Genomic DNA, 71,546 nt, shown 5'->3' with positions numbered 1-71,546 from the left:
TCTGCTTGTCCATTAGCTTGTGGATGCTCCACCGATATAAAGGTGTTTTTAATCCCTTTGCTTCGACAGAACTCTACTACCTTTTCGCTGGCGAACTGTGTACCGTTGTCGGATACGATATATTTGGGCAGTCCAAATCTGCAGATGATTTTCTTCCAATAAAAGATTTTTACCTGTTCCGCCGAGATGCTGGATACCGGTTCTGCTTCAATCCATTTTGTAAAGTAGTCTACGGCGACGATGATCCATCGCGCTTGTTTATAGCCAACCGGAAACGGACCCACGATATCTACACCCCACATGAAAAAGGGCCATGGGGATAACACTGACTTTAGTGGCTCCCCCGGAACGTGATGCAGGTTGGCGTGTCTTTGGCATTTGTCACAGTTTCTTACATACATGGCGGTATCATCATGTATATCTGGCCAATAAAATCCTGCTCTTAATATCTTTCCTGCTAGTGCTCTTGAACCGATATGACTACCGCACGATCCCTCGTGAACTTCAGACATGATGCGCTTGGCTTCTTCGGTACTGACGCATAAAAGGAGGGGGGACGCAAATCCCCTTTTGTATAGCTTATCCCCTACCATTGAATACCATGCCGCCACTTTCTTCAATTTTAAAGCCTTTTCCCTTTCTTTCGGGAGTTCATCCTTTTGGAGGTATCGGATAATGGGTGATCTCCAGTCTTCCTCTTCTATTACCATCATTACCTCTTCCCCATTGATGCTGGGAGTTTTTATGGTCTCTTGGATAACGGTTCTATGGCTTCCTGGTTTTTTGGTGCTCGCCAGCTTTGACAATAGATCTGCTCTCATGTTTTGTTCGCGGGGAACGTAAACTAATTCGAACGAATCGAAATGCTTAGCGAGGTTTTGCACCTTCTCCACGTATTTGATTAACTGCGGCTCCTTCGTTTGAAACTTCCCTGATACTTGGTTGGTTACCAGTTGGGAATCACTCATGGCCCTTAGCTCTTTTACCTCCATATCGCTTGCTAACTTCATTCCTGCTATCAAAGCCTCGTATTCCGCTTGGTTGTTGCTAGCTTTGAAGGCGAAACGTAGTGATTGTTCTATCATAACGCCATTCGGTCCTTCCAGTACTATTCCGGCTCCACTTCCTCGCACATTGGAGGCCCCGTCAACTGAGAGTGTCCAAAACGCCGTTTTCTCTGTTGTTGGCGGAGTAGACATTTCCAATACAAAATCAGCTAGTCTTTGTGACTTAATGGCCCCTCTAGGTGAGAAGGTGATGTCAAATTCTGATAATTCCACGGACCACGCTACCATCCTTCCTGCCAAGTCTGGCTTTCGGAGGACGTTCTTGATAGGGTAATCTGTTCTAACAACTACCTGGTGGCTTTGAAAGTACTGCCTTAACTTTCTGGCTGTGACAACTACCGCGAGAGATAACCTCTCTATTCTTTGATACCTTGTTTCTGCTCCCCTTAAGGTTCTACTTACAAAATATATAGGTTTTTCTTCGCCCTCTATTTCTTGAACTAGAGCTGAACTCAAAGCTCTATCCGAAACTGCGAGATATAGGTAAAGGGTGTTACCTGGTAATGGGCGTGTCAAGATGGGCGGTGATGCCAGGAACTCTTTTAGTTGTTTGAAGGCTTCTTCACATTCTGGTGTCCAGGAGAATCTCTCATTTTTCCTAAGGGATGCGAAGAAGTGGAAACCCTTTTCGCCCGCACATGATAGAAATCTGGATAGTGCCGCTATTCTGCCTGTCAAGGTTTGTACTTCTTTCACGGATGTAGGGCTCCTCATGTCTATGATGGCTTGGCATTTCTCGGGGTTAGCCTCTATTCCTCTGCTGGTGAGCATAAATCCTAAGAATTTTCCGGCTTGTACTCCAAAGGAACACTTCGCTGGGTTTAGTCTCATGTTGTACTTTCTTACTGATCCCATGATGTCCAACAGATCATCATCATGGCGACTTCCCTCGGAAGTTTTTACTACCATGTCGTCGATATATACCTCTAAATTCTTCCCTATTTGCTCAGCAAAAACCCTGTCCATCAACCTTTGGTATGTTGCTCCCGCATTCTTCAATCCAAAAGGCATGACGTTGTAAAAATAGTTGCAGGTATTCGACATAAAGGCTGTATGGCAGGCGTCGGAGGGGTTCATCTTTATTTGATTGTATCCGGAGTAGGCGTCCATAAAACTCAGCATCTTGCACCCCGAGGCGCCATCAATTAACCTGTCAATGTTGGGCAGAGGATATGGATCTTTGGGACATGCCTTGTTTAAATCTGTGAAGTCCACGCACATTCTCCACTTTCCGTTGGCCTTTTTCACCATGACGACGTTTGCCAACCATGAAGGGTATTTTATTTCTTCGATGAATCCGGCCTCTTTTAGCTTCTCTACTTCTTCCGCTATAGCGACTCGTCTTTCTTCTCCTACCTTTCTCTTTCTTTGGGAGACTGGTTTTGTGCTGGGTGATATTGAAAGTTTATGTGTTATCACCCCTTCGTCAATCCCTGGCATATCTGAAGGCTTCCATGCGAATAGGTCAGCGTTATCCTTCAAGATTTTGATGATTCGTCCCCTCTCCTCGCTGGGCAACGCTGTTCCCAAGCTTGTTGTCTGGTGAGGGTGATCGCCAATTTGAACCTGCTCCAGGTCTTCTATAGGGCTTACCCTTCGATCTTGAAATTCCTCCCTCGGGTCCATATCTGCGCTTTCTATGATGTTTATGCCGCCTGGGATTGCAGCTTGTCTTCTTCCGACTTTTCCGCTTGCGCTGGAAGTTCGGTGTCGTATCTTTAAGCTAGACTCGTAGCATTTCTTGGCGAGGAGCTGATCGCCCCTTACTGTTCCTACTCCCCCATTCTCAAGGGGGTATTTTATTGCTAGGTATAGAGTGGACATGGCCGCCCCTAATGTGTTAAAGGCGGGCCTTCCTATAATAATATTATAGGAGGTAAAAGGAGTTTTAACTACCAGGTATCGCACCTTGATAGTTTTGGCGTTGCTGCCTTCTCCAAACGTGGTAAGAAGGGAGGCGTAACCCATTACGTCCACTTGTTCGCCAGAGAACCCAACCAGGGTTCCGGAGTATGGTTGCAATTGCTCTTCTGCTAATTGCATGGCCTTGAAAGCTTCCCAGTACATAATGTCCGCTGAACTCCCTGAATCTATCAGTACTCTTTTTACATCACAGTTCAAAATTTGGACTTGTATCACTAATGGATCATCGTCATGGGGTGCTACCTCCAAACCATCCTTTGCCGTGAATGCCAAATCTGGTACGTATAATGGCTGAGGCTGACTTACGAGGTATATTTCCGAGATAGCTCGGCGTACATACCTTTTCCTTGCTGAGCTTGATTCGCCCCCGCCTGAGAATCCTCCTGCTATTGTATTCACGGAGATTCTCCCCTTGGGAGGCTCTCTGTTTGGCCCAGGAGGGTCTCGTGGCTCCTGCCGGGGGACTTTTGGCACGACAACCCGCCCTTGGGCGGCGTCGTCAATGAATTTGCGAAGGTGTCCGCTTTTTATCAGTTCTTCGATTAAATCTCTTAAGCGGAAGCATTTTTCTGTGGAGTGACCTCTACACCTGTGATATGCGCACCAGGCGTTATCGTCCAGCCCCATGGGGATGTTACTGGTTCTCCTTGGGGGGAGGTTTGCCAAACCAGTGGCCAGAATCTCATTTAAGACGTAAACTTTTGAGGCGTTTAATGGCGTGAGGTCTTCATTGGCGGGATGATTCCTGAATTCTCTTCTGGGCGGTTGGCGGTAGGGCTTCCCATGATGCCTCTGCCATGGGTCTCCTTGGTGGCCTCCCGATTTTGGTCGTGGGTGTTCGGGCGCTCTAGTGGCACGGCCCACGTATTCCTTCTCCTTAACGTCTCTTTGCCTTTTCTCGGCGTTACTTTCTTCGCCCTTTATATAACACTCCGCCCTCTTGTTCACCTCTTGCATTGACGAGGCTGGCTTTTGGGCTAAGGACTCATTGAAATGTCCCGCTCTTAGCCCATTGTGGAAGGCTGCCACGAACATCTCCTGATTTGGATTTGAGACTTTGATGGTGGCTTCGCTAAATCTGGCGAGGAAGTTACGCAATGACTCGCCATGGTTTTGGCGGATGGAGAAAAGACTGGTTGATGTGACTTTCACGTGTTTCGATCCAGCGAACTGGTGAATAAATTTTTTATGAAAGTCAGCATAACTCTCAATTGAGTTTCTTGGAAGGTTCATGTACCAACGCAGGGCGACATCCTTGAAGGTGCCGGCTAGTAATTTACACTTTAGATGTTCCGGAGCATTGATTATGGCGGTTTGTGTCCCAATTGCCATCAGGTGCTCCCTTGGATCCGTCTTTCCGTCGAAGGTAGGAAGGTGAGGAACCTTGATTGTTTCCACCACTTGGGCATCCCACAAGTGTTGTGCTAAGGGTTGTACGTTCATGACGCCCTCTCCCTCCTCCTCCTCCAAAATCAATTTCGCTTTCTCTTTCTCATTAGTTCTTTCGGCTTCGATGGCCGCAATCTGAGTTTGTAAGCGCCGTATCTCTACGACGGCGGCTTGCAGGGTGTTAACGCTAGAGCTATCGTTGTTTCCATGCTCTCCAGCCATGTGAAGATGTTTGATTTCTTGTCTAGTTGCTGTGATAGGCTGGGATCAAATGATTTTACCGCAGCCCCACGGTGGGCGCCAAAATGTTCTGGTAAAAAACGAGGGGGTTTGTATTATTGATCAAATGGTGTGATTACACTCAGTTCAATCCCAACAACCCTGGGAGTTTAATAAGTCAGAATTCGATCCCTTTACAGATGAAAATATGAAACTATTTATAGACCACTAAAGTCTTCTTCTCCAAGCTAGGGTTCCTACAAATCCGGTCTTCAGCGCCTTTTCCGGTGATGCAGCGTGAAAGTAGGAATAAAAACCTTGGTCTCCAAGCCATGGCAGTTTCAAGGAGTTGTTTCCTTCATTCCCAAGTTAATCGCCAAGGCAGGGAAGGATGAAGATATTTTGTTATCGTGGGTAAATCCGTCTTATAGGCGTTATCAGTCATTGCCTACCTCGCCCAGACCTTATGTCGCCAAATGGGCGTTTAGGATTTAATTGTTTTGGGCCTGTTTCCTTTCTCATATTAATTGGGCTAGTTTGATTTTGCTTTTAGGCCCGTTGCCCAGTCCAATAATAATAATAATTACTTATTGTTATATAATAATTATTCATTGGTATTGGCTTGAGACCTGAGAGTGTGCTCCTCTTAAGGTCTGAGGTTCGATTATCTTTGATGTCAATTTGGGTGGACTAATTTACTTCTTCAGGAAAAAAAATTGTTGGTACCAACTCTTAAAAAAAAAAGTGAGACTCTATGCACTCTCTTCACCCTCCTTCAAATCTTAGCCGCACACATATCACGACATCTTGTGACGTGCTACAACTTACATTGACAGCGAAACCAACAATATTTTCATCCTTTATTTGAATTCTATATTTTCATCGGAATCGTTTTTCAAAAAATGAAGTTGTTGCTGAACCATTTTTGAATATCATATTTTAAAAGGAGATTTACTTGTTTAGACATGTTCTTTTTTTACTTGGTAAACACAAATTAATAGGATCCTAAGTAATTAGTGTTGACAGGATATTTTTTTATTTTACAAAATTAAACTTAAATTTAAAAAATGTTATATGCCAAGTTATGGAGTTTTTTAATGTGTTGGTGGAAATCTATCTCCAGTTGAAGTTTTTGATGCATTTTCCTCATCTGAAGAGTTTGAAAACTTGATTGAAGAGTTCCCCCATATGGAACAAAATAGAAAAACTTGGTCCATTTATGAATCTGTTGGGCCACTTCATGCAAGTTCTTCATCCAAACGTTGCAAGATTATCTAGATGATTTAGTAATTCGTGTTGAATTTTATGTCATGTAATGTTTTTGTTATCCATTAGGTTTCATCGGTGTAATAAACACTTATGTATTCTTAACTATCTTTGTAATGTCGATTGTTTTTCAAATGTGACTATTTTTGCTTTATTTGATGAAGAGGTTAAAAGTGTTGCTTTTGAGACTTGTGATGTGTTGGATTCCATTGTAGATTTCTCTATTATATTCTTTCTCTTATTATGTTGTTGTTACCTAGATTATTTCAATTATAGTGTAAGTTTATATGTTGTTCTTGTTACTCTTTGTTTGTAGGGTGAAAGTGCTTCTATGTATCTTCATGAAATGGATGTTTTATATGGTGATGCAATACTTTTAAATGTCACCAAGAAAGGTGTAGATGTTGCTAATGTTTCAAAGGTGTATGAAATAGTTGATATGTTGACAGATCCCTTAATTTTGGATAAATTCTTCCAATGTTATATGCCACGTTATGAAGTTTTTGAATGTGTTGGTGGAAATCTATCTCCCGTTGCAGTTTCCTCATTTGAAGAGTTTGAAATATTTGTAACATTTTTTATTTCGAGTATTGGATTTAAAACTTAAACAATTCAATAAAATAGTTAAATAATTAATCAAAAAAATTTACTCGAATTATAAATCAATTGTTTGGTGTATTGCCCCCCTCCCTTCTTATTTTTGTAATCCTTATCTTTTCATCTATATATTGGTGTAGCCTCGGCTCGCCTAAAAAAAATACTCCCTATATGATAAAATATAAGCAATTTTTTTTTTTATGATTAACGTATAAAATAATTTTATAATTACTCCCTCCAAATTTTTTAATATAAGCAAAAAATAAATTTTTTGGTTCATTCAATAAAACCTTAAAAGTTATTTTTTGCTATATTCAAAATCAGAGTAGTATATTTTATCACGGAAGGAGTATATATTAACGTCGAATAGGAATCATTTATTTTTCTGTATCATATTTTTCAACTGATTGTACTGAAACTGTTAGGCGAAAAATGTAATTGTTATTAGATGACTGTGTAAAATAAAATATATTATGAACATTACATTGTCAAACTATTTTACATTAAATTAATCAAATTATAATATTATTATTTTTAAGCAAAAGGGCTGTAGATAACAAGCCAACTGCAATGCTCAAAATAGATTAAAATTAAAGAAAGTACAAAAAAGTTAGGGGACATAAACCTGACTCAGTCAAACCACACAAAAATGTAATAACAACCCAGAAGAGAATAATAAAATATAATTCAACTACAAAATGGTTAACAAACAACCTTAACAGGTAAGCAAAACCAGACGCAAACAAACACCCACCACAGACACTATCTAGCGAATCTGCGCATGAACTCAAAACTAGAGTAGCAAAAAAAGATGTTGAGTGGGATTTTGCGAATGTAAGGAATGGCAAATGAATTGACCGCAAGCACGGGCACGTCCACGTACCAACAACCCCCACGACAACACACAATAAAGCCAAAAAGGATCTTTCGAGCCAAACAAACTAATCCCGCTGCAACCAGATCCAAGAAAGAACCCTCGACAATGACGAAGTCACGGGATGAATGAACCAATGGAGAAGACAAACAACTCCATTGAGAACACATCACCACCGTAAAACCCACTAACAAAGCATCACGACGGTTTTGGTAAAACAACCGAACCCAATCCCAAGCAGCACAAAAAAAGTTGTGGAACGGGTCGGATCTTGCAGAACTTCCACCACCACAGAACCAACCACGACAACTACCACTCACTGACGAAACAAAACCAAACTTTGTTCCGAAATTATAATATATGAGACTTAGACCGCTAGAAGTGAAGAGTACCCAAAGAAAACCGACAGCCACCACTGCGACGACGGTGGTGCCGGTTGAACCATATCCGAGACAAAGAGAAACAACTCAAAACTGTTCTTTGCCGATACAAATCCTTAGCATGATATGACTAATAAATTAATCATATCATACTAATAAACTAAATGATCTTAAATTAATCAAATTAATAAAAATAGTGTAAATATTTAATTTTTTTTTAACTATAAAATATGATACATAAGTTCACTCCCAAGAAAGTTCAACCTAAATTATTTAATTTGTGTAATAGAATTTACTTGAACGACCAACAATTAAATCGATCATTTCAAAACCGTCGTCAAATATATTTTTGAGGACTCACAAATTATAGACATTTTAAATTATAAAAATGAAGATAATAAACTCACTTTTTTCCATCAGTAAACCCTTTATTTATTCACTTTTTCTTCTTAAAAATTAAAATAAACCGTTCAAAAATTGATATTTTGCTTGCAAAAAAGGTTGGGTTGAACCATTTGAATATCATCTCATAAAAAAAAATACTAAATAAAACTATTTGAAGATGATATCACTTTCACCAAATTCACATCCGTCTTATAACTCGATTCAAACATTACCAAATTGAAAAAATAATAAGAAATTCCTCTCACTAACATATAACACAATAATAAAAATAAGGCAAAATTACATTGAATATCCTTTATCTTATTTTTTTTGTAACACTTTGATCTTTTATCTTTTTTTTGTAACACTTTGGTCCTTTATCTTTTTTTTGTAACACTATGGTCCTTTATTATTTTTTATTTGTAACATTTAAGTCATTTATTTTTTATAAATAAATAAGATAAGGATCAAAGTGTTACAAAAAAAAGGACTAAAGTGTTACAAATAAAAAAGATAAAGGACCAAAGTGTTACAAATAAAAGATAAAGGACCAAAATGTTACAAAAAAAAAATAAAAGGACCAAAGTATTACAAAAAAATAAGATAAAGTACTTGTGGTGTAATTTTGCCTAAAAATAACAACTACTAAACTTCATTCTCGAAAAAGAAGGAAAGAAAATGATCCCATTTTATAATAAAATTAAAATGCCTTAAATGCATATAAGTAAAAGTTAAAATGTATCTGATTCATATTTGAACCAGATACATTTTAATTTTCATTTATATTAAAAATATAAAGCATTATTAAAAATTGTTAAAATGTATCTAACTCATATTAGAACCAAATACATTTCAATTTTTGTCTATACGAAGTATCATTAAAAATTTTAAAAAGTAATTATTATTCCTCCTTTTGTGTTAAGAGATTTAAGTCTTAGTTTTACATTCATTGATTTACTTACCTTAATCTCAAAAAAACAATTAAAGCAAGCAAAGCAAATGCGTCAGCAAAGTTGAACGTGTTATTACAATGTGAAGTGAAAACGAGATTCATTGAACCTAGACACACTCAATTAAGATCTATTTATACCCCACAACGTTACTTCACATAATCAAACCAAAAAAATTCACAAACCTTACGCTTCTTCCTTCCACCGCATAATTTCTATTATCTATCTCCAAATACATTTAATTATGAGTATTTTCATGATGTCGGTGCTCGGTACCGGAGAAAGAAAGGAGAGTAAAATTGCGACGGTGACGGTGCCGGAATCGGAACTGAAGAAGAGAAACGAAGCGCTTGAGAAAGAGTTGAAGGAAAGTAAAGAGAGAGAAGAACAAATGAGAAGACAGTTACAGAGCACGTGGGAGAGGTTGCGCGTGGCGGAGGAAGCGGAGGAGAGACTTTGCTCACAGCTTGGTGAATTGGAAGCTGAAGCTGTTTATCAAGCGCGTGATTATCACGATCGTATTGTTTCTCTTATGGATCAACTTTCACGCGCGCAGAGTCTTCTTCATAAGGCTCATACTTCATCTTCCAATTCCTTGTGATTGATTTTGTATCTGAAATTACTAATTAGCGTGTATGTAATAATTATTATTGTTATTAGTGTTAATTAGATGATTAGATGAATGAATGAATGAATGTATACTACTACTACGTACGATTTTGTTTGATGATTGATGATCCATATTATCGTGGATCTAATCTCTGTTTTGTTGTAACAATTGGTTAATTTGATGTTAATCAGTTTGATTGAATAGAATGTGGCTTTGGGTTTGGTTTTTTCAAGCGATTCTAGAACTTTAACTTGCCACATTTTTCAAACGTGATTATCGTCAACGTGATTATTTGATATTAGTGACTTTGAAAAAAAGAGTTTTGTGAAAAAAAAGTCTTTTGTATGTTAGTTACGCGATTGAATTGTCAAACTCACGTCAAGACCAGTTTACACTGGAAGTAATATTGAAAAAATTACTATGTATTATAGACTAAATATAGTATTTGTTTTAAAATTATTATGTCAATGTAATACATTTTGTTTTTTGGAGAATCAACGTAATAAAACATGAATTTCAGAAGTTTTTTATGACAAATAGATTAATAAAAGTTAATATTTAGTTTATATTTGGAATCAAAACATAAATTGGAGTACATTATAGGAGTAAATTACAAGCCATTAAGTTATAATTTTAATTTTCCATACAAAATTAACACTTTTCAATTTTGGTAAAATTGTCAAACTGACTTGTAATTTGAGACCAAAGTACTATTAGCCATGATTTTATTGTTATTGTAAATTATGGTAAATTAAACATACTTATATTTTTACAATCGACTACAAATTAATGTTCGAATTCTAATTATGAGAGGAGAGATATGTCTCGAATTTTATTACCTCTTGTTTATAGCGTTTAATGTAAAAAAAAATATTTTTTCGAGTCTTATATATAAAAGAAAATTAACTTTTTAGAATATTAAAAAATAATGTATTTAATCTATATAATCAATTACATTCGTATTTTTTTTAATGAATTTAGAAGAAAAATTAAAAAATTAATTTTTACTTATATATAAAATCAGATATAGAATTTCAAGAAGAAAGAGCATGTTTTCTTAAGAGTATTTCATGATATCTTTCCTTCTTCAAAAGAGTATTTCATTGAATATGGTTTACCATATTTCAAACATATTAAAATATATAAATTGTTTTTGTGTCCAATTAACTAATGAGAACTTCTTGCACGTATACTCTTGCTTATGATCTAAGCAATAAGGGGATATTTGACTATGAGTTTTGTTGAGATCTCATTTTCTTAATATTACTTTAATTTAATCCAAAACTAAAGGATGCAGCAGCTAGCGTATTTCTTTTCTTTATTTGATTCGATGATGACAAATTAGCTCCGTGGTTCTAACGCCCAAACTATGATAAATATTAAATTAACATTTCAACGTGTCGATAAATTTTTTTAACTAAAAACAAAACAACCGGCTCAAGTACAAACCTAACTCATTTCCATGGCAATTTCTTAATGCTACGTTTTGTTTTGTTATATTTTGTACCTTCTCGTTTGTTGAGATTCATATAAAACATGTCTACTAAACCTTTAGAGTTCATGTAGGTAAATAATTGAATGAATTATCTATTTTAAATCGTTAGGGATCGAAATTGTCAAAAAACAAAAAATTGTTAGGGATCGAATACTTCTTGTATTATTTATAATTTCTTTGGGTTACCATGGAGAAAACAAAAGGAAACAAAAAAAAAAGTAGAGAAACTATTCTCGGATAAAACCCACACCCTGCGCATCAGCGAGGAGCGGCAAAGAAAGCTCACTTGGGGGTAGAGATTGTCACTAAAGGTGAGTTAGATAGGGCACCCATCTTGGCCAACACATTCGCACACGCATTACCTTTTCGGAATGTATGATCAACCACAACGTCACAATCTCTAGCAAGAAGTTGTTGAATGTTGTAAACTTCATTAGCGAACCGGTGATGGGTAGAAACGCCTTCCCGAATTAGATTGATTATCTACAACGAGTATTGAAAACACGAAATTCGCCAAAACCCGTTCTTCCAACAAATTTGTAAACCATAAAATACAACCATGAGTTCAGCAAACAAGATACTTATAATTCATTCTTTTGTTTATAAAAAACAAATATAAATTTTATTTTTTATTCCTTAACTAATATTTTGGGATTAATTAGTATGACCCATTAATTTTTTTATTTCTTTTTTATAATGTATGACCCATTAAATTAAACTCTAGCGTAACACCAAAATAAAATTAAAGTCTAACGTGTGAGAGTTTTCACAGATATAATATAATAATTCAGCCGTGATCTCGGAGTTTATACAAATTAATTAACCAATATGACTTGACATGTTTGAGAATATTCTGGTGTGGATGCTGTGTGTGAGGCGGCAAAGTTTGTAGGACCACCACCATTCAGCTCAGAACCACACATATTTATACACAAAATAAGGTGCAAAGTTACTTTAATGTCTACATTTTAATAATTGAGCAATGCGCAAGTAGATATAATTTATGTCCAAAATCGTTGACATGACGACGGTAGAAGCCAAGCCAAGCGTGATTATATCATATGGGAGGGGTGGCAAAGTGGGCATGCCCGCCCCGTTTAGGCCCGCCAAAAAGCGGGGCGGGATGGGGCGGGGCAACTTAGGTGTTCGGATTCAACAACTCAAGCCCGTCTGTTTATTGGCAACTTGGCGGGCCGGCCCGCCAAATATATTTTTTTTTTTAATAGTTTGAATTATAACTTCACAATTATTACCCTCTAGTTGATGTTAAAAAAAATACTAGCGGATTGCATTGAGAGAAGATTGTGAAGTTAAGCAGGTTGAATTATAACTTCACAATTCCTTAAAATTCTTACCTTCTATTTTTAAACTAACAGAAAATAGGGATAATTAAGGGTTGAGAGAAGATTGCAGCAGAGAATAGAGATAATTAAACTAACAGAAACATTAATTAAGTTAATAAGTAATTCCTTACAATTACCCTTAATTAAACTAACACTTACAATTACCCTTAATTAAACTAACAGAAACATCAACTAAGTTCATAAGTAATTCATTACAATATAAGATAAAAGGATAAATACTAGCATAAAGGGAGCACGACGGCGGATGAAATGAATGAATGAAAAAAAACAACCATAATTTTGGCAGAAAAAAAAACGTGAAGTTTTATATGAGAGAAAAATATTACTGGATTGAGATTTGGGCTCCTCATTCCAAGCCCAATTTTCAGTAAAAGTAAAAAATATAAAAAATTAAAAAGCCCGCGGGCTAACCCGCCCCGCCCCACCCCACCCCATTTTTTAGGCGGGTTAGGCGGGGGCGGGCCACCTTAAGGTAGCGAGCCAAAAACCTCAACCCGGCTCGCCAAAAATGGTGGGTCAAACGAGCCGATCCGACGGGCCCGACCCGTTTTGCCACCCCTATGGGAGTATTTGCAAAAGCTAAAAAGAAATAAATAAATAAAAAAGAGAGTGACAAATATTAAGAAGATAAATATAGTAAATATTAAATGTTAATTTGTGAATTCAACTTTTTAAACATTAAATATTTTGTATCATTAAATATTTTATTTCTATTTTTAGCTAACTTAACGTGTATTCCAAAGACACATATTAACATGATCCTAAAAAATTTATTAGGGTCACACTTAATAAAACAAGCTACTAAAAAGCCGTTGTACCATCTATTGTCATTTTTTTTGGTGAGTATTCATCTAGTTTGAATTTAACATAGTTAATGTGTTAGGTAGTAGTAATCGTAACTTTTTCAGACCATTCAATTAAAATGGACGATTGTGATTAAATAAATTAAAATCTGATTACTTATACCATAACCGTTCGATTAAAAATTTGTGACCAAAAATCTTTACTGCATGTAACTATGTGATGCAGTTACACTTACAGCAGTAGATCAACGTCCTTCATCATTCTCTCTATTAAGTGAGATCCTTTAATCTTGGGGTTGTATATTAGGTGTTGTGTCTCAACTTGTACGACCATTTCCGGTAAATAATTTATAAAAATGAGATGACATGGCTTCGATTTAGTGGAGTGTGTTTAAAGATGGTCAGAACCTAACACTTTTTTAAAGCAAAATGTTATATGGACACTCATTCATCTATTAAATACGTTAAGATAAAGAAAATATAAGAATAGTATGATATATGTGACGAGCAATACTTACATAGCCAGAAGCCTAAACCAAATATCCTTAGATACACATACATATTTTTGAAAAAGTTAAATATAAAAAAATTGATTAATAATAGTTGATGTGACTAAATCATTTATATTTTAAAAAAATTCTTTGATATGTGTGTGCCTAAATAATATTATTTGTGGTTGTGCCTATCAAAGAATTCCTTATATGTGATATGTTAGCCACGTCCGGTAATAGAAAGAGAGATAAAGAATAGGTTCTTTGACGGATATTAATTATCGTTAATAGTGGTTGACACTTCGTACCAATATTATGATAAAAAAAAAAGAAAAAAAAAGCATTGTTAATATTGTATTGAAAAAATTATATTATATGAAACTCCAAATATCAATGCAAATTATAGTTAATCATATCATTATTTTTGTTTGCCGTCCATGTTCTATCATTTATCTCTAGTTTCTTTACATGAGTATAATAGTGAATTCAGATTCATTAAACACATAAAAAAAAAAAACGAAAGAATAATTTGTCTTATGCTTATCTACACGTAAGCAGTTGTATGTGATAACATAATCATATGAAAAATTTTACATCATCGATCATTCAAACATATCTCACATCAATTAGAACTTAGTGTTGTGTAATTTCTTTTTCTTTTTTCATTATAATCGTTAAACTCTTAAAATATTTGATGGCAGAATTTATGAATGAGTAAAATAAGTGAGTTTAGATGGATTAGTAACATTGTGAACTACGTACCCAACAAGAAGAGGCAAACAAGTTAGTGTATATCACATATAGCTTAGCTTGTCCTCTCCCACTCATCCACGGGATGTTCGCCACTTGCAGTTGCATATGCTATGATAAGAAGTATCCTTTTCCAATTGATGTAGAAAAGCCAAATTGATGTGACACTTACACCAAAAGTAATGGTGTATTAGTGTATGTTTGTTTTGCGGCGAAAAAATTGATTTTGATTAAAAGTAAAATGAATGTAAATTATTTTACTAAAATACGATTAAATATGTAACAAAAACGAAATGAGGCATCAGGTCAAAGTATATAATAGAGGTCAACTACTATTTTCCTTCTTCTTCAACCTAGCAAGGAGCCGCAGAACATAACATCAATGTGAGGTTGCCCTTGAAGGGTAATAGAGGAAGATGAAGAAAAATAAATATGTCACGCACTAGTAAATTTCAAAATCGATTCACTTCACCTCAAAAATTAGAAATAGTTGCTTCAACAAAAATTTATTTTGAGTCACTAGAATTGATTCTAGATGACAAAGCCAAACATTGAATATTTTCTACTTTTCACGGTAGATGGATAGCAAACTTGCGTGGGTATCATAATTGAAAACAAACATATACATAGAATGGATCAAGATAGCATGACACAAATTGGATGTTGAGACCTTTAATGAGATTAATACAATGAACGGCATTAGAGTAATATATCAGCGTATCAACTCCAATTCTATTTAGTGCGAGCTTGTGAGTTTTTGAGTCAAACAAAACTTTAATATATTCAAGACCAAATATTTAATTTAGTCTAAAGAAAATATCAATCCTGTAAAAATGAATAAATATCTTTCTTTCTTGTAAAAAAAAAATGCTAACACTAAGCAAAAAGGAAGTTTTATTTGAAAATGGTACATTCAACTCTCAGAAACTTTAGAAATTGATTTTTATTTTTTTTACATCAAATTTATCACTTATTTCTTTCTTCTTTTTTTTTTGTCTTCTAAAGGATAATTGTTGGCACAGCCCATATTTTAAAAGGACACTTTGATCCTTACTTCCTACTGTATTTCATAACCTTAAACCTGGTATTTTCTTCTCTGGATCTCTTTTACATATCCGTCTCCATCGATTAGAAAAAGTATGTCGACAGATGTGAGTTCATGAACAAATGAACATGATTTGTCCAAAGTAAGAAATAAAAAAAAATTATTACAAATATTCTGCATCTGTTGTGATGTACTCCATCGGATAATTTTATCCTTAATTTATTAACCAATGATTGGTAATACTTTACACTTTGAAATGAATAAATAGCTCATGTTTATGTACATTATGTGGAGTTGATGGACTGAAAACTGCCGATAAACATAAAAAATTGTATGTCAATTCCACAAATAAGCTCTCCAAATTCATCACAGAAAAGTGAGCAAGAACTAATAACCAATCTTGAAATTTATGTAATCACTAAACCAAATCAAATGTTTTTTTCTCCGTCCTAATAGTTGTTCATTCCCAATACTCCCTTCAAAAGCCGTTTCTTTCCGATACATAACTTTGCTAGTTTCGCCACCATTGTTTGCGTAAAATAATGAACTTCTGTAATGGTTACTGATAAACGGGTGATTTTGGTTGAGAACCACCCATACTGAAGTTTGTTTAGGAGTAGCATTATATAACATTCTGAATTGCAAAACTCACTTCCACCAACGGTTGCTAATGCTATTGTTAAAAGCAAGACATAGTCATCATTTATGTCATTGACAGAACTCACGCATAATCATTAATAATTCTTCCGAAAAGCAATGACTTTTCTTATTTAAAGTTTCATGCTCCAATTTAATTTGAACCTGTTTGCGATTCAAGGAAACCAAACTATCTTACTACTAATTAACCAAATTTTATCAAGCAAATTGCAACAACAATTGAACATAAAGCATAATAAACAAAAAATGACAAAATTCATTTGCGATGCAAACTCCCTATACTATGCAGTTCACCACTTATAGTTTGGAGGTAGGAGCGACTATGCATGTGAGCTAACGGCGGCTTCCGTGCTTCTCTCTCAAATCATGCTCCCTGCAGACACTTTAACTTTAGCATATAAAAGTATGAAAAAACATGGAACTATTTCAACATGAATACAAAAGAACATAATTCCTACCTCTGGATTTGATCAAGAATCAAAAGCCTGGGACCAGGAGGAATTTTCACATCTCTGAGAGCGCTGAAACACATCATCGGAAAAAAAGTACTTCCACTCAATAAACGGTAAGCAAAAGAAGTGAAAAAGAAAAAGATTGACACAATAAATTAAGCCACCTCTACCTGTCATTGAGTAGAGGCAAAGTGTTGTCTGATAATAAGCCTTTCTTAAAATTCTTTTCGTAATTCTGAAGACCAAGGTTATTCAACATGCTTCTTGTTTTAGCATAGTTAATATCTTCAGCAGCTGGTTGAGAGAATTTTTGTCCTACCTGCATGATTAATGTATAGTTTTAAATATGCTATGTAGTATGAGTTAAAAGGACACCAAAACAAGAACCTGCATTAAATAATATAAAACAAGAAACCTAGGCAAAGATTAAAGAGAACTAGAGCATGGGACAAAGATTAAACCAAAAAATTGTTCACAATCAACAGAAATTCACAGATTTTTTTTTTTACAAAAGAAATTCACTGATGTTGCCAGCATGAAAAGTGCAACCTACATAGGCAATTTTTTTAAGACTTGGACTATCTTTTAAAAAGTTTGGCATGACTTGAAATGAAAGCCTATTAAAAACCCCATCATGCAATAAGGCTTACAAGTAAGTAAGTCATAGGGCAGGCCGTTGCAAACAAACTCACAAGTATAATTCTAGGCCAATTCTATGTTGTACAAGTGAGATAAAGTCTTGTATTATGCATAAGTTAGTTTCCACCATTGAATCAATAAATCCCACCATTGGATCAAATAAGATATGAGGAGATTTTTTTATCCAATGGCAAAAAACAGATCTGTGCATGGTGCAATACTGTTTTTCTTGTGCACATTGGACAATGCTCTAATTCTATATACGTAAATAGGCTAACATGATTACATCTTTAAATGGGTCAGTAAGTATATGATCTGATATATATTACAAATTTTCAAAACATAAAAAATAACATTAATAGTAAAAAAAAGTATTACTAATTTACTTCAATAGACCAACTTGATACCTGAAGGACTTTTCAGATTGCATAAAATATGACTTTTAAAACTAATTAAAAAGTTGTAGTCTATTTATTTAGTAAGTATAAGTATTACTTGACCTAGATTTGACAGAGGGTAGGCTAAAGTACTCCAACGGGCGGCCGAACGATTTCAACTAATAATGCAGCATTTATATTACCGCTAACCAAATGGGGGTACAAAAATACAAAATTATTTCAGTTTACAAAGCTATAAAAAATATACATTTCTTTCATACTCACCTGGAAAAGCCCACCTTGAACAACTGCAAAGAATACTCCAGATGTGACTGCATTTGCTCCACCCATTCCACTTACCAATGAAAACATGACCCCGGAACCAAAAGCTGCCGCCATGCTGCAATAAATAATTTTAGCGACTCTTAAAATCACAACTGCAAATTGGTGGCAATAAATAAGGACATGGCAAATGCAAATCAAAATACCGAACAGAGCATTAAGAAAAAGGAAATGGAATTGAGCTGTGATTGGGTGAAAAATATAACCAGTCACGCGTAATCATTAATCCCAAAGCACCAGAAGAGCCATTTCATATTTTCATCTACACTAGTCGTTAATGGTAAGTTTCTCACAATACTGGCATCATAAATCAACCTAAAGTTTAAAATTTAATACTGAGGTTACAACCACTTCTACACCACAAGTGTATTAATATTTGTATCGTACTGGTAACCAGACCAATAACACAAAACGGTGATGACAACAAGAAGAATAACTAAAACCTTTCAGCACTAGTTAGGGATGGCAAAAAGAATAACAAAATCATTCTAGCACTAGTTGGGGCTGGCTGCATGAATCACCAGACACTTTACATAGTTATGAATTAAGTCCAAACAAATAACACAAAGGACATAATTATTGCACACTGTTCCCACATTATCATAATTTATTTGGCTATCTTAAGGAAATCTGTACACTCTATATAATTTTAATCTTTCTGATACAAGTAAATTTTCCATCATTTGAGAAAGGTAGCAGGTTAACAGCTCTGAAGTAACTATTAGAATGTCAACATAATATATTCTAGAATATCAGATGGTATCTCAGAAAGTGACTATTGAGTAATGAAGATCCTTCCTGAAAAGTTAGGAGGATGGGTTTTCAGATTTCGTTATGTTTCCTTATGTTTAGGGTTACTAGTCTTATTCTAGTAATTGATTTAGGCATGTACCAGTACTACTTGGCCTTGAGTATTTTAGTAAAAGTATGTAACATATTATTACAATCTTTTTTCAGAATTCATATCCTCTTTCTTCCTCCTTACCTACCTAATTTCCTTTTCTTCAGAAAACCGAGCTTTGATTTGTTGCAACTTGCAAGTAAACAACCTTAGTTGAGCAGTGTTTTAGTTTTAGTTTTTTTAATAATTTATAATCCTTGTATATTATATTGATTTATCTTTGATGATTTTACCTATGTTGGAGAAAATGGAAAGTAAACAAACATGTTTGAAAAAAACATTCAATGAAAATTTTGATTCAGAAGTAGGACATATCAAAGTATAAAAAGTTTCAGCTACATATAGTGGTTTGGAGACAGATAGAGGGAGAGTTAAACTTCAAAACAAAAAAATTCAAATTGTATTGAGAGAAGAAGGTTAATTCTTGTTGAAATTTTTTTCAATATCTTAACGCTTATTACATCCTTTTTTCCTAAACTGTCTAAAAGGCTATTTCAAGATTTGCCTCCATCAATTTATGCAATATTTATTTGGCTTACACAAAATAAAAGAAATAACTTTACTAAAAGGCTATTCAAACCTCATCCTGAAAATAACTTTACTATATAAAACCTTTCAATATCTGTTTCTGTTTTAATTTTGTTTACAATAAATCTTATTTATCTTGCTGAATGTAATAGAAATAAAAGGAAAAAATCAGAGAAACTGCATACATCATATACCCCAATTGCCTTTTCTTTAATTTTATTTCACTTTTCAAAAAAAATAATTCCAAATACTATTTTGTAAAGAAAATAATTTCATATGATTCCACTAAACTAGATTCACAAATTACATGAAATGAAACACAGGAGCCAAATGAAACTAGTGGGATTACATAGCTACTATTTTTTCATTACATATCTATATATCATAAAAAAAGTTTAGGGTTAGTGATTGGACAGTCTTAGAATTGGGAATTGGGTCCAACTCCTCAACCCAACAAAATTGGCTTGTAAGGAGCGAATTGCCTCTACTTATAAACTCATGTTCAAGTCATCTCGGACACTTAACACACACCTCACGCCCAACGGATTTGGAGGAGGCACTGATACCATCTTAGAATTGAGAGTTCGGTCTAACCAAACCCTGCAAAACCCACTTTTAAGTTGAGAACCGAGGATTGCTTCTACTTATAAACTCATTTCAGGCCATCTCACATCATATGTGGGACTCTTAACAGACAAAACAAATATATAATTTTTTTTTTGTTACACAACAGTAGTTAAATTAGGCAACAAATATATATAAACAAAAAAAAAACAAAAATTCTAGGTCATGAAATTTTACCTAGATTGAACATCTTCCTTTCCTCTTAACCTTCTCAAGACACAAGAAATACCAGCATTAACTCCAGTCATAACAGCAAAATTACGAGCCTGAATCAAAGGACCTCCAGAAAGTGCCTATAATCAAATCAAATCAATAAAAATTGTCATATTTTCACATGTTATAATATTAAAAGCGATAAACCCTAAATTTCAAATTCAACACGAATTACATAATTAGGGTATTGAATTACTGTAAAATATAGAAATGAAAAAAATAACTAAACCTGTGCTTGTTTGAGAGAGGCCATGGCTTGAGGGTTAAGATTAGCGTTGGGCGGTGGAATAGGAAAAGCGGAAGGTTTATCAGGGGAAAGAGTACTCATGAAAGCTCCAATTGCAGCACCTTGAGCGGCGCTGGCGGTGGTAACGACGGCGGTTTCGACGGCGATGGTCTGTTTAGCGAGCCAAACCTTGAAGGCATCGTTGAAGTGATTGTAGCGTGCTTGAATTTGTTCGATTGGGTTCTGAAGTTGTTTCGGTAAACCCTTCTTCACTGTCATTGCGTTTTGGTTTCCTTGTTGCATTTTTTTTTTTTTCAATTTCAACGCCGCAATGAAGTTTTTGTAGAATGCAATGGAATGGATATTTTGTTTTGATAACGTTTCGTTTTGTTTCGTACTACTACTACTTCACCTTTTATAAGTACAGTATAATCATTTTATTTTTTTTTGACGCAATCATTTTTTTTTTTGGGTACATACATATACAGTATAATCATTTTAATTTAATTAAATTAAATAATTGAACAACCGGCCTTTTTATCTGAAAAAGCCGTAGCGATGCGTAGTTCATCGTTTTTTTTAGACGCAATTTGTAGTTAATTGGTTAATTAATGTGAACTAGTAATATTTTACTATTAGTATAGTATCTTGCTAATATGTGTGCTAATGATACAGTACATGATTAAAAGTAGAATTATTCTCTTAAAGTTTATGCACAAGTAATTTGTGAAAAGTTTAAAAGTATTCGTACTAGTAAATTAGATGTATGAATTACGATAAGTTTTTCTTTTAAAATCATTACCACCCGTGTTGTGAGGGCTATGTTAGTTTTTTCCAACATATTATTATATTAACATCATCGAGTCTTGCTCATATGTATTCTAAGGACAGTTATTAAGATTCTAAAAATAGAATTTTTATATTGAAAAATATAATATTCTGACATTTAAAATGTTAAATGCACCACTTTTAATGATAATAATTTTATATTTAATATTTTATCATGTACTCTTAGAACACGTGTTAGCATTTGTCACAAATGTTATTGTCAAAAAAAAAAAAAACATTTGTCACAAATAAATACCGCAAGTAAACTATCACTCTCTCACCAACTTAGTCCCTAAATTATCACTCTCTCACCAACTTAGTCCCTAAACTATTAAAAATAACTAAAAGGTCCCTAATCTATTTTTCATCCGTCAATTTAGTCCCTAAACTATCAATCTCTCACCAACTTAGTCCCTAAACTATTAAAAACAACTAAAAGGTCCCTAATCTATTTTTCATCCGTCAATTTAGTCCCTAAACTATCACTCTCTCACCAACTTAGTCCCTAAACTATTAAAAACAACTAAAAGGTCCCTAATCTATTTTTCATCCGTCAATTTAGTCCTCGGTTAACTTGTCTGTAAAATCCTAAAATATTATCACCCTTTCTTCTTCCACGTGCTTCAACGAAAACAACCACCCTGCTCGCCGCCAACCACTCCACTCTCCGGCAACAACCGTTTTGCTCGCAACACAAATATAACCTCTAGTCGCCGAACTCAATTCATTCTTTCAGAATAATCATTTAGAACGAAAAGAGATCTTTAGTATGAAAAAAGTGGCAATTGTCGGTATTTTTTGTTTTTTTTTAACACGGAATAGAGATCATTTATGCTGTGATCTCTTGTTTTTTGCGGGTCTGGGAGTTTTTTTATCCTTCTATTCCTTTTCTTCTGTTATTGTAAGGAATGTTTTGGGGTGTGTTAGTGTGTATAATGATGACATAAAGGGTACAAAAGTGCCATTATATGTAGTATGCTAACAAAGTCTTATTAAATTTCAAGCGTTTGTATAGTGAATTATCTTTGCAGGCTGATTGTGTCATTGGTAATACTAGTAGGAGCTAGCTTTTTTCATCCATGCCAGTGTGTTAAGAAGTGCCTTGGAGATATTATAACAGGTTTGTTAGGAATCATAAAATGATGTTTATGAGGGATTAAATTGAAGGATGTGAATATAGTTTAGGGACCTTTTAGTTGTTTTTAATAGTTTAGGGACTAAGTTGGTGAGAGAGTGATAGTTTAGGGACTAAATTGAAGGATGAAAAATAGATTAGGGACCTTTTAGTTGTTTTTAATAGTTTAGGGACTAAGTTGGTGAGAGAGTGATAGTTTAGGGACTAAATTGACTGATTACTCAACTTAAAATAAATTCAATAAAAGAAAAATATTATAAAGAATAAAATATTACTTCTACTTCGACCTATACGAACACACAAGGTAGATCATTCGGGTCAAAGTAAGACATGGTACATGCAAATAATATGTGAAGGAAATAATGAATGATCAGACATTGAGGTGAACTCCTTACTTAAAGAATGGTTGGACTCATTTGCGCTCTATGTTGTTATGGATTTGGATCCTCTCATGTGAGCTCTCTCCCGCCTTCTGTTCATCACTAATTTGAACCGTTAGATTTATATTTTGTTTCTCTCTCATGTATATTACTTTATTAATTTAATTTTCTTATAGGTTCCCAACTATTGGATTTGGGGCAGGATAAACAACAAAATGAATGCGTCGGAGATGATCCACTTTCATGTTGTTATTTTCACTATATTGATCACATTGTTGCTGGATATACAAGTGTTGTTTGTTGTCACAATTTAATAGTTACGTGTGAGAATTTGTGTAAAATTTGAATGATTCCTAGATAGGTGAAACTACGTACACAAGCGCGTCGTGCTTCTAGTTTAATCCAAAACCCTAACTCTCAAAGCTCTCAATTCACTTCCTTGTTTTTTTTTTTTTTTTGACGTAACTTCGTTGTTATTTTAATCAATATCAATGATATCTTTTTCTTGTTCACTCCATTTTATAGCAATTATATCACAATATTAATTTAAAAATAAATGTACAACATCATGTTTGATAAATTATTTTATATTTTTGTATAAAAATGAGCCAACAAAATTCTTTAACATTATTTTAACTCGATCAAATTTACTTAGCAATGTCCTGTAAGTGTATTTTAATTAGTAGCCATTGGATATATTATTTTAAATTATTTTCTTAATTTCCAAATGTCACATAAGCAAATATTAGTCTTAAAAAAAAAATCACCGAGTAGTTAGCAAATGCAAAATAGGGTAAACTTTGAGGGGAAAAATCGCACAACCGAAAGTTATGGGGCCAAGATTGAACAATTGTGAAATATAAGGGGTTAAAATCGCACAATTGAAACTTGAGGTTTAAAATCGCACAATTGTGAAACTTGAGGGGTCAAAACTATATTTAAGTCAATATAAAGGTAGTAAATTTGGTCTCAGATGGACTTCTCGTTAGTCAATTTAGTCCATAAAATTAATAGTAAAAACTAAAAAGTGACACCAGAGATGTATATTCAAGAAGCAATATGATAGTTAGTTAATTACACACATCTAGAGACTAATTAGAAGAGAATGATTATGAAAATTTGAAATATATATAAACAATCTTTTTTTTACGGGAATAAACAAGTTTGATTTTTAGGTGGGTGTATTGGATTAAGATTTCACAAGACAATTTTAGCAAAAAAAATCTTGAAGATTTTAAAAGACTTTGTGAGATTGTATTGATTTTATGAGATTTTAGAAGACTTTTTTGAATGACTTTTTCAATCAAGATTCTTATCACAAGAATTTGTGAGACTTTATGACACAGACTTTTGAGATTTTGAAGATTTAAATGAGTCAATAAATTCGATATAAATTCTTTCTAAAATAATAATGAATCAATCAGTGAAAATTAATCATTCCTTAAAAAAATCAACAATCATTAATATAATAAAAAAATCAATGAATAAAATTCTACAAAAAAAAAATCAATGAATAAACAAAAAAAACAATTTATCACTACACAGCTTCAAGTCTTGTCCAATGCATATATTACCGCCCATAAGTATAGCTCATTGTAAACTAGCTAGCTTGAACCAAATTGATAGAAAAGGTCAAAAAAAAATGAACAAGGTTTGTTGTTGTTGTTGAAACATGTTGTTGTTGTATATATTTTCAATGTCTATATCCTATAATGAATCGTGACACTATTTATGGTAGCAGGACAATCATGAAGAGGAAACGTGATAGAGAGGTAGGAAGAAAATATAAGCGATTATAAAAAACATGAGATAATCAGAAAACATAGAAACATGAGAAAAGGTGAAAGAAATAAAAAAAAATGAAAATCCATCAAAATCTCAATGATATGAGGAAAGACTTTTTGTAGCTCAAAATTCACTAAAAAGTCCATCAAAATCCATTAAAATCCTATTTTTTAAACAATCCATCAAAATTAGAATACTTTTGAATACCACAAGACTTTTTGTAAGTTGTAAAGAGTCTTGATTGAATACCACTAGACTTTTTTAAAGTCTTTTAAAATCCTAATTGAATACCACTAGACTTTTTTAAAGTCTTTTAAAATCCTAATTGAATACCACAAGATTTTATCATCATAAAAAAGTCTTTTAAAATCCATCAAAATCCTAATTGAATACACCCCCCTTAAGTTTCCGAAACATACTTTAAAAAAAAAAAGGCTTAAATGCAGTTTTGCCCCCTCTGTTTTGATTAAATCGGAATTTTACCCCCCCTGTTTTAAAACGCGAACTTTTACCCCCCCTGTTTTATAATTTTTTGGATTTTGCCCCCCTAAAATTCTGCTTTCAAGTAACAACTTCAAAGCTTCACACACAACCCAATTTGGATAAATAATTCACCAAAAGGATATCGAAATGACCGTAATCGAGTTATCTTTCCACAGAATCAAACCCCACTAAATTTGGAGTTACAATGAGAGATTAATTACCGTTTTAGTGAAGGTATGTCCCCAAAATTCTGCACAAAATCTGTTTTCGAGTCACAACTTCAAAGCTTCGCACACAACTCAATTTGGATCAATAATTCACCAAATGGATACCGAAATGACCATAATCGAGTTATATTTCCACAGGATTAAACCCCACTAAATTTGGAGTTACAAAGAGAGATTAATTACAGTTTTAGTGAATGTCTGTCCAATTATTAATTTTGCAGAAATCTACTTATGACCTTTAAATTCAACATCGTCTACCAAACACATCGTAACTCCAAATTTGACGAAATTTAAATGAAAACAAGGGTAATTTTGTTAGCTTTCCGGAAATGTAAATACTATTGAAAAATGAGCTACAGGGTGAGAGACATGACAAAAATACCAGTAGTAGTTCCATACATTAATTGATTTGGACAGACCTTCACTAAAATGATAATTAATCTCTCTCTGTAACTCCAAATTTTTGTGGAGTTTGATTCTGTGGAAAACTAACTCGATTTCGGTCACTTAGGTACCAGTTTGGTGAATTACGGATCCAAATGGAATTATGTGCGAAGTTTTAAAGTTGTGACTCGAAAGCAGATTTTGTGCATAATATTTGGGGGACATACCTTCACTAAAACGGTAATTAATCTCTCTTTGTAACTCCAAATTTAGTGGGGTTTGATTATGTGGAAAGATAACTCGATTACGGTCATTTTGATATCCGTTTGGTGAATTATTGATTCAAATTGAGTTGTGTGCGAAGCTTTGAAGTTGTGACTCGAAAGCAGATTGTGTGCAGAATTTTGGGGGACATACCTTCACTAAAACAGTAATTAATCTCTCTTTGTAACTCCAAATTTAGTGGGGTTTGATTCTGTGGAAAGATAACTCGATTACGGTCATTTCGATATCTGTTTGGTGAATTATTGATTCAAATTGAGTTGTGTGCGAAATTTTGAAGTTGTGACTTGAAAGCAGAAATTTAGGGGGGGCAAAATCCAAAAATTATAAAATAGGGGGGGTAAAAGTCCGCGTTTTAAAACAGGGGGGGTAAAATTCCGATTTAATCAAAATAGGGGGGCAAAACTGCATTTAAGCCAAAAAAAAATTACCAAATAAATTTTTTCATTTTCTCTTTTCCAAAATAGTTTTTGAAAATAGAATTATCAAACAACTTTTTTGTTCTTCTTTTACTTTCTTAAAAAACTTTTTTTAAAATTGATTTATAAAAGACTTTTTTAAAACTAAAAACAAAAACCCAGTCAAACAAAGCCTAAAATTGTGTTTTCCCATTTCTTTTTCTCAAATTTATAGATTTGTTTCCTAATAAATAATCATAAAGAAATTCCTCAAGAATTTCGTAAAGAAAAGCTCGAAGAAAAAAAAAAAAAAGAGAAACCGGGGTATGAAACGACGTGTCGTTTGCTGCTGTAAGATGCAGCATATGATTGTTCCCGCTCCCACCCAACCCAATATCAATCCAATCCATCAATCGGTAGTTCAGTAGTTCCCGCCTCTTTCCGCCGTCGTGAAGGTAGTAACTAAAACTAAACTCCACAATCAATGAATTTCATTTTATGTTATTTAGCTTTCAGATTTTAGTTCAGTTACTTCAAGATCTTTACACTTTCATTAATTAACAATTTAACATTGATTTTAGTTTCACTCGTGCCCACAACCTGTTCGATCATTTGCTTCACTCACAACACTAATTTACACATTTGTTTTTTTCCATTCTTTCAGGGATCAAAACCATTTTGTCATTCATTTATCTAAAAAATGACCAGTTCTGGCGACAGTTCCCCCGATTGGTTGCGTTCATTTAAGGTATCACTGTAATTTACGCATAATTAAATGTGATTTTGATGCGTCTTTCATAGTTGCAAATTTGCAATCTGTATGTTTTGTGCAACATTTCCTAAGGATTAATTAATTGTGCAATGCTAATTAACACTGGTGCTTGTACATTTTCCTGCTACTAGCCGCCCACTCCTATTTCGCCATTGAGACTGTCCTCTGATTCGGAGTCTTCACATGATAGTGCTAGTTTTTCTGATGAGTATAACATTGATGATGAAGAGTCGTCTCCTAAGTCACCAAAGACTCCAAAGGTCAGCAAAAACAAGAGTACTGCTGTTGGTGGGAGTAGTGTTAAGTCTTCGACTAAAAAGACGTTAGAAGAAAAAAGTCTTGAAATGGAAGATGAAATACCATCCACAAAAAAGAAATTGTACACGCGGAAGGCGAAAACTGGTACACTTGATATTTGATTTTCATTTGGAGTTCACTCAAGATGAAATAGTTTTTATGATCAAATTGACTCGTGAGATACAATGTGAGAATCATTCTACAGTTTGATTTTTTATTGCATTATCATTTCGGCTTTTTGTACTATGATACAGGAAAGAAAGAGGAAGAGAAGATCAAGCTGGAGTCGGACGATGAAAAGGAAACAGAGCATAAAGTAAGAGCCATGCCGTTACATCTTTAACTGTTAAGTGGCATCTGTAGATTTAGGGAGAAAAAACACATTTCTGTTTACCTTATTATACGCATTATACTGTGTCAAAAATCCATGTTCGGTTTTGGCCTGCCACTCATATTGTGATTACTGTTAATATCAAATGTTTTGCATAGGGGACCATTCATTCATTGTGGACACTTTCATCAGATTCTGAGTCATATCACGATCGTATCCCAAAAACTGAAGATCATATCGATCAGGTGGAAATTTCTAAGCCCCAAATATCTCAAACCCCTGGTAAAGTAGAATATATGGATGGACTTCTCCATGACCATAATGGAAAGTCTCCATCCAAAAAGGCTACAAAAGAGAAGTCATCACAAAAACAAATAGATGTAGAAGAAGGTAGCACACCAGTAAAAGGGAAGAAAACAAAGGGCAGTGTAAAAGGGACAGGTATGAAGTGGTTAATTTTTAACTTTTAAGAAAAAAATGCAAGATGTTGCTCTATCTTCACGCATATGGATTTGAAATAGGCTTTTGCTTACCATTTTGTACATTTAGTATCTGGAAAAGAGACGGATGGTAATGGAGATGTAAAAGATGAAGAGGAAGAAACTTTTGAAAAGCCTATTCAACAAAATGTAAGAAGGACATTGTTATAGTCATTGCCTAAAAATGTTTCCCAGCATTCCCATGACTTTGAAACATGAATAAGTAATAAATATTGAAGACCTGACAGCCTATCTAATCTGGTATTCTTAGTCGTGCTTTCCATTTGTTACAGGTTTCCTCATCAATGTTGCCTTTGATGCTATCTGAGAAAGTTCATCGTACAAAGGTCTGGTGGCAACTATATGTTATAAATTTCCCCCATGCTATATTTTTTATTTTATAGTTGTACGGGTCATGTTTAAATACTACCACGGGGACAATCAGATGAGTAAGATGTTGCACTTTCAAAAACAAATAAAATGTTGCAGCAGAGAAGTTGCTAGTTTGGTTTAATATTTTTTTTTTTGAGTGGATATACATGTCATGTAGAATTCTGCGTAAAAATCACATCTGCTGTAAATTTGTAATGATTTTCCTTTTTCATGAAAAAGGAAACGAGTCCATGACAAAGTGCTACTCTGTTTTGCAGGCTCTTATTGAGTGTCAAGGTGACTCCATAGATCTGAGTGGTGATATGGGAGCTGTAGGGAGGGTTATTGTCTCAGATTCCCCATCCGGGGATCAAGAAATGTGCTTAGATTTGAAAGGTATCTTAGTTTACATATTATTTTCTGATTAAAAAACAAATAGTGAGTTACTGTTATGTATAATAGAAAGACACAACACATATCTTGACGATGACACTTTGTATACAATATACATGCAGAACCATAAACATCTGTCTGTATGTTACAGGTTTTAAGATATGGGAATCTCAAACTCATCATATAACCTTGATTTTTAGTGATTAACTATTTTATGACATTTTTGGTTTATACTTATATGCTGTTATGATGTGTCCACCATAGGTCTTCCATATTTTTGGTTTATACTACAATATACATGCAGAACCGTAAACATCTGACTGTATGTTACAGACTACAGGTGTTAAGAAATGGGAATCTCAAACTCATCATAAAACCTTGATTTTTAGTGATTAACTATTTTATGACATTTTTGGTTTATACTCCAAGTTATATGCTGTTATAATGTGTCCACTATAGGTCTTCCATATTCTGAGTCACATAGTACTTTTGTCTTATAATGGCAACCTGTATCTGATTGTTCAAATTTTAATATTCTTTTCAGGAACAATATACAAAACATCAATAGTTCCTTGCCAGACGTTTTGCGTTGTATGTTATCTTTGATGCAATCTGCATTTAGCATAATGGCCTTGATAGTTTTTATTTGGCCTTGTAGCTAGTTACTTCCATGATTTTTAAATATTGATTTCATACGAGCCTTTTCTTTTTCAGGTTAGCTTTGGGCAGTCAGAGGCAAAGGTCTGATGTTATCTAGATTCTACTTATTTTCTTACTTTATCTAGTAAATATGTCTGAATTCATGTTGATTACTACTTTATATGTTAATCTATTTATTTCCGCATTTACTTTTACAGTGTAATCAGCCTTGACCAAGATTTTGAAAAATGTAGGCTGCTATTGGTGTTTAACCTTAATTTAATTTATTTTCAGATAGAGGCCATCATGAATGACTACATACAGCTGAATCCACCGTGTAATGTTTATGAAGCTGAAACTATGGTTGAAGGTTATTTGCATCCACCAACAATTTACTGGGGCTTTTATTTCTGGTAGCGTTGTTTTATTATGCGTAATGTTTTGCCTGACATCTATTATTTTCATGTGAGAAGGGACATTGGATGGTTTCTCCTTTGATTCTGATGAGGAAGCTGCCAAGATGCAGAAAACCACCCACCCAACTGATCAAAACGAGCACACTGAGGAACAGACACATGGTAAATCCAAACGGAAGGCAGACAAAACATCCGTAAGTTTCCCAGTTGCTTTTGTTTATAGATTTGTACTTGTTAATAATTGAAAATGCTGGTGCGTACATACTTAGCTGCTGAAAATTTGGATGCAGGGTGCTGAAAAGAAAAGAGGTAGAAGTACTGGCGGAAAATCACAGTCAAAGATATCAAAGAAAAAAGCTCCAAGCTCCAAGAGGGCAAAGCCAAAGACTAAGAAATGAGTCAAAGAAGCATTCTATATTTTCAGGTATAACCATGCACTAAAATAACTAATTCTTGAATTAGAACTTCAGATGCTGAATCAATTTACCAATCACAGGGATGGTGAATCCGTAATATTATATCACTGGATCATTTGTTATTAGAGTTCTTACCAAACCCCGAGCAGGAGATTTTAATGCACATTGTCTGCGGAAGGAGTTATCATCAATTCCTTCTAATTATGTTCCTCCTTATCAGGCCTGTTTCAGTATATTCATTGTGATTTCATTTTTACTGAATGTTATTTCAATTTGTTTGTTACTTGTCAAAAAAATAGTTTTTTTTATTTCTTATCCTTTCTTTGAATTTATCTGCATTAGCTGGCTACTATTATCCAGAAGGGCTTCGTTGCTCATTCATTTTCTGCGGAACATGTAGATACTTTAGAGTGAGATAATGAATTTTAGTGTTTGTAGTTTGTACTGTACATTGCAAATGGCCGGTTGTTTCCTTTCGAACTATTATTTTCTGAATCCCTTGTTTCCACAGGGTTCTCAACTCTCAAGTGTACTATTATCTGTTCATTTTCACCTCATTAATGCCTGTCTTTATTTTCCTCCGCTGCTTACGAAAGAAATTCTTTTCAGACATATCACTGGCTGTGTCTTACATGTGCCAAGAAAATAAGAATGGGGATAGAGATAATGATTGGAATTGGAAAGGGTGAGAAAATTTGTTGTGAATGTGACTTGCCGATGCTTCCGACGTTGCTGTCTAATTGAGTAATTGGTGGTGGAGGAGGAGGAGGAGGAGGAGAGGCATAAGTAGTGAATTGAAAAAGAGGGAAACTAATCAAAACTGTGGTAGATAGTGTAGTAATACCCGATGGGACAAAAAACAACGGCATATTCATAAGCTTGCCAAGTGAAAGTGTTGGTGCCATTGGACAAAGCTCTTTTTGAAATCGATGAATAATATGAAAGTCAGAAATCCGTTAGGTAGAAGCTCATGAATTAAATACTATATTGAACACTTTTATCTATTTAATTTAATGTGAGACTCCTTGAAGGACATAATAGGAAAATATAGATAAAATTGCAATTTGATAATGAGAAATGCTCAATGTAGCGAAAAATAGCTTCACGACAATATCACGAACCAGGTGGCACACAACAACTTGCCTATCTTTGATAATTATAAAGTTAAACTAGTAAGTGATTTCATCTCATTCATCCGAGTTAGTAGGAAGCAAAATGAGGGAAAGTAATGGAATGGATGCCATTAACTTTCATTCCATTTTATTTTTTTTTGTAAATACTATGCTACTCCATTGAATTTTATCGTATTACATCTCGTTCCATCAATTCAAACATATCCTAAGAGTTTGTCGGGTCATTATGTTGATTTAGACAGATACCACCCGGGCTACCAATTAGAATGATATGACTCTTGATGAAGCATCTGGTGGGATCTCAATTTGTGATTCTTCACGAAACATGTTCAAACATCAATTGTAAAGCTATGACTCTTCATGAAACATGAATAGACACCTATTACAATAATACTACGACTCTTATTAAACACACCCCATTCAAATTTTTGTTGGAATTAAGGGACTTGTGAGATACTATTGAAATTTTTGTTGGAATTAAAATGAGATATAATAATTTGGCCCATAACTGTTTTGAAATTCATAAATAAATTGTGTTACAAATTTATTGAAGTTCAAGAAATAAAAGAAAGCTTCAGCCTTCATGCATCATCAGAGCCGAGGAGAATTCACTTTCAATTCTGCGATAAATAGAGAATCAATACCACTGCTCAAAGGCAAGAGATAACAGTGTGGAAGACAACAAACTCAAGAAGGAGTCTAATATTCCATACTGTGTAATCTGATTCGCCTTCTCAGTCTCTCATCAAATCTTCAGCAAAGACAAACTTGAGGATAAGTAGCAATGCTCAACTACCTACATAAAGAAATATAAGAAACATGTATCAATATTTCATCTACTACCATAAGATAATTATGTATTACATTTTATTGAATATTGAAACACAAATGCTTTGAAACCTCCTTGTTAACACATGCTCAAAAACCTGCATAAATTAAACTCAGACAACACAGTCATCAGTCAAATAATGGAAAGAGAATAGAATAACTAAGGTTGATAAAAATGTGAACTATCTCATCTTTGTTGAGTCTGCAAGAGTACTAAGAGGAGTTAGAAAGCTAAACTAGAAAACATATTTTACATATACTTTGTTCGTATGAGGAACCAGAGAGAACCTGAGCTTTCCATAAGTTTATCAACATAACCCTGAGTTGAGTTATCAGCCTAAGGGCCAACTTTGCTTATTGGGTGCTGTTCTAATGGAATTAAGGGGAAACAAAACATGTACAATGGTACAACTCAATTGCAGTAGTATCAGTAACGAGTACACCAATGCTGGAATAAGAATAACAAAAGATACATTTAACAGTCAGCTAGATGAGGCCTACAATTAGGTACATGTTGATACATTGTACACTATTCAGGTCCTAAATCAAACTCAAGCATCATAAACGGTTAAGGAAATGCTTCAGTAAACAATAGTCATCTCAATACGGTTAGCAAGAACCCCAAGTCGATTCAGATATCACATACAACTGAATACTAAATAGTAGAGCCTGCTCAAATTCCCATTCAACAGTTAAGCTACATTAACCACCACATTACATTGATATTACAAAATAAGGAGTTCCAACAATTGAAAGATGGAAAAACACCATGTCCACCGGTAATTAATCCATAACTGTTCAAGTTCTGTTATTCATACTCATCTGATAAAAAAAGGGGGAAAAGACAGGACAAGAGAAAAGATAAAAGTCTTTCGGTTAGATGACATATATCTAGCTCGTATCCATGCCATCTCTAACTTGGCTACAGATAGGACTGACAGCAGAAAAAGACTTCTCAAAAGGTGAAGGATGGAATTGTGCATCCCGTCTGCGCTTAAAACCACATCCGTCAGTAGGAGAATTCTCTGCATCAATCTTCCTTCGAACACCTCTCACCGCTTGTTCCTCTGCCGATGTAAGCGGGAAAACCTGACCACTAGCTCGGCAAAGGGAACTGTGGTTGTCATACAGAATTCTCTGGTTACAATTTTTATCACAAATGTGAGTCAGTCCTGTTAGCTTGCAACGATACATGTTTCCAAAAACATGTTCGGTTTGGCATTTCCAGTCGCATTTGTGACCAGTAAACAGACTGTCTCGACCCAAAATACTCGACAGATAAATGACATTTGCAGGACCCGCAACCACAGATTTTCCATATATCTCCATTCCTTTGATGAAAACAGCAACTCCTATGTAATCTTTTACACTCCCACTTCAAGGCCTTGCCTGAATTTTCTGCAAGACCCACAACAACAATACATATTCAAATTCAATCAAACTCAACATGAATTAACCTACTAGCTGAAAAAAAATTAAGCCTATGTTTGGTTCCCCATTTGAAGCAATAAGAATTGATTCTGGAAATTAAAATTGATTTTGACATGTTTGGTTGCTCTCCAATAGAATTGATTTTGTCCCCAGAATTGGGTCTAGGGTCTAAACGTGATTTTTACACTGAAATTATTGTTCAACTCAGTTTTACATTAATATATCCAAACATAAATCACTTTACCCTTAACTCAATTCTAATTAAAGTCGAGTTAACAAAATCAATTCTTATTAACGCAAAACCAAAAACACACTAATTAGAACCGAAACACTTCTAAAATATCTCTTACTAAAGCATCCAAAACATAACAAACCCTAATTAAATTATGAGAAACCTTAATTAGACCACAAAACTAACAATCTCAACCAAAATTAATAATCTCAAAAAGGAATTTGGCAAAGGAAATGAAACGTATAAGACAAAAAATGCAAATTAATTATAATTAATAATCTAATTGACATTAACAAATCTTAAACAAAATCACATGTAACTACAAAATTGATTGACACGTGACAAAGACACATGCATCAGATCTAAACTGGGTCCAAGCGGGATTTGAATTTAATATTAATTAATACAGTAAATCAATAAATAACAGATAATTGAACAATGAAATATGAACACGCGCGCTCGTTGAAGAATTAAACGAAAACCTTACATCAAAATCAAATTTGATTTACACATGAATGCTATGCTACACGATTAAATAATAAGAAGAAAATTGAAGGGAAAAAAATGAAGGAAAATGAACTTACATGCACGTTGTTCAGCTAAGTGAAGCTCCTGAAAAGATTTTTTTCATGAAATGTACCTAGAAAATGAAAAACAAAAAGAGAGATCTCTATTTATTTTTTTTATATCTCTGAAGAAACTAAATGGTAGTTAAATGAAAGTAGAGAAAGAAGAGAAATGAATGGGGTATTTATAATGAATGATAGAAACTGAATGCATGAATGCTGATAATAAGTACTTTCATTTACACATGTGGGGTTGACGATACACGTAGGACAAAATGCAACTTAAATTTCTCTCAAATGTAATGTAATGTAATGTAATTTCACCTTAACTCACCTACAATTTTGGATAAACTACCGGATCCAACGTTCTTTCTTAACCCCATCACCATCATCGTCAACAACGTAATTTCTTTTTACAGTCAACGTAATCCGAATTCAAATTATTTCCTTTTATGGAATTTAATTCATTACATCCTCCGGTGATAGAATTGTCAATGAATCTAAAAAGTAAATTTTATCATATATTTAGTACTGAAGGGAGTATTTAAACTATATACTACTTCCATAATGGGTTTCACGTGCGTTTGATCCGCTAAAAAATAAAAGACTTGACTAGATACTTTTTGTTCTACCCTGTTTGATTTGAAACTGATTATAGGACTAAACAAATTAAGTAGCAAGGAACATAACAAAAACAAAATTTTTTGTCCCTCACTAAATCACATGACAACTTTTTGTCCACAAATAGACATAGCAATGGGGCGGGGCGGAGACAGGTTTTGCCCTCCCCAACCCAAACTCATAAAGTTTGGGTTTTCCCAAACTCATACCCAACGGGGATCAGGTATCCCCGTTACGCCTCTTTCCACATGAATTTATATTGTATTTTAGTATTTTTTTTATTAAAAAAAGAAGTTAAATGTCCAAAATTATTTTCTCTCAACAATATTTTTTTAAATACTGAAAAAATAGAGAAAATGATTTGTTTAGTTTAATACTCAAATAAAAAATAAACATATGAATGTAATTTAAGAGATTGTTTAAGTGTTTCTAATTTAAAATAGGTGAAATCTAATTTTTAGTATAAACGGGTCAAGTTCAGGAAGGGTATTAATGTACCAATTACTCGCCTCAACCCCAACTTTTGAAATCGAAGAAAACCCAAACCCGAACCCAGTCTACTCGGGTTTTTTCCGTCAAAACGGGTATGGTTTGGGCGGGTACCCGCGGGTATGAGCTTTATTGTCATGCTTATTCACAGTACAACTATAAAAAATACGAAAATACTGATTTTATATTTGAATATAAAAATATTATCGTCCTATATCTCTTCAGTATAATTGTGTCTTGTCCTGTATTATCTTATTCTGTCTTGTGCTATTTTGTCCAGTTTTTGTTGTTTTACGAATCAAATGCCCTATGTTTATGTGTAGGGGAGAAAGAATTGTCAAATTTGTTAAAAATTGTGAATCACATTATCTCTATTTTTTTTTTTGGCTTATAGGTCGTAAGGATCAATTCTTCTTATTAGTTTTATTGGTGTAATAATCATTTACTCATTTCGGTCCTAAATATAGGAAGAAATCTACTTTTTAGATACATTGAAAATCTAATGTATCTAGTTTATATATTAGACCAAATATATTAGATTTTCAATGAATCTAAAAAGTAGATTTCTTTTTATATTTAGGATCGGAGGTAGTAGTTTACTATAGTGATATTTTATTTTATATTTTACATAAACCTTAGCAAATTTGTTTAAGTAGTAAAAAAATTGTGCATCTAGAAAATTTGGTTAGGAAGGAAGAATCACCTTGTATATTTTATAGATTTTCCTACACAAATTAATCACGCTAAACGATAGTAATAACTTTGTGAGAAATTCTAACTTGGGCTCAAACCAATGAAAAAATCATTTAGACGCGCACTCACAAATGTAATAAAGTTAAAACAAAATTAATATTTGTCACATCATTTATTCTTTAACTTTTTTTTTCATGTGTATGTGTCTAAAAGATTTTTTCTTAGATCTGTGCGTAAGTAAGAATTCCTCCAACTTTGTACTTGTATTGAGTAAACAAAAAAAAATTGAAACAACATTTCGTTTTTTATTTTAATTTTCTCAATAATACTTAGTAAAACACTTCTTCTTCTTCTTCTTCTTCTTCTCTTTTAATCCTAGTTGTCATCACTTCTCTTATTATTAGTTTATCAAAGAGGGGTGATTTAAGGTCAATTATGACCTGGAATCATCCCTCCAAATCGTTTTTTCTTTCTCGTAATAATAAATAAGTGTGATTTTCACATTTTGTTTGTTTTTATTTTTCGTCTTCGTACGGAGTATTTTGTTGTCTCGTCTTTGTGGATGTTTATTTGTTTCAGGTTTAATTATTAGTTCGATCTAGTACAGATTCAATCAATGTCGACTTTGATGTCATCAACACTACAGATCCGGAGGCATAGACATTATGGACCCTTCAATATATTTAAATTTGTAAGCTTATGTAATTTGCTGTTTTATGCTATTAACACGGATACTGTGAGTTTGTTCGCAGATTTATCCTTTTTGTTTTTAGCAACTTTGAATTTGTATTACATCGATGTACTCTATCAATTTGAATGAATGAATATCGTTTATTCTGAGTAAAAAAACATTTCATTTTTAATGTGTATAAAAACTTGAAATGAAATAAGTATCCAGAAAAACTTATTAACCATTTGAGTTCAATTTATCTTTTTATCAAATAATCTACTAATAATTAAAATTTTACTTTTTTAAAATGAATAAATGAAAATACAATAGTTCAAACTACTACGATCCCTACATATTTCATATTTCATGTAACATCCTATTGATGAAAAATTTCCACCTAAGAGCATCCACAATAGAGCTACTCATTTTTGAGTACTTAAGTGGCCTCACATGTACACATAATTCATTTATAATTTTTTTAATAATAGTACATAATAAGTACTCATTCCCTCCAACCCAAAACCTCTTCAAAAGTTCTAAATTGGCCCCACTAGTAGCACATCTATCCAATAACTCAACATCATTTTAAATGGGTCCCACAAAAATTATTTAGGTACTATGTCTTATTGTAGAACTAGTACCTATTAGGTACAATTTTGTTTTTGCTCCAATGGGAGTACCTATTAGGTATTAGTACTTAAAAATATAAGTACCACCATTGGAGATGGTCTAAAAATATATACACTGTTAAACTTTCATACCATAAATCTCAATCTTTTCTTTAGTCTAAAAAAAATTAATTTTGGCTTGTTTGTCACGTGTTCCCAACGGTCTCTTTATTTTCTTGGGTGGCCTAGATTTCATTCACACTTGTAACGTTTCAATTTTTAATTTATCATGATCAATCAAAGCACTACTGGAGTGACAAAAAATGTGGCTAGCCGCGGAGACTTTATTCTCCTATGGACACTTGACACGTTTAAGTACTACCGTCCTCAATGGATTCATAACAGTCTTTTGGGCTTTATTGATGGGCTCAGCCCAATACTACCCAGCATTCGGACTTTTCTCTTCCTCCCTCCCCATTTTTCTTTTATTCCTCGAAAGAAATTCCGTTTTTGTTCTTAAAAATAAAGTTTGAAATCTCCTCAAAGAACACATGTCTAAATCCAATTGTTAGGGTAACACCTATAAAGATCGGGATGACCTGTGAGAGTATGGTCAAAGAATGACCCAAAGAAGGAGGCCTTAGAAATATATATGAGGATCCAATAGTTCTCGACTTATTGTTGTCATTGGATTTGCTTTCGTGGGTCATATAAGAGGGGCGTAAAACCAAGAAAAATAACAAAGTACTCAAAACCCTTAAAACATTTGACCTAATAGCTTGACAACAAAGCCGACTTAGCTGTCTCACTCAAACCTCTTGCTTTTTCTTCTTCGTTTGGCTCTTGTGTAGGCTAAGTAAGTAGGCTATGTTTTGCAATTTTTCCAGGAGATATAGTCTTTCTTTGGTTCGAAAGCGAGATTGGGATCTATATTTTATATAAACCTCTGACAGAACGGAATGCAACTTTTCTATGAAGTTCTACCTTAGAACAATATGATATTGATTTAATATGAGAATGTTGTGATGAGTCAAGCGTGAGTTAACGTTTCATATTAGACAACAAAAAAAAAAAGTAAACGTTAGATACATATACCTAATATTTTAAAGTTATGAATAAAAACGTGATATCAAAATGCAAATGTACAAATAAAAAAGTGTTAATGCAAGGCTTAATGGAAGTGGCATAAAATTTGGAGGACTTTTGAACTATGTACAAATAAGAAAATGCTGGCTAAATTAAGTGCTCAGCTTGTGGTGGGAGGAGATTAAGGTTGCACTTCTCGCATGTCACTTAATATGCTTGATACATGCACGATGAGGTGTATGTTTATGTTAGAATTGAGGGTATGTTACATGGAATTAATTTGATTTAAGAAACTTGTTCTGGATTGGACCCGAGGTAATTGTTGAAGATCTCACTCGTGTGTCGAACTCGGTCCAAGTCATTTGAAGGCCCAACCGTGCCTTTTCCTACTCAGCGGTCGAGGAAACTTTGCCTTCCGTGACGGACGATATCGAAATGATGAATATTTACCGTCTATTAAGGCTCCTTAGCCATTTTTTGACAGTCATTGATGGCGTTAATACGCTCATCAATGACCTTAGCCGAACGGTGATGCTATATATACTCCTCTCATGCAGAGGAATCAAATATATTATTCTCTACTCTTAAAAACTTTTGTTTCACATTCTTATTAACTTGGGCGTCGACATGTAGGTACAAAATCCTCATTCCATTAATCGGAATTTAAGAGAAGCACCACCAAATCAAGTCGCTAAAGATAAGATGAATAGTTATGAATAAAAATTCAAACGTTGCTGGAGAATGGCAAATATAAAACCGAAAAGGATAGGATAGTCATTAAATTTGCAGCCGGCCAGAGTCGGCTTTGATCACACTGCTTGACAAAAGAAAGCAAAGATAGGAAAACGACAATCGCTTACCAACAAATAATGAGTTACAAACAAATACGCATCAAAGTTTAACGTTGACATCAAAATTGGATTATGTGCCAATTTCAATTATCCAACCTTTTTTATCTTTGTGAGCATTCAATTGTCCAACCATACAACAAAGGATAAATGTTGATTCCGTGGGCCACTACATACATACATACTAAAAGATCCTTAACGCTGTTACTGCATTTGATTTTACACGGGATTCATTGGATAATTTACTTTAATACAAAAAACGGAATCACCACCTCAATTCATATACTAAAATAAAATATGGATTACCGATAATTGATGATGTATGTGTTTGATTTCACGTTTGGAGACTCTCGAGTAAAATTGAGTCTCTAAAATTGATTATAACTGAAGTTAAAATTTGTAGTTTTTCATTCATTTTACATTCAACTCACTTTCGTGTAACCAAACATGCACAAAATGTTTTGTTTACAGTAGAGCAGAAGATCGAATTCAAAAACTCATACATACTATTTAAATTTTCCACTAATAGATCAAACATAGTGGCTTAACATGCACGAAGATATTCATGTAAGTGGTATTTTTTGATGTGGTTGGTGCTTTATTAGCTTCGTCTATTAGATTAGATATTGCCTTCACTAATTTCCTTTTGTGGTTTTTGGCTTTTGGCTTTTGGCTTTTGGCTTTTGGCTTTTGCCCTTGTCTATCTATCTCAAAATAAAAAGAAGAAAACAAACAAAATTGATGTCTTCATTTATATTATTTTAGTAAATAAATTATTTAAATTGTTCATGCTAAATGATAAAAATAGTTTTAAAAAAGTTTTGACAAAAACTATCGATCATAATTTTCAAAATCCACAAAGATTATTTTTTGGTGTAAATCGAGTATCTTTTGCGCACAACTGTATAGACTAATCTCTCGAACCTACTGGGACCCAAATGGGTGCCAAACTCTCTCTAAGAGTTTAACACTGCAGCATGCCCAAGTCAAAGATCGAACCTAGGACCTTGGTTAAGCTAGAAGAGACCCACACCATCTAATCTAAGTGCTCTTAGGTAATCCACAAGGATTTTAAAATGCGCTAAATTGGCATGCACTGTTACTATAAATTGATTTTACATTCACAAATAATATAAATTCATACTTCATAAATAGACACAATTTTAAAATATACTTAAAGTGGACGGCGTGGTAGAATAGTAAACTCTCATTAGAATTAAGTGTAAAAAAAATAATGTATATTGAGAGTTCAAAAGACTATTTTATTAAAAGAAAATCTAAATTTTTTTTAAGTCTGAAATCTTTTAAAAGGCTTTATGAGATTATGTTAACTCTATGGGATTTTAATTCATATTATATTTATTTTAAAATATTTTAATATATATATAAAAAACCCTTAAACTTACAAGTCACAATCACAATACATCCTAAATTTATAAGTTGTTTAAATTTAGATTTAGATTTGTGTTATTTAGACACGCAAATTCGCAAAACACAAAATATAGTATAAAATGCAGACTTTGGCTAACATGGAAAACTTGAAGTCTTGCTGCATAAGTTATAAAAAATATCATAACGAATACAAATTTTACAAAATCAATCATTGGTGGATTGAAAATTTATATTATATAAATCATCCATAATTTTTTTAAAAAAATTGAAAATAATTTGATATGTCATTGAGACCCATCAAGATTAACGGTATTTAATAAAAATTCATAAACCGTTAATTTTAATTGATCTCAATAACATATCAAATAATTTTTTTATTATTTTTATGAATGATCTATATGATATCAACTTTCAATTTAACGATGAATTTTTATAACATTCTTATTCATTATAATGATATCATGAACTTATCGATCATGAAAGACATGATGACTTGTAGGTTAGAATTGGCCTAAAATGCATGGGTATGATGTGGAATTGAACAGAAAAAATAATATTTACAAAAGAGTTTCTGGATAGAAGGAAAAGTAAAATAAGGAATATGATAAAGAAATGATGAAAACTATAGCTTGGGCTTTGGTCCCTTCTCTAGTAGAGATAAGGTTAGAGATCATTTGATTACCAACCAAAGAATATGATTCTGTTTTTAAAAAAAGAGAGTCTCAAATTAGATAAAATCACAAATATTAAATAGTTGATTGTGGTATTTCTAGAGGAATGTCCAGCTAAGCTAATAATTGTTTTCACTAAGAATTAAATTTGAATTTTTTCGAACGATTTGTTTTAGTGGAAGCTCATTAACAATTTGAGTCTAATATCTTAATTTGTTGACAATTGATATTACTTTCACGATTTTATTATTCAAAAGAGAAAATGAGTTAGGCATTTTTTTTTTACGCAGAAAAGTTAGCCATTGAACAAACTAAAATTTAGACTTTTAAGATGTTGATTGTACGATTCTAAGATAATTTTACTATTTTTGATTTTCTTAACCAGTGCACCGAGACAGTACTTAACATTTTTCATAAAATATATATTACATATGGTAAAAAAAAATGCACGCTAAATAGGAATATGTTGGTAGAAAAATAATTAATGTTTTTAAAAAATTAAAAAGGACAAAGAAAAATCAAATTATTAGGTTTGGTCTAGTGGTGAGAGGTTTGAGTAGTATACGAGAGATCCTGAGTTCGATCATCAGGTTGGTTGTAAACAAAAAAAATAGGATAAAGAAAAATCTTAAAAATTAAAAACGGGTTATATAAAAAAGTACAAAGAAAAATCTCAAAAAAGGTATCATCTCCGATTATTTTTATAAAAAATATTTGACTTTTTAGGTTTATTGAAATTGAATAATTGATGTATCTGATCTATTTAATAAATTAAATATATCAGGTAATTATTAAATCCAAAAAACTTTATTTTTCTAATTTCAAATAAAAAAGTTATTTTTTATAAAAAGGATAAAAGTAAGTAATTATATCAATGAGGTAGTAGGCAATAGTAAATTCAACCGTAACAAAATAATATGATAAGAGGATTGAGTAATAAGTTATAAGTCTTGAGTTCGATTTTCGATTTATTATAAACAAAAAAAATGTAAGATAACTATCTAGTATATATCTTATTTAAATATATATCGATATAATTTAAGGATTTAATTGATATGCACCGACATTATAAAATAATTTTACACTGTCAACTAATACCAACCATGTTTTCCGCCACATCACCCACTCCACCCCACTTTCTTAATATGACATGACAAAACAATGATTATTTATTGAACAATTATGCAAAACTATTTTACACCATCGGTGCATATCAATTAAACTCCTAATTTAATAGGTTTAAAGATTAATAAAAACTATTTATGAACTTATCAAAATTATCCATTTATATAATATACTAATACATATTCAAATAAAATATGCAAGGATAATTCACCAAAAAGTACTTCCCATGTTAATTTTCCACCGAGACAGGTGCTTTGCGTAATCCTATTGAACGCTTGGCTTCCATACCCACAACCTTAAGTTCTTGATAGTGACATCAATTGACCATTGTGACAGAAGAACTTAACTGCAACTTATTCTACAACCAAAAAAAGAAACCTCAAATTTGTCTCATTGCAAACTGCATTTACTGCAAAATTGTCACATTATTATAGTAACACAAATCTCAATCTCACACTCAATAAATCAAACTCCATTCCCCTTTCATTCTTCATCCCAAATTTTCAATCTTTCTTCCACCCTCATCACTCTTTCTCAATTTTCTCAGATGGGTTCTGTTCAATATGAAGACCCATCAACCCAAAAACATGAAACCACAAAAAAATCCAATCTTTTCAGATACAATTCACCTCTTTCCCAAATAATCCTTATTGGGTTAGTTTGTTTTTGTTGTCCAGGTATGTTCAATGCTCTTTCAGGAATGGGTGGTGGTGGACAAGTCAACTCAACAGCTTCAAACAACGCCTTAACAGCACTTTACACAACCTTTGCAGTTTTTGGTATCCTAGGTGGTGGAATTTACAACATCCTAGGACCCCATTTAACCCTTTTCGCAGGTTGTTCCACTTATGTCTTATATGCTGGTTCTTTCCTGTACTACAATCATCAACAACATCAAGCTTTTGCTATCGTCTCCGGCGCCTTTCTTGGCGTCGGAGCAGGTCTATTATGGGCTGCACAAGGTGCTATTATGACATCTTATCCACCGGTGAATCGAAAAGGAACTTACATTTCAATTTTTTGGAGTATCTTTAACATGGGTGGTGTTATTGGTGGTTTAATTCCTTTTATTCTTAATTATAATCGCGGCGAACAAGCTGTAACTGTTAATGATGGGACTTATATTGGTTTTATGGCTTTTATGTCATTAGGGACTGTTTTGTCTTTAACAATTTTACCAGCTAGTAAAGTTGTTCGAGACGATGGAACGAAGTGTACAAATGTTTTGTACTCAAATGTTACAACTGAATGTGTTGAGATTCTCAAATTGTTCTATAATTGGAAGATGCTTCTCATGATTCCTGCTTCTTGGGCAAGTAACTTTTTTTATACTTATCAGTTTAATCATGTTAATAAGACTGAGTTTAGTTTAAGAACAAGAGGATTAAACAATGTGTTTTATTGGGGTGCACAAATGATTGGTTCAATTGGGATTGGTTATACTATGGATTTTAGTTTTAAGAGTAGAAAGAAAAGAGGGATTGTTGGAATTGTTGTTGTTGCTGTTCTTGGATCTGTTATTTGGGGTGGTGCATTGGCTAATCAGATTAAACATAAACATGATGATAAGGTTTTGGATTTTAAGGAATCTGGTTCTGGTTATGCTGGTCCTTTTGTTTTGTATTTTAGTTTTGGATTGTTGGATGCTATGTTTCAAAGTATGGTTTATTGGTCCATTGGAGCATTGGCTAATGATTCTGAGGTTCTTAGCAGGTAATAATTCAAACCAGAATCTTTTTTAATTTTAGTATTATTTTATTGATTAACTATTGCATTTGTTTTTGGTTGCTTTTTTGATCAATGAAAAGATTTAGCTAATTGACTATTTGAGTATGTAATAGGAACTTTTCATTATAAAATAGTACTAAATATCTACTGAAATGTTTTCAACTCATAGAATTATAATAGTTCTTGCCTTTTTAACCCTCCAAAAGTTTCTTTTTGTTTCTTATTAATCCTTATTTGTGAAAATATAGCCATTTGCTACATGTAATCATTTTGTAAGTTGTATATCTTCCACAGTAACAAACACCATATTCTGCACCAAAGGATTCATTACCTTTAGACTAGGTTCTTTGACTCACACAGTTATAGTTACAAATCAAAGTTGCCTTTCAGAAATGAAGTACTTTTTGGACTTAGGAAATTTAAGACAAACTATGTTGGTATCACTAAGGGCATGTTTGGATGTATATGTACCCTTGGTGTCACGAAATCGGGCTGACACCGTGATTTTGTTGAACTTTTTTTTTTTTTTGACTAAATGATTTTTCTGAACTTCTGAAGTGTAGTTTTTGACAAAATTATAGTAGTACACCGTGATTCTGTCAAACTCGTGATCATTCTAAACATGCACTGAATATCATATTTATTTTAAGGAAAATGCTAACCAGGGGCACTAGTTAAGGAAACAAATTTAGTAAAACAGTCATGACACTTGTGTAGTCCATCTTTTCAAAATATTGAGAATGCTTCAATACAAAATTTACTATTTTTAGTTTCCTTAACTTGTGTCTTAGGGAGACTAGTTAGCAAAACCCTTATTTTAATAAGTATTTGTATTTTTTAATAAATATTTAGAGTAGTGATTAGTATTGATGATAGTTGAAATTTGGAAATTAATTAGTACTAGTACTAATTTGTATTTCTAGTGATTAGCATTTCTTGTAGAGTATTGATGATAGTTGAAATTTGGAATTGAACACTAGCACTAATGTTTGCACATACTATATTACAGGTACACAGGATTCTATAAAGGGATACAGAGTGCAGGAGCTGCAGTTGCATGGCAAATTGATAACCATAATGTGTCTCCAATGTCACAGTTGATTGTGAATTGGGTGCTCACAACAGTAAGCTATCCATTACTGTTGGTTTTGATGGTTTTGGCTGTGAAAGAGGACAATAGTAAGGAGGAAAAAGAACAAGTACATGTGGAAAAAGAACAAGTATATGTTGGAGGGATGTCTCCTCCAGGTCACAATGGTTCTGTTGATTGTTGACTTCATTTGTTGTCTTAAAAAATTAAAGAATCTTTTGTTTGTCTTCTTTTTGCTGTCATTTCTTTCTTGGAGTATTATGTAGTTGTTGATTAAAGAATCTTTTCTTTGTATTATATAATGTAATCTTATTTAATTTTGAAAAAGTTGCCTTTTGTTCTCTTATGGACTAATGCAGTAACAAGGTTAACTGTTCCGTTCGATCTAAATCAACTGATGAAATTGTTTAACTGTTAAAATTAATTGTTTAAGTTGAACCGTCCGATCTCAAATAAAAAATTGAGATTTATTACTGCGTGAAACTGTAAATGCAGGAAATGCAACAAATAAAAAAAGGAGTTTAACAAGTTAATATATAATAAAACAATTATTCCATTTCTGAAATGATATGCTCCAAGAAATGCAACAATTAAGAATTAAACAATCCCTGAATCATGTTACAACTTCCTAAAACATATTGCTCAGGATAATTAATTAGAATGAGATACTCAAGTTTTTTACAGCGTCACAAGAGGTTCTTCCTTAATCTCCTCTGCTTTTGGTGTTTCAACTTTAGCATCTTCCTTCTCAGCAGCAGCCTCAACCTTCTCTGGCTTGGCTTCTTCTGTAGCCTCTTCTTTCTTCTCATCTGCTACTTCCTGGGTCTTCTCCTGAATATATAAATTCATTGACAACAGGTGGTCAGAGATTCGATTCATATAACAACTGTAGAAACTTTGTACTTATATCATGGTAACAAAAAAGAACCGATTTTTTAAAGAGTGTGATCCCATACATTCATGCAATTAGAACATTGGTAGGTAGACATTAGATCAACACCAGACAATTTCAATTTCAAGTTTCATATATAAAATTTTAAAAAACAATAATCAAATTTTGCATGTTTAATGTTTTGTCCGATATTGATCCGCAATGTAGGTCACGGAAGTTTTGACCGCTTAAATGCACATACTTCTGACTATATGCAATCCAAATCTCCCTTTTAAAACATGTCATCTAACTTGTTAATGGTGTTTGATTAATTAAAAAGAACAGAATTATAAAAAATGAACCTGAGCAACTTCCGTCTCGACCTCAACATTCCTTGGTGTGGTGGGAACCTCCTCGACCGCTGGCCCTTCATTCAAGGCAAGATCCTTAGGACTGCTCACACAACCTCCCATTATTCAATTAAGATTGTTAAACAAATCAAGTGAGGGGAGGTGTGTGATGGAAGGAAAAAAACACCAAACACCAAAGGAAACTTGTGCAATGGGGTGAGACAATGAATATTGAACATAGGGTACATTATATATAGTTGCATTGTATTTGTGTTTTGTGGTTTGAATTTTAGGAGCAATTTTCGGGGTACAATAGCTATAATTAGCCTTAGCATTGAGGATGTTTTGTGGCCACATTATACCCTATTTTTTCGTATGCATAGATGGTTGTTAATTTGGTTATAACAATTGATGAGCTCATTCTTGTTATCTTTGTTTTCATCCATGCATTTTTTTATATTCTAAAATTGGGAGGTTCACTTTGTGAGCTACGATTGTACTCAAATTAAGGGCAAATAGTTACATCAATGTATAAGTTGTTAACCAAAATATAGGCTAATTCTCTAGCTAAGGCTAATTCATCATATACCCTATTGTATTGCCTCCATTATTAACATAGGATTTAAATGATACTATAACTTTTGCTTTGTATAAAAAATTACAAAATATAAAAAAAAATTCCCATCTATACAAATGTAAAGTTTGTTTTTGCAAAATAAAGGATTTATTTTTTAGACTTTTATCCAATTAAAATTTTCATGAACAAGTATATAATATAAAGATTTCATGAAGAAGTATGTATAATGTTTTAACCTCAAAAGTGTGGTTGACTAATATACTAAGTTGTTTTTGACATGTTCAAAAAAATTAGATTAGGAGTGATACAAATCATGTACTAAGGTTTTTGACCGTTAGAATATGATCAGCTTATTGTTAACTTTTGTTGGGATTTTTGTTTGTTAAGTAGATTAATCAGTTGCTTCAAAAAGTAGATTAACTAGTGGTTAGAATTTCACCTTTTGAAGGTGAATAAGTTGATATACTATATCAGTGCTTCAAGAAATTATCTTGTCCAAATCAGAGGTGTTTTTTAGCAAGAATTTGAGTAGGCCGGCTCAAGAAGATTTATCTGGTATTATGGGAGTCCGACATGTATTGGGCACAAGAACATATTTGGGCTTACCATCTATGGTAGGAAGAAGTAAGAAGGAGACATTTGCTTTCATTAAAGACCGTGTGTGGAAGAGGATCAATTCTTGGAGAGGACATCCATTATCTAAAGCGGGTAATGAGGAAATGATAAAATCAGTGCTTCAAGCTATACCATCATATGTCATGAGTGTTTACATAATTCCGAATGCTACGGTAAATGATATTGAGAAGATGCTAAACTCATTTTGGTGGGGCGGAGGTATGAATAATAAAGGAATACATTAGTTGGCAGGGGAGAGAATGACATTTTCTAAGATGGAGGGGAGGGGGGTGTCTTGAATTTCGGGATTTCAAGTCTTTTAACATGGCGATGGTGGCGAAGCAAGGTTCGCATATAATGATGAACCTAGATACATTGGTGGCCAGAATATTCAAAGCAAGATACTTCACAGTTCCCACATTCATCCTTTCTTGAAGCTAATATTGGAAATAATCCAAGTTATGTGCGGCGAAGCTTATGGAAATCACGGCATGTGCTTACTCTTGGTTGTAGGTGGAGAATTGGGGACGGAAGTAAGATCAAGGTGATGCATGACCCTTGGCTTAGAGGCGAAAGGAACAGCTGGGCGCGATCACCTCAAGTCCAAGGTATGTATAATATGAATGTGAATGAACTCATGTAATAATAATAATAATAAAATTTTGTAATTGTTCCCATATGATGTAGCACAAGATATTTTGTCAGTACCATTGCTTGATGTAGTACAAGAGGATTGTCTGGTTTGGAAAGGGGGGAGTCATGGACATTATACTGTGAAGACAGGATATCAAATGTTGATGCAAGAGAAAGAAGAATTGCGAGGCCGTGGTGTAAATGGGGATTGGAGCAGTATGTGGAAAATTAAAGCGCCACCAAAAGCTAAACACTTACTATGGCGGATTTGTAGGGAATGCCTTCCTACGAGAGTACGACTTCGTCAACATTATGTTCAATGTCCGTCTACATGTCAGTTATGTGAAGAAGCAGAGGACGACTAGCACATTCTATTTGGCTGTGCAGAGAATAGGCGAAGCTGGATAGCTGTGGGACTGAATCGTGTCATTGAACCGAGGCTTCAAGCATTCCATGATGCTAAAACATTGATACATGACGTTTTGCTGTCATGGTATGGACCATTTGGAACAATAGGAATAACTGGATTTGGAATAATGAAAGGAATGATGCAGAGCAATTGGGTAGGCAAGCATTTCATACTTGGAATGAATGGTTCATGGCACAAAACATCTGCCAAAACACTGTTAGTGATGAACAAATACAGCAGCAACAATCATGGCAGCCACCACAGTTTGGATGGTTAAAGTGCAACGTCAACGCCGGATTTCACGATCATGGACTAGTAACAAATCGTGGCTGGTGTATTAGAAATGATGTAGGTTAGGTCTGTTCGTGTGTGCAGGTACAGCTTGGGATAAAGGTACACTACTCCGTTATGGAAGCTGAAGCACTAGCTCTAATGGAGGCAATGCAATCTGCAAGTCACATGAATTTGGAACGCATAGTTTTTGAAAGTGATTCACAATTAGTTGTGAATGCAGTACATGCTAATTACAATGGAAATTCTGAATTTAGTGTACTTATCTCTAGTATTAAAATTTTGTTAGTTTTACGTACCAACTTCGAGGTGAAGTTTGTAAGGCGTCAAGCGAATTCGGTTGTTCATTTGTTAGCTAAGACAGCCAATTCTTGGACTAGGCGCTGCATGTTTCATTTAATTCCTCCTTGTATTGAGAACCAGTTGATAAATGATATGAGTTGAGTTTGTTTGTGGAAAAAAAAAAGTTGATATACTATATGGTTCAAATGTTGGTCTTCGTATCATACATGTAATGTCTTTATCAATTGAATTATGTTCACAAGATAAAAATACTTATTTAAATCATACGTATGGAGTAGTTTTTTTTTTTTTTTTTTTAAATTCACTGTCTTGTTTAATTACAAAGTCAAACCAAGTAACTTAGTGCTTAGAACTTTAGAAGTTCCACTCTTTTGATTTGTTTAATCTGCTAAAAAATAAGGGACTGAACAAGACAACTTTTGTTGTACCGTGTTTGATTTTAAAACGGTTCCTGATACTGGACAAATTGGGGTCCAAGAGACAGGACAAAAACTGAAATTCTTGTCCCCCACAGAACCACGGGACAACTTTTTGTCCTCTGTACAAGTTGTCTAAAATACCAAAATAATCATTTGTCCATCAAACATCATACAACACAAAGTTAGTTCAATACCTTAAACGATTGTCATGTGATGTTCTATCTTGTACTGTTCTGTTCTGTCCCGTAGTTATATTTTGCAGATCAAATGGACTTTTAAGGTAGATAAGTAAGATGACCAAGATTCTAATTTCGGCCCCTTATATATATAATGCAATGTCCTGTAAATTGAATTAAGTTCACGAGATTAATACACATTAATTTTAATCAATAAGAGAATGAATTTTAAAAAGATGGTTAGATATCAAAAAAAAAAAAATTGCAAGTTTTAAATTGAATGAGCTGTTACATGTTTTTTTTTTTTTTTGACGAAGTTACATGTTATGCTATTATCATAAAAAAGTATTGGTGATTCAATTAATTTCTTTGTCATAAAAACAATATTTAATTTCCCGATTATTTTTCTCGCAATTTTCAAATTAAAAGAATCATTTTTCTTAGTAATCATTTTTCTCGTTATAGGGTAGCTAGGAATCGCATGATGGCTGAGAGAGACACCACCAAAGGAAGAACTTAATTATCTCAGGAGCATGCAATTTCCAAATTCATATCTAAGTTTGATAAATCGATGCAGTTCCACTCCGATTTAACATCCAACTATATCCATCCATCCATATGAAGCTGAATAAACACCATTAATATTATGATTCCAAATGAAACAGTCCCAAGTACAGCTATTGAGTGTGAGATGAGTATTTAAAATACTCTCCATCAATAACAATCATTCTATTTTCTGTCATATCTCACTTTCTTGATGTGACATAGTAAATTGATAATTTTTCATTGGATGATTGTGTAAAACTATTTTACACAGACCGTGCATCTTCATTAAACTCTTTTTATATATCTAATTTTAAATAAATTTTTTTGACAAAAATATTGTAAATTTTAAATTAAAAGAGCTGTTACATGTTATGTTATTAAAATCTTTTTCAAATTAAAAGAGCTATTACATGTTATTTTTTTGACGCAAGCTATTACATGTTATTAAAATTGTAAATTTTAATTTAAAAGAGCTGTTACATGTTATGTTATTGAAATTTCCATTAAAATCTTTGTCATAAAAACAATATTTAATTTCCCAATTTTCTTTGCAATTTTTAAATTAAAAGAATCATTTTTCTTAAATGTATAGATATGAAATTTCACAGTTATATGTTTTCTATACAAAAGAGTCGGAACCTATTATTTATTGGTAAGAAATATCATTGTAAAAAATTAAGTTATTTTAATTATTTCTTTAAAAAACATAATTAAGTAGCATAATATTTCACATCATATTGTAATCTTAATTATTAAGAAAGAATTCGTCTTCCCTAAAATAAAGAAGAAAACAAGAAAAACAAAAGAAGGGTTCTTCTAAAACCGCAAAATACAAACAAAAAATAGTTTAAACAATCCAAAATTTTCCCAAATTTTCATCTTTCTCTGTTTTCGACATTTCTAAGCTCAACCCATTTTCCAACTTCGTTCAAAGATTCCATCTTTTCGATTTTTCAATCCAGAAAATATAGCCATTACATTCCCCCAATTCCTCCGGTGAGCTTATCGGAAAGCTCCGATCAACGACAACATGGCAAGAATTTCAGCCATAATAATCGCCATTTGCATTTTCCCAATGTTCTTGCTAGCCAAAGATGTGATTCCACCGGTAATAAGGTTACCATCGGAAGTGATCGGAGAAGGGAAGAAGAATGTGTGTGCAGAGTCGGTGTCGTCGGCATCGTCGACATGGTGTCCTGTAAAGTGTTTCAGGACAGACCCAGTTTGTGGGGTTGATGGTGTAACGTATTGGTGTGGTTGTGCTGAAGCGGCTTGTGCTGGTGTTAAGGTTGGAAAAATGGGGTTTTGTGAAGTTGGGAATGGTGGTGCAGTTTCTGTCTCTGTTCAAGCTTTTCTTCTTTTGCATATTGTTTGGCTTATTGTTCTTTTAGTTTCTGTGATTTTTGGTCTTTTTTAATTTTGTTGTACTATGAAGATTGAGGATTTCTTGTCTTATCTTATAGTAGAATAGAGTATCATAGAAAATTATAGAATAGAATTATGAAAAGATTGGGGATTTTCTGTGACATTCAGTGGTTGGTGAATGCTGATTAAACTCTTTTTTTTATGGAGAATTCTTTCTCTGAAATGTATTTGATATTTGGAGATTGTTAAATGTTAATGGTTTGGTACATCAACTTTCTCAAGAGTTCTTGCTAATGTTTTCATATCATTCAACTTTCTCAAGTGTAGTGAACTAATGTGTCAATTGGTTGATAATTATTTCCTCAAGTGTACTGAACTAACTTGTGTCCGACACTTGTAAGACATATGTCGGATAGTTTAGATCGTGTCAAAAAAAAATTCAATTTTTTCTTTATTTTGACACTCATTTGATCGATGTCTGACACCTGTAAAATACTCGTACAACACGTGTCGGACAAGTGTCCCAAAAAAAATTGTTTTTCTTTGCTTATACTCATTAGGCACATATCAGACATATCTACACAAGTGTCGTGTGAAATAACAATGTTATTTTTTTTTTTTTTGAAGAAGTTAAATTAGCCCATCCAAATTGGCGCCCGAGAGAATCGAGCCTCAGACCTCAAGAGGTGCACAACCACATGTCCCAAGCCAATATCAATACACCAACCCAAGTGGGTTGTGAAATAACAATATTGATCAATGATCAATTGAAGACATTACATTTTGATTACAATATTTTTAGTTTTTTCGATAGTAGATGGATAAATAAAGGTAAAATATTATCATATCTTTTAAAACTTTTCTTAAGAAATAACTTGCTTAACTTAAATTTACATGTATATATTTTGACTCTCAATTTATATCTTTTATAAATACATAATAGTGTCAGTGTCCTATATTTTTTACATTAATAGTATCGACGTGTCGATTTCGGTGCATACACTTCATAAATCATAGCTAATACTATAAAATTATGTTAAAGATATTGCACATGAATGAAAGAGCTGTGCCGTTAATTTTTTCAGACAAAATCAATGTTCTTAAAAATTACATTTAGGTGTAAGTAAATCAATTCTTTCATCATAGGGAAAAAGTTCAGGATGACTAGAGAGTTAACGTGTTTCACTTGAGTTGTACTTAAGGAAATCATTGAACATTGTAAATTGAGTATCGGTCATTTATTATGTACTAAATCTGTAATTAGTAGTATATATATAAATCAACATCCTATAATAAGGTATTATTGATTCTGTACGATTATGAATTTGGGTGTAAATATATTGACACCCTCAAGTAATCGAAAAATCCTATTTTGCTTGCCAATTCGTATTAAGTTTTTTTTTTTTTTTTTTTTTCTTCTTTTCTTGTCGAATTCTTATCAAACTGTTGTTTGAATGTTATTATCTTCCATTTACATAAAGGTAAAGCGCGTTCCATTTTATGCGTTTGATTAGAAAAATAAATATATCCGTGTCTCTTTAAAATTTGAGAAAAATACAATCTGTGTAAATTAATTTTACACAGTTAACAAATAATAACAATCTTTAATTCTATTACATCATTCAACTTTATTCTACTTCAATGATGACATATAAGAATAAACCGTTATATGTAACAACAAAAAAAAAGTTATAATTTTTTTTTTTTACTAGAAAAATGTATTCAGTCATTCGAATTGAACTTGGATTAATAGCATACAAGAACATCATGAAAGTGGCTACAAATATGACAAAATAAAAGTAACTGCAATATTCATACTTCCAGATATGCAACGTTGACGTCCAAGTCTTCATCAGATTGTAATGAGTTGAGGTAGATATGTCGATTTGAAATAACGAAACACCGTACTAAAATGAAAAATCAACAAACGCCGCACAAAATGACTACAAACACAACACCGCACAAGACGGCCATAAACTTAAAAAACAAAAAATGAAGAAGCAATATATGCAAATAATCACTTATTTAAATGAATAGAAAAACAAAAACAATTTAAAAGAGTGATTTTGAGTCAAAAATTGATCATAAAATCACCTCTCATTGGTGGATGAACAAAAAGAATAAATTAGGGTTCAAGGGGGAGGGGGCGGCTGCTGTGTGAGGAAACCGATTGAAGTAGTTGGACCAATTTTGTTTATCAAAGTAGTTGTTAATTCAAATCTCAGATTATTCAGATAGTGAGTTAATTTGGTGGATTTATTATACTCCCTGGACATCACAATGAATCGTAAAAAACATTTTACTCTGATAATATATGAATTATTCATTTGTTCCTATTTATAAGAACATATGACACTTTTAAAACTTATTAGGATAAATTGATAATGCAATTATCATGTCAAAATTTGTGTATTATTATTACAAAATTACTCTTTGTGTATAAGTGCATTTAAAATTGATTTTTGATATTTCAATATAAATTAATAGTATTAATAGGAGATATATTTTTTTAAAAAAGTAATATATGTATCTAAAAATTTGTAAAAAGAATCTGCTAAAAAAATAATCTTTAATGAAGGAGTAAGTCCAAGAAAAATTAACCAAGTTAAATAAAGACACAAATTCATTAGATTGTCTACTGTTTGTGTTCCAAATGCAGGGTGGGGCGACTTTCAACCATTCTTATCCGTTAGATCAATTCAAAGTTTTAGAAACTTCCACTTCATTTTTCAAAAAACAAAAGTTTGAGAAAAACAGATTATCTTTTTTATTGAGTTTATAATCGAGTTAAAGATCAAACTCAATATCTCATGGATATTATTCAAATCATTTATCACTAAACCAAATTTTGTTGAATAAAAAAAAATCTTGTTCACGAATAAAACAGATGGAACGAGTAAAAATCCCACAAAATACAATAAGCTATAAACTCAAAATTTAGATGATTTCTCTCCCGACCCCCCGCATTTCTTTTCTATCCTCTGAATTTCTATTTTTGCCCTTGGGGTATTGCGATTTATACAAACCGATTTTTTTTTCGGTTTATACAAACCGAATTTTTTTGTCATGCTAAAAAATTTCGGTTTATATACACTGAAATTTTGGTTTATAGTAAATTTTGTCTTCTTTACACTAGATTAAAAATCATTAGCATACGACTTATATTCAGAGAGCTATGATAAATTTACCACAGGTATCTCTACAACATTTTGCATAAATTTTTCTCAAACTTGTAGGTAGATTTTCTCATACTATACTTAATGAAATTTAACAATTCCGGTGTCTTTTTGTCTTTTTTACACTAGATTAAAAATCATTAGTATACAACTTATATTCAGAGAGATATGCTAAATTTACCACAGGTCTACACGAATTTTCACATAAATTTTTCTTCTTTTTGGGGATATATATGTTATTTCGGTTTATATAAACCGAATTTTTTTTCCATGTTTAAAAACTTCGGTTCGTAAAAACCGAAGTTTGTTGGCAAAAAAATTTCAAACCGCAAGGGACAAAATGAGATTTTTGGGGGTTAGAAATGAAATGAGGGGGTCGGGAGAGAAGAGTTCCAAAATTTAACGTAGAGCCATTGTACCCATGCCATCTCTCTGATGCTTGCAACATTGTTGGTGGCTCGCACACTGCTACCCTTTGTTATTGTTCTTTGTGTGATTTCATATATACACATGACCAACTTATTTGAAACAAATTAAAATGAATGGACTTTTATTTTGACAAAAATGAATGATGGATATTAGAAGCGCCAAATCCAAGTTTTCACCAAAAAAATTATTGATTTAACAAAAGAAAAAAAACCCAGTTGTGCAGAGTTCATAGATGTAAGCATGCTTTTAACTGAAACATAGGAAAAACATATTCATATGGTTATACCCTGGTAAATATTGTCTAGCCAATCATCTACTATTAAAAAATCTCAACTAAATACAAGGGAAGCCACACAAAATAAGTGCAGGCAAAAAAATACCTGAGGAAGAAAATGCTAGTAGCACACATGAGAGAAAGCATAACAGTTTCTTTTCTTTTCATTTCTTACTCCGCAAATTTGACAGTTACGATGAAAGAGATGTTTATTGTCTACTGTCTAGTCATAAACTATGTGTATCCTGTTATCAACGCAACGCTAGCAATAAAAAATAAAGTCCAATCAAACTCTTCTACTTCCCTCTCTCCGAACTCCGAACTCAATTTTCACAATAACATCCATACACCAAAAAAACAAATGAAGTCATTAGAATGACAAGTTCAGTAAAATCAAATACTACTCATTATGTGGGGGGCTTTGTAGTGAGAATCCAGATGTTCTGGGATGATCTGGGATTTGATTAGTAGTGGTAAGGGTTGCTGAGCTCTCATCTTTAACCTCGCCAGATGCATAATTTCCTTCTTCTTGTTCTGCTATTGAAGAGGGAGCGATCCCACTGTGCTTATTACTGGGAACATTACCAATCAGGCTTTTATACATGGTAAGGGCTTGAGCCATCATGTTAGCAGGATTGGATGCAGAGCTAGGAAGCAACATAGTGGTGCCCTGACGAAAAGAAAAGAATAAATATTAAAACAAATTTCAATGTAGGCAAACTATGCGGTGCATTAACTTGCATATCAGTCAGCTGAAGGATATTACCTCCTTGGCTATTTTACCGAAAGCTTGAATATATTGCTCTGCTATCCTTAAACTAGCTGCCTGCAAAGCAAATGACAATGATGATTCATTTATGTTATTCCATGAGACTCAATAATGATAAAACAAACATGATGATTAAGAGGAAATTTTATATTCTAGATGCATTAAGTTATGGGGATTGGGATTTCGATAAGAGAAGGAAAATAATTAAGACTTTAATATGATAATGGTATAAAATCATCAGTAACAATAACTTGATATAAAAGACTAAGCAATAACCCCTATTTATACGGATACAGGATTAGACTCCTAATCCTAATTGAATAGGGAAACAAATCATGATAAATTGATAATCACTAAATAATATGAAAACTGACCTGAGATACTCTAAAATGAGAAACCAATCCTATAGCTACTTCAAGATACGCAAACATAATATCAAGATATTATAAGATATTTCACTCATTCTAACACCAGATTCACCACAAGTTATTTCCCTGATTCAGAAATTACATAAATTTAAACATAATAAACCCTTCTACCTTGTTTAATGTGTGGTTGGGCAAGTATGTGCAAACTTGATTACTTTGATTTTGAAAAATGAATTTTGTTTAGAGAAGTGAATTATGCTTGGAACTTCCATCTCAAAAGTAAGTTCATAGTCAAACTTATGGTGTGTTTGTTTCATGGATGTAAAAATTGTTCCCAAGAATATGGAAGTGGAATAAAAGATTCCTAGGAATAAAATAACTTATACATTCCCATGTTTTTATTCCCAAAAAGGAGGTGGGAAAAAAAAAGGTTTCTGTGAATGTGAATAAAATTTGTGTCACTATCCCCACAGCATATACCCCAATGCCCAAGAATATAATAAGTTTTAACAAAACACTTTTTTTCTACAAATGTTATTCTCAGAAACCATTTGCACAAAGAATGAAACAAACACCCCTTAGTGCAAATTTTTTACTGCAAAGCAATGCAAAAGCTAAACTTTCACCTTTAATCAAACAAGTATTTATGAGTGTGTGGGTTAAATGCTCCTCAAAACATGCAATTATATGATCTAATTTTGTTGAATGTTTTTACACAAGACATGTCAACTGGGTTCTGCCCTGAAAAATGTGACTGTAATGACCTGGTTTATATACAAACGTAGTCACTCACATGTTTCGTCTATCTGAGTGGAATGCTAGGTGTCCAAAGTTTAAAATTTTCAAGGATCATTGATATACAAACAATGGAAATCTAAGCATAAGGGGTTTGCAATCTAATACATAATTTCGGACAACACGTTGCAAAACTTAGATGAAAAGCTACAAAACTACTAAAATGTTTTTAACAAAATATTGTAACAGAAAGAACTGCATAACCTCACCTCCGGTCCTCCATTTCCATTTAGGGTTCGCGAAACAACAGCAAGTCCTTCAGCTGTCGCTCTTGCTTTGGCAATGATGGCTTCAGCCTCTCCTGAAAAAGAACGGTGTTAGTTATAAGGTTTTGAAGATATCACGCGGAAGTGACAATGTAGTAAGGGGAACATCAAATCCAGCATGTTACAGTCTAACACATGTCAATACTCAAGTAAAAATGATCCAATCCATAGTTTATCATCTTTGCATGCAGAGAATCATTCATCTCAAGTAAAAATGATCCAATCCATATTAATATGTAATTAACCTTTCGCTCTGTTAGCTTGATCTGCCATAGCTGCTTCTGATGCCAAGATCACTGAACTCTTCTTTCCTTCAGCTATGTTTATATGAGCCTGCCTTTCTCCTGTTTAAAATTATAGGTCGTCAAAGCCATAAACACAGACTACAAATTTGAATGACATGGGTATTAAAACTAATTTCAGGATGATACTAATATACTGTCATCTTTGGACATATGAAGAATTGGAATATCAAATTGATTACCTTCGGACTCAAGAATTTGAGCTCTCTTTTTCCGTTCTGCCTCTGCTTGCATCTCCATAGCTGCTTTCACACCACGTGGAGGAGAGATATCCCCTGTAGAAAGACAACCACAAAAGAAATTACACAAAAATTGTCGAGTAAAAGATAAAGAACATTGATACATTGCCAAAAACTCACTTATTTCATATCGAAGGCACTCTAGACCCCAACTTTTTGCAGCCACATTAATGGACTCCTGCAACAATTGTCAGAATTAAATTAACCATTAGTAAACTTGGCTGCATATGATGAAAGAGTTATTCTTTATATACTTCTTCAAGACAAATTTAAAATTTTTAAGTGCGTGTTTTACAAATGGTACATTAAAAAGAAAATATATTGTTGACTCCTATGGAGGAGCAAGTCCATCGCTATTGGTTTGTGTTTGTTATCTACTGTCATTCAGTATTGTCAAATTTCTGCCAAGGCAGAACCATGGCGTTATAGCATGGTGGATTTGTGACAGCCACCATAAGCCGTAACACCTATTACATTCGCCATGTTTCCACCATAGGCCACAACACCGTGCTTATACGGCAGGTTTATGGCTGGCCTTGTCATTGCTATGTAGTAACATCTAAGCAGGATTAGAAGCCATGTCCAAATGAATAAGGATGTGTAAACAAAGATCTGTTGTGGATTGTGCTGTTAGTTTCTCTAAGTTATTCAGAGTTTCAATGTTATAAATACGGTTTTTGGTTTTTGCTTTTTTATATTAATTATTCTTACTTGCTAATTCAGGATTTTATTCTATTTTAGATTATCATGCTCCGACTTGGAACAAGAATAGCTTGTTAGGATGTTTGGCTTTGTTAGGTCTATAAATAGGTGTTGAATGTAATATTTGAGATGTTTTTTAATAAATAATGTTTTTTTTTTTTCCGTTCAGAGTATCTGATATATGAGTAGCATGCGCCAGGCACACTTTACCCAAGAGGAGGATGAATAAAATGCCTTTCTTACAAGTGATAGCATGCAAACCCGGATATGTTGAGGAACTTTTAGTCAGGAAGTTGATTAAAAAGATGATAGTAGGATGAGTTAAGCTGCAAAAAAGTAGTTCGCGTTTTGTTTATAGTCTGTGGAGCTCTAAGAAAGGAATGATTCCAAGAAGTGATTAATGACTATGTGAAGTCAGAAATCATTGAATTTGGAAGTGGGTGTGAGTGTGAGTGTGAGGCAGTGAATGTCCCAATAGTTTGGATTGGAAGTTAACAAGAGTAGAAATAAGGGTGTAGCAGGAAAAAGGGAAGAATTAGTTAGCAAATTCACGTAGAAGTGCTGCAGGATGTCCGAGGGGAAAGAAGATATTATGTTTTGGAAGTTGTTTTGCAGAGGCTGAGAGGTCATCTTTCTTGGTAAGGGGCTAAGGGCTTTGCCATGTGAGGGTAGTCCCAAAGGACTATTTTGGGTGATCATATGGTTCAGTTATTGTAGCTAGCCACCGGTCTATATTACTACTGCTGCATAATTCAGCAGACTTTAATATCTAGTTGATATTAATAATACCTGGTTGTTTTCTGCCCTTTGTGCCTTTTTTTTATCGGTGATCTATCATACATGATTAATGTATTTCATGTATTAAAGTCAAGTTACTGAAATGAATTAGCTTTATCCTATCCAAACACAAACTGGATCCTGTATTATCAACAGTTAAGGACTTAAGACCCCATTGTACCCCATGAATTAGCTCATGTCTCATTCTTTTTTTCCCCCTTTTCTTGATATAACTAGATTCAAACAGGACTATCAAGTTATAAGTTAACCAGGTTATCCTTTCTAAACAGGCACATTATTTGCAGAACTTAACTATGCACAGTTATCCGATATTTCCACTAACACAATTTTTAAGTATGGCTTAAAACTGAAGTAACAAAATACTTCCATAAAAAGAATAAACCGATAATAATGAAAAGCACAGCACAAACAATCGATTCAATGAACTAAACTTACCACAATCTTTTCATTGAGTGTGTCCCTTTCCGCAAAGGTCTTGTCAAGCGTAATCTTCCCGAGTTCACTACGCATAGTTGTTTGAGCCAGCTGAATAACAGCATAAAGAGGACTCTCAACACCATAAGAAGCAAGTTTAGGATCCACAATCTGCATCCAAGAAAAATACATCACCAACAAGAACACAAAACAAATAACCAGAATTAAATATGGAATAAAGAATCGATACACACCTTAACATAAAGCACACCGTCGATGAGAATGGTAACATTATCCTTAGTAATAGCAGATTGATCAGGAATTTTAATAGCTTCTTCCTTTAAAGAATGCACATAAGCAATTCTATCAACAAAAGGGATCAAAAAATGGATTCCAGAAGGAAGAGTCTTAACGTATTTCCCAAATCGCTCAATAACAAACGCTTTCTTCTCCGGCACAATCCGAACCCCCCAATTCACCGGAGGAACAATTTCATAACTACTGATCAGAAATTCAATTCAATCCAATTCAAATTCAATCCAAATTCAAGAAAATTCAATAACAGTGAAACTGAATCGAAATTAGTGAGAATAAAATTAACCTACCTTGAGATAGCATCTCGACCACTGCGAAGAAATCGAACGGAGGATAACCGAGAGGGGAGTGAAGAAGTGTGGTTGGTAGCGGCAGTTGACGACGGCGCCGTCAAGGAGTGAGAGATTGAACGAAGTGCGATTCTTGCTGAATTGGATTTCAAAATGTTCGCCATTTTTGAGATTTGGATTTGTCTGCAATAACAACCACTCTTATTTTCTTTCTTTCGTGTTCATCAATTTTTGTTTTCGTGTTCAACAATTTTTTTTTTGGTTGCTTTTACTAAAGCCCTAGTAAAACCTCTTAAAACAATTTTTGGTGTTCAACAATTTATTTATTTCTTTTTAATATTTTATAATTATTTAGCTAACACAATTATTTATTATTTTTTGAAATAATTTGATACTGTATATTATTTTTTAAAACTTTTTGGATATAAATGACTTAAAAGTATTTATAAAAAAAAGGACTTAAATAAATTTAAAAAAAAAACTTGAATAAAGGACATTGTGAAGGAAAATATAGAGAATAACAATAACAATGACGAAATTTAAAAAAATCCAAGAATTAATACGAATTATCATCATAGATACTTTGAAGCAAAAACAATTTATGATCACGAGTAAAAAGAAACGTATTGATGCTTCTATTATTGAATAGTTCTATTTATATAATTTTTTGTGTGATCAACAAGTCATATTTACTCGTCTATATCTTACTTTTCAATCCATTATACCGCACATAATTATCCGTTGTAATTATTCCGTAATTACTAACTATAAATAAGCTCAATATCTTATATTGACTTAGTTCGACATAGCCACGCATATTGACTTAGTTAGAGGCTAGAGATACTGTATCTTCGGAATAATGAAAATAATCAATAGGTTCGGACTCGTTTAACCCAGCTTTTTTTAGAGTTTATGCAAATAGCTTATACAATTTTTATATATTATTATAAGTTTAACAAGGTAGTTTATGATAAAATAGCTTATAAAATTACAATTTTCACTAATGTGAACTTATAAAATAGCATGAAACCTAATTTATATTGAATAAGCTCTTTGCATAAGCTCTAAAGAAAGATGGGCCAAACGAGTCCGAAGTGTCGAAACTAAAAATTGTTTTTTCACAATTCAACCACAAAACACAATTTGGATCCTCTTCATATTTTTCTCTCTCATTTTTTCAATTTTCACATCTAAACTTTTAACAAACTTTTTTACCTTTTCCAAATTTTAATATTATCTCCTCTTTAACCAACTTTTCAATCTTCATATATTTGCTCTAGATGTGACCTCATGGCTCTCCCCACCTATTGAAGCTTAAGCTGGGGAGTATCCATTGAACTACTGAATTGCAAGTGGTTGAGTGTATCTTCGATAACTCTAGGATCCAAACTGAATTAGGAGCCACTCTAGATTATTGTAGATCTATGGTAAAAAAATAAACTACAATTTAAAGATGAATTGAATCCGAAGACAAACAAACTATTTCGGCATGTCGCTCACAGTTTACCGAGTGCCGTAGAATGTCTGGGTAGGTTGCTAGTCACCATATTTGTGATTTCATCTCAACTTATATTGCCACTATTATTTTGAATTAAATAAAATTTTGTAATTAGGATAATGTTGTTCTGGATCAAATCATATGTTATGGAGAGAATTCACACAATTTATTGAGAAGAGAGTGGAGGCAAGTGCTCAAAGGATATAATATTATCAGTAGTTTTATTTTTGCACATCACTATGTTATCTATGTCTATATACATATCATTAATAGTACACGACAAGTCCCGTGTGGCCCCAAAGTGGAATTTACCGGTGGTGGTTGGTCGAAGCTCCAGTGGGTAGCCACTCCCTTCTCAGACCATATACAATGGTCATGTTGAAACCTCATTCAACTGATAAAAGTCCTCCAATGGTAGAGTTGTCAAAACGGGCGGTGTAACATCCCACTTTAATTACTAAAAGCAATAATAATTAGAGATGTATTTGAGAAGAAATTGTGTCAAGTTATTGTAATGGCAACACAAGAGTAAAGATTGACACAACTAATGAAAGAAGGCTAATTCTATGTGGGACCCACAATTTCCTAATATAAGTTGACCAAACCTTTTATCTCCCTCATTTTTCACTTCTTGAAGTTCAGAGTCAGGAAACATAAACTCTCCCTTCCTCTCTCATGCCACCACCCCCTAATTAGACGTGACGTCCTTGCAAGGACGCAAGGCTATTATAAGTTGGATTTTGATGAGATAGTTGTCATGTTTCACACGCACGGACACAAGGACGCACGCATGCACGCACAATAGCTATTTATCCTTCTATACCAATACATAACATCTCTCTTATGCCTTATAAACAAAATCATACTTTCTATGTGTGTGTGACAATATATAATGAAAACCTAACAAGACAATATATAATGGAAACCTAACCACAAAATCGTACTTTCTATGTGTGTGTGACAATATATAATGGAGCTTAAGAATATGTCATGTGTTGTGCCTTATAAATACCATCTCCCTCGTTCTTTCTTCCATCATTGTTGGAACAAAGAGCACATTATGTGTGAATTAAAAATAAAATTTGTATGGCCCACATCGGGTACTAGAGCATACTAGTATGTACTCCCTCCGGTCCTTTTTATAAGGAACACTTAGGGCAAAAAATTTGGTCCTTTTTATAAGAAACTTTGACCAATTTTCAAATGTTTTAAATGTTCAATTTCACTTATGCCCTTATTTATTATGAGAGAGAATTTAAAAATAAGTAAGTTAGTTGAATAAAGAGTAATTAAATAAGGGTATACATGGAATAAATTAAAATTTATAAGATTATTAAATGAAAATAACTATGTTAAATGTGCTTCATTGGTCTGTGTGATTTTTTCAAAGTGTTCCTTATAATAAGGACCGGAGGAAGTATTATATACTAGTTTGTATTTTGAGAATAAAAATAATGAAAGTAGACTCATGTTATAGAAACTTACTTGAGTTACTAAATAATAGGAAGGATAATAGAAAAAGTCAGAGCATGTGTTCCTATTAAGAAACACCACTTCAGCTGCCGCCAAGCAAAATATACAGTTTAGAAACCTTCGCTCCAAGCTCTATTGCTATTAGGATTAGGATACAAATAGCAAACACTTAGTTTATTTGTATACTCGTGTCATGCCTCATCTAGCTTGATTAATTAAGCTGATGATTCCATATTTTGCACCGAGATGATAACTCTATCGAAGCCCTATGAACTATCTATGCTAAGGTATGTTACATTTATTTTATTTGAAACAAATGGGCAAGTAATTAGTTTATGGATGGAGGCTAATAGCATGACACTAATTCTATTTGACTCATGGTGTAATTTGTTAATATTAAGAATACGCAGGTATTGAATAATACAACTTAGTTATTATCAATGTTAGGACCGAATTCTAGTACCATTGTTGAGTTTAATTTTTGGAAGATTGAAACTAGAATGAATGAATTAGCTACATTAATTGGTTTCGTTATTTTGTTATGCAAATTAAAATAGAATTGGATTAGTTTTTTTTTTCTTCCTATAATTGTTCAGAGAATACTAAATATTATTCAAGTTGAGTAATACTAGTATTAATATTATTATTATGTTTTAAGAGTGATCCTAGTATCACAGTTCCTTCAAATTTAAGAATGGTCATAGAACCATATTCCCTATGATTTGAATGGTCTTAGTTACCATATAAGAATGGTCTCAGTACCATATTGGAATGGTTATAGCACCATATTAGAATGAACTTAAAACCATAGCGCACTGGTTTAAGTATCATAATTGAGGGTGTAATTCTTGCCCGGTATCTACAGTGCAGTATTTATCGGTATCAGTAGAACTGGGCTGTTTTATCCTGGGGACTTCGTGGTTGATCGTTTGCCTTGCACAATTTTGGGCAGTGCCGCGAAACGTCTTAAAGAGAGCGTATCGACCCGCGACTCAATCCAGTAATCTCTTCGGTGGATGAAAATTATTTTAACAATTTTGAACCTCGGAACAACAATTTTAAGACGTTTCGTTTCTGTCATGTCTACCGAAGAAATTACTAGCTCAGATTATGATATTGCGGACTAGAACAAACTGTTTCGGTTTGAAGTAAATCACTTCAGATATTGGCAACAAAAAATTATGGTTTTATAATAACAAAAGAGTTGCTACTTTTGAAGAAAGTGATTCCAATTTTACTTTTAAATTGAACAAGCTATAAGGATAAAATGACTAGACGATATTCCCACGAATTTCTGATAACATGTCTTCGTTTTGAAGAAGAAGCTAGAAAGCAAAATCAGAAAAATGAAGTGCTTGTTGTCTTGAACAACAACACTAGAAAGAAATTCACATGTCTGAAGCCAACTGGCAAATTATTCAAGAATCAGATACACAACTTTGATTAGAAACAGAAAAAATCATCACTTTTGTTGATGACTGTTCAAGTTATATTTTCATACATCTTATGAAAAATAAATGATAAGTGATATTTTTTACATGTTCCAATCATATGGAACTGAAATTGAAAAGTAATTCAATGAGAAAATCAAATGATTTTGATAGAAGCACAAAAATATGATTCTCACAATTTCAATGAGTCTGAAATTATCATGAAACAACTGCACCTTACTCTTTTGAGATGAATGGTAAAGCTTAAAAAAATTTATATAACCTTTACCGAGCCAGTTGTTACAGTCATGCTTAATTTTGGCGTTGCATCTCATTATATTAGTGTGAGAAATTTTATTAATTGATTGTTTTGTGCAAAGTAGAGTGCCTAAGCACAAGAACAAAATTTCTACTTATGAAATTTTGAAGAAAAGACAATCTAATTTGTCTTATTTTAGAACTTGGGTTTATCTGGCCTATGTTCAAATTCTAGACACCAAGAGAGTTAAACTCACTAGTAGAGTCTATGAAGGTATACTCATTGAGTATATAATTAACAGTAAAGCTTATAGGTTTGATGACCTAAATGCTAAAGTGATCATAGAATCAAATTATGTTGATTTCTATGAAAATGAATTTCTCTTTAAATTGAGAAATAGTGGGGCACTAGTGGGGGTAATGCAACTGATGACATTTCAGTGATCAGAAGCAGTGATGAGAACATCGAACAAGATGTTACGGAACCTCGGAGAGGTAAGATAGCAATAGTTGCTATAGAGTGTGAACTTAGTTACATGGTTTATACAATCGAAGAGAATCGAACTAGCTTTCAAGAAGCGTTGTCTTCCTTGAAGGTTGATATATGGCAAGAGGCCATAAAAGAAAAGATAGATTCTCTATGGTCTAATAAGACCTGACATTTGAAAGAATTGCCTCCTGAGTACAAACCAAATAGTTGTAAATGAATTTTGGAAAAGAATCTAAAACATTATGGAACTTTTGATAAATACAAGGCTCACCTTGTAGCCAAGGGTTTTAGATAAAAGAAAAAATATAGATTTCTTCAATAATTTTTCTCCTGTCACAAGAATAACATCCATAGTGGTACTAAATTTCTTGATGCTATTTATAATTTAATAGTACACCAGATGGATGTCAAAACTGTTTTTCCTTTGTTTTTACCGTGACTGGAAGAATAAATTTATTTAGAACAACCTGAATATTTTGTAACTCATGGGTGGCAAGAAAATTAAAGTCTATAAGTCATATAGTACTTTGTATGGTCTTTAATAAGCCATAAGAAATGTCATGAAAAGTTGACAATTTCATGATATCAAATGAATTAAAACTGAATGAAAGTGACAAATGTATTTACTATAAACTAGTAAATAGCATTTGCATTATCATAAGTCTCTATGTAAATTATTTACATGTTTAGAGAAAACATTCATGTTGTGAATGAAATGAAATCATTGTTGTCTAACAACTTTGATAAGAAAGAGTTTGAAAAAGTAGATGTAATCTTAGTTATTGAGATTACTAATTCATAAATGAGAATTTCCTTAAATCAATCTCACAATGATGAGAAGGTTTTAAAGAAATATATTTACTGACTGCAAACTTGTTTGCATACTATATGATCCAAGTGTAAAAACTATGGAAGAACACTATTGAAAGTGTAAGACAATCAGAATATGAAAGCATTGCCGACTGCATTTGGTATGTCACTGATTGTACTAGACCCAACATTGCATACGTCGTGGTACAGTTGTGTAGGTTTAGTAGACCTAATTATGAGCAATGATATGCTATTGAGAAGTTCATGAGATTCCTTAAAAGGACCATGAATCTCAAATTACATAAGCAGATTCTCTGTTGTGTTTGAAGGATACAATGATGTAGATTGAAATATATTATCATATGATTCCAAAACATCTAGTAACTCTATTTAGTATAGTAGAGAAATTGTATCTTCGAAATAAAAGAAATAGACCATATTGGCTCAGTCCACTATGAAATTCTGAAATGATAACATTAACGATTGTTAGTGAAGAAGCAAGGTAGTTAAAATACTTGCTAGCTGAAATTCCTTTAAGGAATCATTTATTATGCCAAATGTGTTGATCCATTGCGATAGTACCGCGGCTATTGCATAAATTGAGAATCGTTATTATAACGATAAGATACGTCAAATAAGAAGTAAACACAGCGTAGTGAGAGAGTTACTCTCAAAAGGAGCTGTAAGAATGGGTCATGTACACACTGATGAAAGTTTAGCAGATCCTTTGACGAAAGGAATAGCTAAAAATGAAGTCCATAATACATCTAAGAAGATAGGACTAATGCCTACTGAGAATTACTTATGATTGTAACCCAACCTAAAAGACTGGAGATCCCAAGAATTAGGTTTCAATGGGTAAACAACAAGTCGTGAGTAATAGGGAATGATCATGCAATTATAAGAGGCATGAATCCTGAAGCGAAAAGGATGAGGTAATAGAAACTCTTAATGAGATTTATACTCTGGATCAGAGGAGTACCTAGCTTCAGGGGTACTTTAGATAGACTCACCTATATGAATGTTGAACTGAGGCCGGTTCCTATGGAGTTTTGGGGCGAACTCCTAGAGCGTTCATGAAACTGGGATACACGTGCAGGGCCATTAAAGCACAGGCTTTTAAGATACACCTTAGGAAAGGTTGTGTGCGAGTTTGAGAAAAATCTGAGATAGAGTTCAAGACAAGCGTCACTCTTGTTGAATCGGGCTCTTACTCGCTATGTGAAGGTTCAAGACAAGCGTCACCTTTGCTTATGCACAATCTTATAGAAGCGTCCTACGCTATTTTGGATTTTATTTTAAATTCAAGTGGGGGATTGTTGGAACAAAGAGCACATTATGTGTGAATTAAAAATAAAATTTGTATGGCCCACATCGGGTACTAGAGAATACTAGTATGTATTATATACTAGTTTGTATATTGAGAATAAAAATAATGAAAGTAGACTCATGTTGTAGAAACTTACTTGAGTTACTAAATAATAGGAAGGATAATAGAAAAAGTCAGAGCATGTGTTCCTATTAAGAAGCATTAGTTATTTTCTTTTGCTATATAAAAGTGTTGTGTTATTTGAGGATTACCCTAATAAAAATGACAACACCACTTCAGCTGCCGCCAAGCAAAATATACAGTTTAGAAACCTTCGCTCCAAGCTCTATTGCTATTAGGATTAGGATACAAATAGCAAACACTTAGTTTATTTGTATACTCGTGTCATGCCTCATCTAGCTTGATTAATTAAGCTGATGATTCCATATTTTGCACCGAGATGATAACTCTATCGAAGCCCTATGAACTATCTATGCTAAGGTATGTTACATTTATTTTATTTGAAACAAATGGGCAAGTAATTAGTTTATGGATGGAGGCTAATAGCATGACACTAATTCTATTTGACTCATGGTGTAATTTGTTAATATTAAGAATACGCAGGTATTGAATAATACAACTTAGTTATTATCAATGTTAGGACCGAATTCTAGTACCATTGTTGAGTTTAATTTTTGGAAGATTGAAACTAGAATGAATGAATTAGCTACATTAATTGGTTTCGTTATTTTGTTATGCAAATTAAAATAGAATTGGATTAGTTTTTTTTTTCTTCCTATAATTGTTCAGAGAATACTAAATATTATTCAAGTTGAGTAATACTAGTATTAATATTATTATTATGTTTTAAGAGTGATCCTAGTATCACAGTTCCTTCAAATTTAAGAATGGTCATAGAACCATATTCCCTATGATTTGAATGGTCTTAGTTACCATATAAGAATGGTCTCAGTACCATATTGGAATGGTTATAGCACCATATTAGAATGAACTTAAAACCATAGCGCACTGGTTTAAGTATCATAATTGAGGGTGTAATTCTTGCCCGGTATCTACAGTGCAGTATTTATCGGTATCAGTAGAACTGGGCTGTTTTATCCTGGGGACTTCGTGGTTGATCGTTTGCCTTGCACAATTTTGGGCAGTGCCGCGAAACGTCTTAAAGAGAGCGTATCGACCCGCGACTCAATCCAGTAATCTCTTCGGTGGATGAAAATTATTTTAACAATTTTGAACCTCGGAACAACAATTTTAAGACGTTTCGTTTCTGTCATGTCTACCGAAGAAATTACTAGCTCAGATTATGATATTGCGGACTAGAACAAACTGTTTCGGTTTGAAGTAAATCACTTCAGATATTGGCAACAAAAAATTATGGTTTTATAATAACAAAAGAGTTGCTACTTTTGAAGAAAGTGATTCCAATTTTACTTTTAAATTGAACAAGCTATAAGGATAAAATGACTAGACGATATTCCCACGAATTTCTGATAACATGTCTTCGTTTTGAAGAAGAAGCTAGAAAGCAAAATCAGAAAAATGAAGTGCTTGTTGTCTTGAACAACAACACTAGAAAGAAATTCACATGTCTGAAGCCAACTGGCAAATTATTCAAGAATCAGATACACAACTTTGATTAGAAACAGAAAAAATCATCACTTTTGTTGATGACTGTTCAAGTTATATTTTCATACATCTTATGAAAAATAAATGATAAGTGATATTTTTTACATGTTCCAATCATATGGAACTGAAATTGAAAAGTAATTCAATGAGAAAATCAAATGATTTTGATAGAAGCACAAAAATATGATTCTCACAATTTCAATGAGTCTGAAATTATCATGAAACAACTGCACCTTACTCTTTTGAGATGAATGGTAAAGCTTAAAAAAATTTATATAACCTTTACCGAGCCAGTTGTTACAGTCATGCTTAATTTTGGCGTTGCATCTCATTATATTAGTGTGAGAAATTTTATTAATTGATTGTTTTGTGCAAAGTAGAGTGCCTAAGCACAAGAACAAAATTTCTACTTATGAAATTTTGAAGAAAAGACAATCTAATTTGTCTTATTTTAGAACTTGGGTTTATCTGGCCTATGTTCAAATTCTAGACACCAAGAGAGTTAAACTCACTAGTAGAGTCTATGAAGGTATACTCATGAGTATATAATTAACAGTAAAGCTTATAGGTTTGATGACCTAAATGCTAAAGTGATCATAGAATCAAATTATGTTGATTTCTATGAAAATGAATTTCTCTTTAAATTGAGAAATAGTGGGGCACTAGTGGGGGTAATGCAACTGATGACATTTCAGTGATCAGATGCAACTGATTGTCTGTTCTTACCTGCTACCAGCACCCCCTTTGCATACTTTCTGCACCCCCTGTGATATTTATTTATTTAATTTGCTTGATTCAAACTCAAAATAAAAATAAATAAAAAATAATAAAAAAACATAATAAAAATACGGCTTAATTAGTAAAATGGTCCCTTAAAGACATTTTTGGTTTCAGATTAGTCTCTTAAAGAAAAAAAAGGTCCAAATAGGTCCCTTAAAGAAAAAAGTCCAAATAGGTCCCGTAAAGACATCTCCGTTAATCAGTTTGGTCCTATTTAGACCTCTTTTTAGGGACCAAACTGATTAACGGAGATGTCTTTAAGGGACCTATTCGGACTTTTTTTTCTTTAAGAGACCTATTTGGACCTTTTTTTCTTTAAGGGACCAATCTGAAACCAAAAATGTCTTTAAGGGACCATTTTACTA

The 71,546-nt window shown here is 33.2% G+C and overlaps 8 protein-coding genes across 11 annotated transcripts in view; 4 read left to right on the top strand and 4 right to left on the bottom strand.

Annotated features, from left to right (window-relative positions):
• The window catches only part of LOC123914964, a 6,293-nt gene extending 2,676 nt beyond the window's left edge, over positions 1-3,617 (bottom strand). Inside the window, exon 1 of the mRNA XM_045966124.1 lies at positions 2,661-3,617. Coding sequence (XP_045822080.1) covers positions 2,661-3,617 — 957 coding nt within the window. The remainder of the gene's footprint in view (positions 1-2,660) is intronic.
• A 5,577-nt stretch (positions 3,618-9,194) lies between these two features.
• LOC123915809 (protein RESPONSE TO LOW SULFUR 3-like) lies at positions 9,195-9,891 on the top strand. Its single transcript, XM_045967056.1, has one exon. It carries the CDS (start codon positions 9,294-9,296, stop codon positions 9,648-9,650), a length of 357 nt encoding a protein of 118 aa, XP_045823012.1. The 5' UTR covers positions 9,195-9,293; the 3' UTR covers positions 9,651-9,891.
• A 6,418-nt stretch (positions 9,892-16,309) lies between these two features.
• Positions 16,310-20,971, bottom strand: LOC123917385 (chloroplastic import inner membrane translocase subunit HP30-2). Its single transcript, XM_045969085.1, has 6 exons — positions 20,570-20,971; positions 20,305-20,420; positions 18,018-18,132; positions 16,887-17,035; positions 16,723-16,785; positions 16,310-16,637 (listed from the first exon to the last, which is right to left on the bottom strand). Exons 1-6 carry the CDS (start codon positions 20,867-20,869, stop codon positions 16,598-16,600), a joined length of 783 nt encoding a protein of 260 aa, XP_045825041.1. The 5' UTR covers positions 20,870-20,971; the 3' UTR covers positions 16,310-16,597.
• A 5,564-nt stretch (positions 20,972-26,535) lies between these two features.
• LOC123916703 (DNA-binding protein BIN4) lies at positions 26,536-31,103 on the top strand. The gene is made up of 14 exons (XM_045968217.1): positions 26,536-26,923; positions 27,133-27,216; positions 27,372-27,642; positions 27,792-27,853; positions 28,027-28,309; positions 28,418-28,497; positions 28,641-28,694; positions 28,998-29,115; positions 29,657-29,703; positions 29,827-29,853; positions 30,046-30,121; positions 30,225-30,361; positions 30,458-30,591; positions 30,664-31,103. Exons 2-13 carry the CDS (start codon positions 27,169-27,171, stop codon positions 30,563-30,565), a joined length of 1,311 nt encoding a protein of 436 aa, XP_045824173.1. The 5' UTR covers positions 26,536-26,923; positions 27,133-27,168; the 3' UTR covers positions 30,566-30,591; positions 30,664-31,103.
• A 2,119-nt stretch (positions 31,104-33,222) lies between these two features.
• Positions 33,223-34,968, bottom strand: LOC123918824. Its single transcript, XM_045970977.1, has 2 exons — positions 34,792-34,968; positions 33,223-33,942 (listed from the first exon to the last, which is right to left on the bottom strand). Exon 2 carries the CDS (start codon positions 33,871-33,873, stop codon positions 33,436-33,438), a length of 438 nt encoding a protein of 145 aa, XP_045826933.1. The 5' UTR covers positions 33,874-33,942; positions 34,792-34,968; the 3' UTR covers positions 33,223-33,435.
• Positions 34,969-43,192: 8,224 nt separating this feature from the next.
• LOC123917871 (UNC93-like protein 1) lies at positions 43,193-46,140 on the top strand. The gene is made up of 2 exons (XM_045969749.1): positions 43,193-44,689; positions 45,714-46,140. Exons 1-2 carry the CDS (start codon positions 43,524-43,526, stop codon positions 45,976-45,978), a joined length of 1,431 nt encoding a protein of 476 aa, XP_045825705.1. The 5' UTR covers positions 43,193-43,523; the 3' UTR covers positions 45,979-46,140.
• A 5,874-nt stretch (positions 46,141-52,014) lies between these two features.
• LOC123914963 lies at positions 52,015-52,401 on the top strand. Its single transcript, XM_045966122.1, has one exon. It carries the CDS (start codon positions 52,015-52,017, stop codon positions 52,399-52,401), a length of 387 nt encoding a protein of 128 aa, XP_045822078.1.
• A 3,966-nt stretch (positions 52,402-56,367) lies between these two features.
• On the bottom strand, positions 56,368-61,802 carry LOC123916711 (stomatin-like protein 2, mitochondrial). Of its 4 annotated transcripts, none has more exons than XM_045968227.1 (9): positions 61,487-61,802; positions 61,136-61,379; positions 60,903-61,052; positions 59,088-59,145; positions 58,911-59,003; positions 58,672-58,770; positions 58,370-58,461; positions 56,995-57,054; positions 56,368-56,898 (listed from the first exon to the last, which is right to left on the bottom strand). In XM_045968227.1, the coding sequence occupies exons 1-9, from the start codon at positions 61,648-61,650 to the stop codon at positions 56,629-56,631; spliced, it is 1,230 nt and encodes a 409-aa protein (XP_045824183.1). In that variant the 5' UTR covers positions 61,651-61,802; the 3' UTR covers positions 56,368-56,628. The 4 variants fall into 4 exon arrangements, with proteins under 4 accessions (XP_045824183.1, XP_045824182.1, XP_045824180.1 ...); XM_045968226.1 differs by having other exon boundaries at positions 61,136-61,382; positions 61,487-61,769; XM_045968224.1 differs by having other exon boundaries at positions 58,911-59,145; positions 61,136-61,382; positions 61,487-61,772.
• Between the last annotated feature and the right edge of the window lie 9,744 nt (positions 61,803-71,546).

The sequence above is a fragment of the Trifolium pratense genome, linkage group LG3, assembly GCF_020283565.1.
Source record: "Trifolium pratense cultivar HEN17-A07 linkage group LG3, ARS_RC_1.1, whole genome shotgun sequence".
Taxonomy (NCBI): domain Eukaryota; kingdom Viridiplantae; phylum Streptophyta; class Magnoliopsida; order Fabales; family Fabaceae; genus Trifolium; species Trifolium pratense.
This window is presented reverse-complemented; position numbering and strand designations above follow the sequence as displayed.

Bases quoted from the DNA above. Each gene is read 5' to 3' on its own strand.
- LOC123914963 (XM_045966122.1), top strand. From the start codon at position 52,015: ATGGCAAGAATTTCAGCCATAATAATCGCCATTTGCATTTTCCCAATG.
- LOC123918824 (XM_045970977.1), bottom strand. From the start codon at position 33,873: ATGGAGATATATGGAAAATCTGTGGTTGCGGGTCCTGCAAATGTCATT.
- LOC123916711 (XM_045968224.1), bottom strand. From the start codon at position 61,650: ATGGCGAACATTTTGAAATCCAATTCAGCAAGAATCGCACTTCGTTCA. The intron at 61,053-61,135 runs GTGTGTATCGAT...TCTTGGATGCAG, and splicing joins ACGGTGTGCTTTATGTTAAG to ATTGTGGATCCTAAACTTGC. The intron at 57,055-58,369 runs GTGAGGTTATGC...TTTGCTTTGCAG, and splicing joins ATGGAAATGGAGGACCGGAG to GCAGCTAGTTTAAGGATAGC.
- LOC123917385 (XM_045969085.1), bottom strand. From the start codon at position 20,869: ATGCAACAAGGAAACCAAAACGCAATGACAGTGAAGAAGGGTTTACCG. The intron at 18,133-20,304 runs GTAAAATTTCAT...TATTTATTGCAG, and splicing joins AAGGAAGATGTTCAATCTAG to CATGGCGGCAGCTTTTGGTT. The intron at 16,638-16,722 runs GTAGGAATTATG...AAGTGTCTGCAG, and splicing joins ATTCTTGATCAAATCCAGAG to GGAGCATGATTTGAGAGAGA.
- LOC123917871 (XM_045969749.1), top strand. From the start codon at position 43,524: ATGGGTTCTGTTCAATATGAAGACCCATCAACCCAAAAACATGAAACC. The intron at 44,690-45,713 runs GTAATAATTCAA...ACTATATTACAG, and splicing joins GATTCTGAGGTTCTTAGCAG to GTACACAGGATTCTATAAAG.
- LOC123916703 (XM_045968217.1), top strand. From the start codon at position 27,169: ATGACCAGTTCTGGCGACAGTTCCCCCGATTGGTTGCGTTCATTTAAG. The intron at 27,643-27,791 runs GTACACTTGATA...ACTATGATACAG, and splicing joins CACGCGGAAGGCGAAAACTG to GAAAGAAAGAGGAAGAGAAG. The intron at 28,310-28,417 runs GTATGAAGTGGT...TTGTACATTTAG, and splicing joins GGGCAGTGTAAAAGGGACAG to TATCTGGAAAAGAGACGGAT.
- LOC123915809 (XM_045967056.1), top strand. From the start codon at position 9,294: ATGAGTATTTTCATGATGTCGGTGCTCGGTACCGGAGAAAGAAAGGAG.